This window comes from Triticum aestivum, chromosome 3B (genome assembly GCF_018294505.1).
Source record: "Triticum aestivum cultivar Chinese Spring chromosome 3B, IWGSC CS RefSeq v2.1, whole genome shotgun sequence".
NCBI lineage: Eukaryota > Viridiplantae > Streptophyta > Magnoliopsida > Poales > Poaceae > Triticum > Triticum aestivum.
This window is the reverse complement of record NC_057801.1, coordinates 576,284,750-576,356,838: the sequence shown is the minus strand read 5'-3', so window position 1 is coordinate 576,356,838 and position 72,089 is coordinate 576,284,750. Positions and strand designations below refer to the sequence as shown.

The window sequence follows — 72,089 nt, the reverse complement described above, 5'->3', positions numbered from 1 at the left end:
GAGGAATCGGCCAGGCAATTCTGGACACGGTTCCTAACCAAGAAAATTCAAATAGTCGACTGTCCGGATGCCGAGGCCCTTGCAGCCTTCAGGCACAACATCTAAGACGAATGGCTTTCCCGGCACCTAGGACAGGAAAAGCCGAAATCTATGGCAGCCCTCATGACACTCATGACCCGCTTCTGCGCGGGCAAAGACAGCTGGCTAGCTCGTAGCAATAACATAACCAAGAGCCCTGGCAATTCGGATACCAAGGACAACAATGGCAGGTCACGTCGCAACAAGCACAAGCGCCGCATTAACGGCGACAATACTGAGGATACAGCAGTCAATGCCGGATTCAGAGGCTCTAAACCCGGTCAGCGGAAGAAGCCATTCAAAAGAAACCCTCCGGGACCATCCAACTTAGACCGGATACTCGATCGCTCATGCCAGATACACGGCACCCCCGAACAACTAGCCAACCACACCAACAGGGATTGTTGGGTGTTCAAGCAGGCAGGCAAGTTAAGTGCCGAAACCAGAGACAAGGGGCTGCGTAGCGATGACGAGGAGGAGCCCCGACCGCCGAACAACAGAGGACAGAAGGGATTCCCCCCGCAAGTGCGGACGGTGAACATGATATACGCAACCCACATCCCCAAAAGGGAGCAGAAGCATGCTCTCAAGGACGTCTATGCGCTGGAGCCAGTCGCCCCAAAGTTCAACCCATGGTCCTCCTGCCCGATCACCTTTGATCGAAGGGACCACCCCACTAGCATCCGTCATGGCGGATTCGCCGCATTGGTCCTAGACCCAATCATTGGCGGATTTCACCTCACCAGAGTCCTAATGGACGGCGGCAGCAGCCTGAACCTGGTTTATCAGGATACAGTGTGAAAAATGGGTATAGATCCCTCAAGGATTAAACCCACAAAGACAACCTTTAAAGGTGTCATACCAGGTGTAGAAGCCAGCTGTACAGGCTCGGTTACACTCGAAGTGGTCTTCGGATCCCCGGACAATTTCCGAAGCGTGGAATTAATCTTCGACATAGTCCCATTCCGCAGTGGCTATCATGCCCTGCTCGGACGAACCACATTCGCAAAATTTAATGCGGTGCCGCACTACGCATATCTCAAGCTCAAGATGCCAGGCCCTCGCGGAGTCATCACGGTAAATGGAAACACCAAACGCTCTCTCCGAACGGAGGAGAACACAGCGGCCCTGGCGGCGGAAGTACAGAGCAGCCTCTCAAGGCAACTCTCCAATCCGGGTGTTAAACGTCCGGAGAACGTCAAGCGCACCCGAAGCAACCTACAACAGAGCAGGCCGGCACGATCCGAGCAAGCATAGCAGTGTGACCCCAACCCCAGCCCTCGCCAGCTGGTGATATCGGTACCACGCGTACATAATTACGCTTTGAAAATACCATGGGCATAAGGGGAGGGGCACAACTACGGCATGCCCAGAATGCGGCTCAACCGCACTTAGGGGCTCCTTATTCCGCCATTTTCCTTTTTTATTTTTTACACTTTCAGGACCCACCTATTCGGAAGGCTCCCATGTCTTGGGTCAATAGTTGGGTTTGCCCGGCTCCCATGTTTTGGTACCTTACGTTCCGCAATGTTGGCTAAGGTAGCGCTGGGAGAACTACTGCGATTGTGCCCCAGTTGAGCTGGGTTAACACCTCAGTAGAGAAAGCTAAAACTGACTGTCATGATAGTGCGAGAGTCTGGTCGCTGTTCGCGAGGTTTTTCGAGTCCTTAAAGACTTATGCCGTTTAGAGCGAGGAGCCGGATTTATCTGGCCAAGGCATGGATAGTGCCCCGAACTCGGTCTTCCGAATACTAGGGGCTTCGCCGAAATTTCAAATTATAAAATTCTATGGCTAAGTGAGAATGATAAAGCATTATAAGTCCGATGCCCTGGTTCGTTGTGCTAAGCGCCTCCCTAGATGGACCCAAGAATGGGAACAAGAGCGCTCAGGTTTATCCCAAACACCCCAGCACTCGTGGCATGGGGGTAGAAGCCAACGACTTGCATCTCTCAGATTTGATAAATGGCCGCATAGAAGGTGATATTTTAAATTAACAAGCATTGCTTAATGCACATGAACAAAGTTTTCAGCGTACAGGATAACAAATGCGAGTCTACTCAAAAATTACATCTTTGGAGCACTCATCCGCTATACGGCGGGCACCCTTCAGGACGCCCTTATAATACATCTCAGGCATGCGATACTCCTTGCCCGGCGGTGGCGCGTCCGTCAAAAGCTTATCAACATCCAGCTTGCCCCAGTGCACTTTAGCATGGGCAAGGGCCCGACGGGCACCTTCAATGCAGATGGAGCGCTTGATGACCTCAATCCACGGACAAGCGTCCATCAGCCACCGCACTAGACCGAAGTATCTCCCGGGCATGGCTTCCCTAGGCCATAGTCGAACTATGAGGCCCTTCATGGCCTGTTCAGCCACCTTGTGGAGCTCAACCAGCTGCTTCAGCTAGTCGCTCAGGGGCACCGGATGTTCGGCCTCAGCATACTGAGACCAGAACACCTTTTGCGTCGAGCTCCCCTCCTCGGTTCGGTAGAACACGGAAGCATCAGACACACTACGGGGGAGATCGGCGAACGCTCCTGGAGAGCTCCGGATTCGGGTAAGTAACAGATATTTAATTTTATGTTCTTACTTTGCATAAAAAATGCCTTACCCGTCGCTATCTTCTTCATCGCCTCGATCTCCTGGAGGGCCTTCTGGGCTTCGGCCTTAGCGGTTTTGGCACTCTCAAGAGCCAAGGCGAGCTCGGACTCCCGAGTCTTTGAGTCACGCTCCAAACTCTCGTGTTTTTCCACGAGAGCCTGGAGCTCTTGCGGCACCTCCGCCACCCACGCCTCCTGCTTCTCTCGCTTGGTGCGCTCCAGAGCCGCACTATTTTCGGCCTTGGAGACCGCCTCCTTCAGGGTCGCCACCTCGGTCGTGGCCCCTGCAACATTTACGTTGGTCCTGTCATTATTTGCAACCAAGTATTTCTATATACATTTACATGCAGTACTACGTACCCTCTTTATCCTCGAGCTGCTTCTTGGCACGGCCGAGCTCGCTCTCGGACCGTTCGAGGCTTTCCTTCAATGCATTGACCTCCGCAGTCAGTGCGGCAGAGGTCAGCAGCGCAGCCTGCATTCCCATATTGACATATTTTTATTAGACTCCTGCGTATATCTTTTTAGATCCTCAGCTCGGCTTTTCTTTCCGAACGCCGAACTAAGCATCAGGGGCTACTGTCTATGCGGTAACATTTTTATGTGTTTTGAACAAGTACCTCAAAGCCTGTTAATAGACTTGTACAGGCTTCTGTCAGCCCGCTCTTGGCGGACTGAACCTTCTGAATCACCACACTCATAACAATGCGGTGTTCTTCGTTGATGGAGGCGCCGTTAAGCACCTCCAGCAAATTGTCTGGTGCCTCCGGATGGACGGGGGTCGCCGACGTCGTAGGCTTGCCCTTCTTATGAAGGCGCCGCCTGTCGGACTCTGGAACCGTTGATGGTTCCGGAGCAGTGTCCGGCCTGGGGCCGGACTTAGATCCCTCTGGGTCTTTACCCCCTTTGGGCCTGGAGTCCGGGAGGTCGCCTTGAGGCGCCTCCAGGACCACCTCCTCCTGGTTCGGTCCCTTTTGGGACTCCACCTCGGCGTCGTCCGCAGGGAGCGGGGAGGAGGCCGTCGGAAGTGAAGTGCTATTCACATCCGACGAATTCAGGGAGCCGCTCGACGAATCACCGAGCTGACTCTGGGCGGACTGCATAATTAAATTCGGCGTCAGAAGCTATCGAATAATAGAGGAGCGCCATAAGTCATTCGGGTAGCCGAACACTTACGATTTTGCTAGGGGCTTGACCCTGGATGGCCATTCCTCCCCGCCGTCTTCGGCATCGGAGGCGTAGTCCGGCAGAAGGGTCTTCCCCTTCTTGGACCCTCCGGCCTCCCCAGTTGGGGTGGCCTTTCTTTTCTTTCCTCCCCCCGTTGGAGGGGGAGAGGCTTCTTCTTCTTCTTCCTCCTCCTCGTCTTCGGAGGCGGAGGGTGCATCGGGGTTGTCGGGCGATGAATCCGACATCACCAGGCGTCGGGAGCTCTTTCGAGTCCCCGTGGACTTCTTCTTGGCCTTCTTCTCCGGCACCACGTGAGGTGCCGGAACCAGCAGCCCCGTCAATCGGGCGTCCGCTGGGTCTTCTGGTAGGGGAGCCGGACAGATAACCTGCCCGGACTTCTTCAGCCAGTCCTGTCAAAGGTAGGGGACTTTAGATCCCGCATAGAGTAAAACTATGAAAGACAAGAGTCCCGTAAAGGGTAGAATAGCTTACCTCGTTGGCCTGGCGCCGCAAGCTGGATCCGCGATCCTCAGTAGTGGACGCGGGGGCCTCGACACCCTTGAACAGCACCTTCCAGGCATCTTTGTATGTGGTGTCGAAGAGCCCTCTCAAGGTTGGGTGCTGTGCCGGATCGAACTCCCACAATTTGAAGGCCCGTTGTTGGCATGGGAGGACCCGGCAGATAAGCATGACCTGGGCTACGTTGACGAGCTTGAGGTTCTTGCTCACCAGCTTTTTGATGCAGGTTTGGAGTCCGGTCAGCTCTTCCGAATCTCCCCATGTTAGGCCCATCTCTTTCCAGGAGGTGAGCCGTGTGGGAAAGACAGAGCGGAATTCGGGGGCCGCTTCCTATTTAAGGTCGCGCGGCTCGGTGATGTAGAACCACCCCGATTGCCATCCTTTTATTGTCTCCACGAAGGAGCCCTCGAGCCATAGGACGTTGGCCATCCGGCCCACCATGGCACCTCCACACTCCGCTTGGCGGCCGCCCACCACTTTCGGCTTGACATTAAAAGTCTTCAGCCATAAGCCGAAGTGCGGCTGGATGCAGAGGAAGGCCTTGCACACGACGATAAACGCCGAGATGTTGAGGATAAAGTTCGGGGCCAGATCGTGGAAGTCCAGGCCGTAGTAGAACATGAGCCCCCGGACGAACGGGTGAAGAGGAAAACCCAGTCTGTGGAGGAAATGAGGGAGAAAAACAACCCTCTCATGGGGCCTGGGGGTGGGGATGAGTTGCCCCGCATCTGGAAGCCGGTGCGCGATGTCGTCAGACAAGTATCCGGCTGTCCTCAACTTTTTGATTTGCCCTTCCGTGACGGAGGAGGCCATCCATCTACCTCCCACTCCGGACATGATTGGAGAAGGTTGAGGTGGGAAGTGCGGGCTTGGGCGTTGGAGCTCGAGTGCGCAGGGACGGATAAGCAAAGGAGGAAGAAGGCGTAAATGGAAAGGGTAGATCCTTATCCCCTTATATGGGCGGCCGAAACTGCGAGCCCCCACCGGCCTAATAAAACTCGCTTATCTCCCAAGCGCCGTAGTTAATGGCGCGGTTGGGTTACCCACGCCCGTATTGATGAGAATCCCAGAATAAGGGGACACAATCTCTGCTTTGACAAGACGTGCCAAGGAAACCGCCTCGCTAAACACGCTGAGGTGGAGCAGTAAAACGATTCAAATAAAAGCCTGGCCGTGGCGTGATGTCACGCTGCGGAATACGTCAGCAGATTAGATTGGTGCAAATATTATTCTCTCTACGGTGGCATGTGGAACTTATTTTTGCAGAGCCGGACACTATCCTTGTGTTCAACAACTTCTATGAAGTATTCGGAGGAGGAACCCGCCTTGCAATGCCGAAGACAACTTGCGCGCCGGACTCGTCGTCATTGATGCCTGGTTCAGGGGCTACTGAGGGAGTCCTGGATTAGGGGGTGTCCGGATGACCGGACTATGACCTTTGGCCAGACTCCCGGACTATGAAGATACAAGATTGAAGACTCCGTCCCGTGTCCGGATGGGACTTTCCTTGGTGTGGAAGGCAAGCTTGGCGATACGATATGAAGATCTCCTCCCATTGTAACCGAGTCTGTGTAACCCTAGCCCTTTCCGGTGTCTATATAAACCAGCGAGTTTTAGTCCGTAGGACGAACAACAAGCATACCATAGGCTAGCTTCTAGGGTTTAGCCTCTCTGATCTCGTGGTAGATCAACTCTTGTAATACCCATACCATCAATATTAATCAAGCAGGAGTAGGGTTTTACCTCCACCGAGAGGGCCCGAACCTGGGTAAAAACATCGTGTCCCTTGTCTCCTGTTACCATCCGCCTAGACGCACAGTTCGGGACCCCCTACCCGAGATCCGCCGGTTTTGACACCGACAAAGGTCAACACTCACATGACCAATCTTTGGATAATTCCTTAATGGCACCTTGGTCAACTCATAAACTCCTTGAAACCAACACATGAACTTCAAGAAAAGCCTATGGAAAAATCCTTCAAATATAACTCAAGACAACCATTAGTCCATAGAGATCGTCATCAATTACCAAAACCAAACATGGGGGCACCGCATGTTCTTTCAATCTCCCCCATTTTGGTAATTGATGACAATCACTTTCAAGAGAGTTTATATAAGGAATTATGCTTCACTATGCAATGCAACAACCAATAGTGCATGCATATGAGATGCAAATGCTAAGGAACAAAACCAAAGCAAGAAGAGATAACTCTCTAAACTTCTCCACAAAACTCTCTGAAACTTCTCCCCCATTGGCATCGATTGCCAAAATGGGCGAAAAGCTAAGAAGGCCAATATAAATTGTGGTCCTCCATAAATTGTGTATTTCTTCACAAGAAAGTGGAATGCAATACACATATCCAACGGTAAATACTTGGAGGAACGCAAACTATATTGAGGCACAAAGATTGCTAAAGAATGATATGCCACAAGGACATAACAAAGAGAGACACAAGCAATCAAGAAATCAAAAGATACCAATTTAAGCAAGCAATCAAAGGATATCAATTGAAACAACTAGACCAAAGATCCTACGAGCCACATGAATAAAGGATATTATGATATGGGCAAAGGAGTGTTCTAAAGAAACTAGAGAAGCTCCCGTGATTTGTGCACACATAAGAATATTTGTATTTGGATACAAAGTGCACAAAATAGGATCATAGCTCCCCAAAAATCAATAGAAACTTACAACAAGTGCAAGTGAGCATATAGGAAACAAAGCCTAGTACTTGCAACAAACACATGGTTGAGCAACAAGTAATAAAGGCAACTAAGAATAGGCTCAACCAAAACCGATGTGTGTGAGTCAATGCAATGCACTTGAGAAGACTAATGTACGGATGAGCATTAAGCATCAATATAGTCTTGAAAGAATGAGATACACGGTACAAGGCATGTCATTCCCACACACAACTAGCACACGGGTTCACAAGCTCACTAATAAGCATATAAAGAACCTATGCTTGTGACAACCCATGGTGAAGATAGAAAATGAAAGCCTCATCAAGACGAGGGATACTAATTAAGATGGCAAAGGCCTCGTCAAGATAAGCATGAGGAAAAAGATCTTAACCACAAAACAGTGCATCAAGATGCAATGAGATAAGACCCGCACTCAAGACAAGATCTTTCACAGAGCCACCAAAGAAATAACAAAAGAAAGACAAGGTGGACGTGAAAGAAAGGATATCATCTAGAGATGTAATTTCTCTCAGGTGTATAAGGTTCTAGGTAGACGAAATCATGATGATATATGTCTACAAAGAAGGGTGTACACCCGACATAGTTACAACACGAAGGAATAAGATATCCAAAAGGAAGTCATACATATACCAATAAGATATTTGCTTGGAAGCATAGCACATGGCTAGATATGGTCTTATTGTATATAAATGAATTCCTACCACACAACGATCAAAGACATCACAACTAGCAACATGAGATCATCGTTGAGATGCTTTGAGAAAGGAAACAAGTATCACAAGAAAGAATGAATTACATGACATGATACAACCTACACAAGGTTGATGCAAGAAATGTGTGCATGAAGTAGATGATGGTACTTGTTACCGAGATACCATTGGAAGGATGTAGTAGATACCAATTGAAGGTAGATAGTAGTTCATTGATCATCCTAGCTTAACTCCAATAAGCACATGGTGACAACACCTTCCTTGTGAGTGAGCCGAGCATCCAATGCATCTCAAACTGTTCCTAGAAGAACAACACAAACTAAATGGCACCCAAACTCATTGGGACCAAATAGTTAGAAACACCAATACATAGGACAAACTCCACATAAATATGTGCATATAGATATGGAAATGAATTTCATGCACATCCCATCCAATATGAGACTTGGTGGAGTTTCCCCTATATATTGGGTCAACGAAAGAAAGCATGCCAAATAGAATACATGAAGTAAATATGCATGCTCAAAACTTTCAAGAACCGAAACCAAAAGATAAAGAAATGCCAAGTGAAAAGGATACCAAATGGAGAAATCATCACTTGGAAGATATCATTAAAGATACATCAAGGAATGAGATATCCATTGATACACACTAAACTAAAGATGTCAAACTCCCAAAGAGAGGATGGTTCCAAACAAACCAGGCTCTCAACAAAGTTTCATGATGGCACAAAGTACCAAAAAGAAATGGCTTGCCTTCCACCAAAAAACACTTGATAAGGATCACAAGAAGAGTGTTCTAAATAAAATAGGATAGCTCCCCCACGAGTTGTGCATTATATAGGATTTGCATTTGAATACAAAATGCACAAGGTGGGATCACCACTTTCACTATATCTAGAAAACACTAGACAAGAACAAGAAATAAACAAGATCCACAAGTGGTAGGGAAGACAACGGGAGTTGACACAAACCTTGGCAAGAGAAAAAGGCAAATAAAAACAAAATCCAAAGTAAAGATGATCAACAAAATTCCACCACACATAAGTGACTACCAATTGTCAAAAGACAAGAAGTAGATGGAAAGAATTCCCGGTGGTAGATAGCAAGGGCATCCAACATCATCTTCACAACAAACACAAGCAAATTGCAACTTGTAGAGCTAACATGTCACTTAGGAACAAGATAATTAATCATATCAACTCTAAGTGACAATATCTCAAATGTACACATTTTCTAGGCTTGTAATATGCACATAGCATATTACTCCCCCATAACGTGATACCAAAGAAAAGTTGACAAGAGGCAATAAGAGGATCCAACGAGAGATAATTAATGGACTATTTAGAATTTGAATTTCTCATGAGAAAACATACCACATAGCGACTAGATAATCTTGAAATATCAATACTAGATGGTATTACTCATGTACACGTAATTATAGGATTGTGAGGTGTACAACCCACATCACTCCCCCATAATGGGATATTCCATTAATCTCTCACAAGAGCTAACTATGGAAAAACAAGAAGCATAAAGGCTCAACGCGCGACGCACACGTACATGATGTGCAAACCAACACACACATACTTGATTGCTCAAGATGAGCAAGTTGGAAGCACAACATATACAAACACATGCAAGGAACAAAACCAAAACATTCAAGGGGGAAAGTAACTTTCAATGTAATCAATTTAAGTACAAGTTACCGCAAGGAGGCACATTGAATATAAGATAGAAACTTGATAATCCAATTGACTTGGCTTGAGACAATAAGAAAGATGAAGTCCCCTTAATTCTTCATAATGTAACCAAGTCTCCAATGCCCTCCAACAACACCTATTGATCAAGTTTGAGCTTGTTGGTCCCCAACCAAGTTGGGTCTTAAGAGGTTAGTCATAATAGGTTTGGCTACCCAAATGGTTCTTTGCTTGACACCACTTTGAGTACCAACAAACTTGGCAAACACATTGCCAACCTTATCCATACCAAGAGAATAGATATCATCAATAATAATTGGGTTGTATAAGTTACCACTAGTGCATGAAGAAGCGACGTGACCTTTCTCACGACATAAGTAGCAACGTCTACTCTTCACTTTCTTCTCACTGGATTTCTCAACAAGAGAAGCATTAACTTGAGTGTTCTTGGGAAGTGGCCTTTCTTCAACTTGAGGTTGATCATGAGATTGAACTTGTGGCCTCTTCCCTTGTTGCTTGACACTAATGGCCTTCTTCTTCAATGGGCAAGACCTAACATGATGTCCTTCAATTTTGCACTTGAAGCAAACAATCTTGGCCGAATTCTTGACTTGTTCTTGGCCCTTCTTCTTGTTAAACTTGGACTTCTTCTTCTTATTGGAGTTGAATCCAAGTCCACCTATGTCATTGGGGGATTTTTGCACACTCAAGATATTGTTGAGTGTGGATTTCCCTTGATGACTCTTTTCCAAGTCTTTCTTCAAAGAAGTGACTTGGGCCTTGAACTCTTTGATTTCCTCTACATGGTTAGTCTCAACACAAGTACTAGAGGAAGTATAAGCTTCATCGTTAGAGCAACAAGGCAATGAAAGCAATTCATCACAAGATGTACCAACATTGTGAGTAGATGAATTACAAGGACTAGCACATGGCAATATACTATTTTGACTAGAAGTAGTGCTAGTATCCACATGAGGCTCACTAGATGTTACCTTAGCAATCATGGCCTCATGAGCTATCTTTAGCACACTATGGGATACTAGAAGATCATCATGAGAGCTTGAGAGCTTTTCATGACTTTCTTCCATTTTCCCATAATTGCTAGATAGCACCTCAAGTTGAGCCCGTAGCTCAACATTCTCCTTCAAAATGGATGCTTCACAAGTAATAGAGTTAGTAGCACAAGCATCATCATTTACAACAATAGGAGAGGACAACTTGGCAAGCTCTTTTAAATAAGAAGCTTCAAGTTGGGTATGAGACTCGGTGAGTTTGATGAGCTCACCCTTGATGACCCTTGAGCCATTTTTGAGGTGCTCAAAATCCTCAAGCAGTCTAGCATGAGAAACTTCAAGCTTAGCATTTTTAGTTTTGAAATCATTGGCCACCTCAAGAGCTCTATCATGAGATTCCCTCACTCTAGATAGTTCTAGAGAAAAAGTCTCCTCAAGAGATTCAGAGGTGGTTTGTTCATGTTCAAGAGCTTGAGATAGCTCCACGATCTCATTTGCGTAATCACGCCCATGAGCTTCCATTTTCTCAATGGTGACCTCATGCTCCTCTAGATGAGATTCCAACTCCTCAATGTATTTCTTGCCATCAATGGCAATGGACATTATTTCCATGAAGTTGGAACGAGCAATTTTATTTTTATGAAGAGCTTTAAAAATCATTTCCCCCTTAGTTTTAAGGAGGCAACATTATCATTCTCTTCATCATTATCCTCATCATCATTAGCATCAACATCATCATCAAGAGACATATTGGGGTACAAAGTAGGAGATACCTTTGACGCCTTAGCCATAAGGCAAAAAGCAATAGATGATGATGTAGGATCCCTTGAGGCACCATTAAACACCACATCTTGTTCCATGGAGTGTTGGGTTTCCTCTACATTGTTAGCACAACAATTCGAGGAAATAGATGCATTTTTATCATGGCAACAAGACATAGCAAGCATATCATCATGAGATTTAGTCAAGCAATTTCTACATGATATGCAAGGACTATCAACACAAGCATGTGAAACATTTGGAGTGCTCGAAGTGTTAAATCCCAAAGAAGGAGCATTGCAATAATATAGTGATGAAGGATCATCCACAATAAGCATACTATCATCATTACAATGACCAACACTACTCACCATATCATTACCTTGTGGCAAACCACATGTAGGTGAAGTAGAAGAAGTTTAGAAGACTATACGACCAAAGGTGGAGGGAGAAAAATCATCCCCACAAATCTTGGACACACCATATTTATCTTGAAGCTTCGTCCACAACTCATGAGCATCCCGAAACGGCATGAGTTGAAATATAACTACATTGCTCAAAGCATCGAAAAGCACATTAGAAGCTTGAGCATTGAGATAAGAGTTTTTCTCATCCTCTAAAGATAATCTTTGGGGATCCTTTGGAGGAGAAAAACCCATATCTACAATTCGCTCTAAATTTGGGTCCATGACCCTAAAGAGATTAAGCATGTGAATTACCCAAACATCAAAATTTGTGCCATCGAAACTAAGAGTGTCAGAGAATCCTAATACCCTAGTCGACATCTTTACTCTCTAGGCGGTTAAGCCCAACAAAGAGAGACGAGGCTCTGATACCAACTGAAAGATCGTGGATGTCGCCTAGAGGGGGGGGTGAATAGGCGCTTTAAAATAATTACGGTTTAGGCTTGAACAAATGCGGAATAAACCTAGCGGTTAATTTGTCAAGCACAAAACCTACAACAACTAGGCTCACCTATGTGCACCAACAACTTATGCTAAACAAGAAAAACTACTTAGGTGATAGCAAGATATATGACAAAGAACAATATGGCTATCACAAAGTAAAGTGCATAAGTAAAGGGCTCGGGAAAGAGATAACCGAGGCACGCGGAGATGATGATGTATCCCGAAGTTCACACCCTTGCGGATGCTAATCTCCGTTTGGAGCGGTGTGGAGGCACAATGCTCCCCAAGAAGCCACTAGGGCCATCGTAATCTCCTCACGCCCTCGCACAACGCAAGATGTCGTGATTCTACTAAGGGACCCTTGAGGGCGGTCACCGAACCCGTACAAATGGCAACCCTTGGGGGCGGTCACCGAACCCGTACACTTTGGCAACCCTTGGGGGCGGTCACCGGTACCCGTCAAATTGCTCGGGGCGATCTCCACAACCTAATTGGAGACCCCGACGCTTGCCTGGAGCTTTACACCACAATGATTGACCTCCGAACACCACCAACCGTCTAGGGCGCCCAAGCACCCAAGAGGAACAAGCTCAAGGGCACCAAGCACCCAAGAGTAATAAGCTTATCAACTTGTAACTTCCACGTATCACGTGGAGAACTCAAACCGATGCACCAAATGCAATGGCAAGGGCACACGGAGTGCCCAAGTCCTTCTCTCTCAAATCCCACTGAAGCAACTAATGCTAGGGAGGAAGATGAGAGGAAGAACAAGAAGGAGAACACCAAGAACTCCAAGATCTAGATCCAAGGGGTTCCCCTCACATAGAGGAGAAAGTGATTGGTAGAAATGTGGATCTAGATCTCCTCTCTCTTTTCCCTCAAGAACTAGCAAGAATCATTGGAGCGATTGAGAGTTAGCAAGCTCGAAGAAGGTCAACAATGGGGGAAGAACACGAGCTCAAAGGATTAGGTTCAATGGGGAAGAAGACCCCCTTTTATAGGTGGGGAAAAATCCAACCGTTATGCTCACAGCCCGCATAGAGCGGTACTACCGCTCCAAGGAGCGGTACTACCGCTAGGGCGGTAGTACCCCTTTGAAAAACAACAGCGAGGAGGCAAAAGGCCAGTAGAACCGCCGGAGAGGTACTACCGCTCGTCCTCACGGTACTACCGCTCGACCTCACGGTACTACCTCAAATGGTAGCGGTACTACTGCTTGCGAGCAGTACTAAAAAAATACTTCTGTGCCTACTTCCGCTGAGCAAAACACGAGATTTTGGTCTGGAGCGGTACTACCGCTTAGGAGCCATGGTAGTACTGCTTTGGAGCGGTACTACCGCTCAGGAGCCGTGGTAGTACCGATTTGCAGCGGTAGTAAAAAATTACATCCGCTCTAGTCGCGGTAGTACCGCTGCAGCCTTTACCAAAACAGGCACAACTTTTGCAAACGGACTCCGAATTCAACGAAAACAAGTTTGTTGGAAAGCTAACGACATGGGCTATCACAATCTTTATAGAAATGTCAAGAATAATCAAATGAGAAAAGCCACATAAGAAAATGGTGAGAACCCTTCGTCGGATAAGACCGGTAAAACCTCCAACACCGAAAACATCATAGAAGACGCATGCAAACTCCGTTTTCGATGAACTCAAGCTTGTCATCAAGATGACCATAAGCTCTAAGACTCACAAAGATAACCCAACAAGAACCAAGAAACATAATTCAAGGATGCAATGGTTTGAGCTCTCTACTAACGATATGATCAAGCTACCAACTTGAGAGCCCCCCTTGATAGTACGGCAAACGATCCTATAACTCGGTCTCCCAACTACCACCACGAGACCGGTAAAATAGAAAACCTATAAAGGGCAAACCTTTGCCTTGCACATGGTCCACTTGAGCTAGATGAAGACGATCTTGACTCCCTCAAGTTGGACCACCTTTCTTGATTGCGTTGGCTCGATGAAGACTAGATGATTGCTCCCCCATAGTCCACTATGGGTGAGCCACTCTTAGGCACATCTTCACAAGTCCATTGACACCACAATGGATGGCAAGATTCAAGCACTTGATCTCTTCGTGATGCTCCACTTGAACTTGCACACGGAAATCTTGACGATGATTACCACTTGATGTCATCCTTTCCATGGGTTGTATGATATCTGCCTCTTGATGCAAGCCCATGGACACGTACCTAACCCCACATAGAACTTTCACATAGACCATGGTTTAGTACAAAAAGTGCAATAGACAATGCTTACCATACCATGGGATCACTTGATCCCTCTCAATACATCTTCTACGCTTTGTGAGTTGATAAACTTGATTCACTCTTGACTTAGTCTTGATCAACCTTGAATCTTTCCAAAACTCTTCATTTGGATGATGTCTTGAAGGTAAACATGAATGATCACACAATCTTCTTCTTCAAGACATGCTTGCAATAAGGTCAACACTCACATGACCAATCTTTGGATAATTCCTTAATAGCACCTTGGTCAACTCATAAACTCCTTGAAACCAACACATGGACTTCAAGAAAAGCCTATGGACAAATCCTTCAAATATAACTCAAGACAACCATTAGTCCATAGAGATCGTCATACATTACCAAAACCAAACATGGGGGCATCGCATGTTCTTTCACGTAGCCTACAGTGCAATCGCTCGGGTTCAGTTAGAGCCCAACGCCTCGCTCGGGTTCAGTTAGAGCCAACGCCTCGCACACACGCGTGCGTGTACAAGAGAAACGCGCATCTCTCGGCCCCCGACCTCCCACCATAACCGGGAACTCCCCGAAAGTTTCCTCGCCCTTGCTTCTACCACGATTTTTTCTGTCATGGACGGCCCAAAGAATGTCATGCAGCTGCGTCTCTGGCCCGCCCAGGACGAAAAGCCCATTTTCTGTCATGATTTTTTTGTAATAGAAGTAGGAGCCCACCACATCTCTGATGATACCGGGTTTTGTCACAATTATTGTCATAGAAGTGTCATATGTATGACAGAAAAAAAATTCGTTCGGCCCAAAATGTCACGGATGTGTCTCTTTTTTGTAGTGGTGATTGATGAATTGCTATGATTGGTTTGAGTTGCATGTTTTATTATTGGTGCTGTCCTATGGTGCTCTCCATGTCGCGCAAGCGTGAGGGATCCCCGTTGTAGGGTTTGCAATATGTTCATGATTTGCTTATGGTGGGTGGCGTGAGTGACAGAAGCACAAACCCGAGTAAGTAGGTTGTTTGTGTATGGGATAAAGGGGACTTGATGCTTTAATACTATGGTTGGGTTTTACCTTAATGATCTTTAGTAGTTGTGGATGCTTGCTAGAGTTCCAATCATAAGTGCATATGATCCAAGAAGAGAAAGTATGTTAGCTTATGCCTCTCCCTCAAATAGAATTGCAATAGTGATTACCGGTCTAGTAACATAGTCAATTGCTTAGGGACAATTTCACAACTCCTACCACCACTTTTCCACACTTGCTATATTTACTGTATTGCTTCTTTATCTAAAAAGCCCCTAGTTTTTATTTACGTGCTCTTTATTATCTTGCAAAGCTATCCAACAACACCTACAAAGTACTTCTAGTTTCATACTTGTTCTAGGTAAAGCGAACACTAAGCATGCATAGAGTCGTATCAGTGACAGATAGGGCTTGAGAGAAGAGTTGTCCTACCTTTAGCTCCTCATTGGGTTCGACACTCTTACTTATCAAAAGAGGCTACAATTGATCTGGTATACTTGCGGGTTATCAATAAGGTTGCTTCTTCTTGGACCCTTCGTGGGTGGAGCCCTCCGTGGACTCGTGCAACCGTTACCCTTCATGGGTTAAAGTCTCCATTAACGTGGATGTACGATAGCACCACCTATCTGAACCATGCCAAAAATCTCCGTCTCTACATTGCGTTTGCCTTCTCCAAACCCTTCCCTTTTACCTTCATATGCAAATTTTACTTTCCACTGCTACACTCTTAGAATTGCATCTGTAGGTTGATTGCTTGACTTGTGCTAAGTTGCTAAAATCTGCCAAGACTTAAAATTGGGAAAAGGCTAGATTTTTATTTGGTCAAGTAGTCTAATCACCCCCCCCCCCTCTAGACCTACTTTCGATCCTACAAATGGCTTGTTTTTGTGTCGGCCCTTGAAGGCTTCCAAAGATTGGAATGCCTACGCAATCAAACATGCGGCCATAATTGTAACATGAAAGGACATAGAAATGCATGAAATTTAAATGGCATGCCAACATGAATGGACGCATGATGAAAAAGAGAGAGGTTCATGCCAAGTCACCAAGGCGTAGGTGCTCATGCGACAGGCTTTGACGCTCTCAAGCGCGGCGCAGTATTTGTTGCATTCTTGTTGGATGAATCCCCACCTTTTTTGGATTGAATTGATGTCGCGGGTGCTTGTGAATTGGTAGGGGGCAACCTTTCTTCGCTCATGAAAGTTCTCGTGAATTCTTGTCCAAAAGATTGTTGCTTTTTGCTTGGCACCTTTGATTGGATCTTGGCCGATTTCCTTCCAACTCTGGCAAATCAAAGTGTCTTTAGCTTGGGTATATGATCCCGTGCGAATGTTTTTCCTCCTGTTGTGATTTAGCCTTTTGAGCGAGTCATCGATAAACAACAATGGATCCGTGGAAATGTCAATCTCTCCTTCTTCATCTTCACAGTAGAAGTCATCATCTTCATGCCACGAGTTGCCATGGTCGTCCTCATCACCATCATCATGGGCGCCGAACTGAGAGTCATCATTATTGGGAAACGTTGCATGGAAAACAAAAACAATTCTACGCACCTGCAAGATCTATCAAGGAGATGCATAGCAACAAGAGGCAATGGATCCGTGGAAATGTCAATCTCTCCTTCTTCATCTTCACAGTAGAAGTCATCATCTTCATGCCACGAGTTGCCATGGTCGTCCTCATCACCATCATCATGGGCGCCGAACTGAGAGTCATCATTATTGGGAAACGTTGCATGGAAAACAAAAACAATTCTACGCACCTACAAGATCTATCAAGGAGATGCATAGCAACAAGAGGGAGAGTGTGTCTACGTGCCCTCGTAGACCGTAAGCGGAAGCGTTTCACAATGCGGTTGATGCAGTCGAACTTCTTCACACTTCAACCGATCAAGTACCAAACGCACGTCACCTCCACGTTTTGCACACGTTTAGCTTGGTGATATCCCTTGCCTTCTTGATCCATCAAGACGTCGAGGTAGTAGATGAGTTCCGTCAGCACAATGGCATGGTGACGGTGATGGTGAAGTGCTCCTCGCAGGGCTTCGCCTAAGCACTACGAAAATATGACCAAGGGTGTAAACGGTGGAGGGGGGCGCCGCACACGGCTAGGCAATTGTCTGGGTGTGCTAGGCACCCACCCCCGAAATATATATAGGTGGGAGGGGGAGGGGAGAGGCCAGGAGGCGCCCCAAGTAGGATCGAATCCTACTTGGGCTCCTCCCAAGCTGCGCGCCCTCCTGCCATATATGTCAGAGGGGGAAGGAGAGAGGGGGAAAGAAGGGGGAATCCTATTCCCTTTCTTTCCTTTCCTCCTTCTCCACCTTGGCCGACCCATATGGGGGGAGCACCAGCCCCTTGTGGATGGTGTGTTTCCCCTCTTGGCCCATAAGGCCCATATCTTTTGCTGGGGGTGGCCGGAACCCCTTCCGGTGATCCCATATGTACCTGGTACCCTCCGGAACACTTCTGGTGTCCGAATATCATCGTCCTGTATATCAATATTTACCTCTCGACCATTTCGGGACTCCTCGTCATGTCCGTGATCTCATCCTGGACTCTGAACAACTTTCAGTCACCAAATCACATAACTCATATAATACTATATCGTCAACGAACGTTAAGCATGCAGACCCTACGGGTTCGAGAACTATGTAGACATGATCAAAACACCTCTTCAGTCAATAACGAATAGCGGAACCTGGATGCCCACATTGGATCCTACATATTCTAAGAAGATCTTTATTGGTCGAACCGTTATGACAACATACGTAATTCCCTTTGTCCATTGGTATGTTACTTGTCCAAGATTCGATCGTCGGTATCTTCATACCTAGTTCAATCTTGTTACTGGCAAGTCTCTTTACTTGTTCCATAATACATCACCTCATGACCAACTCCTTAGTCATTTGCTTGCAAGCTCATGATGTGTATTACCGAGAGGGCCCAGAGATACCTCTCCGATACTCGGAGTGACAAATCCTAATCTCGGTCGATGCCAACTCAACAAACACCTTTGGAGATACCTGTAGAGCATCTTTATAATCACCCAGTTACATTGCAACGTTTGATAGCACACAAGGCATTCCTCCAATATTCGGGAGTTGCATAATCTCATAGTCGAAGGAATATGTATTTATCATGAAGAAAGCAATAGCAATAAAACTAAACGATCATTATGCTAAGTTAAAGGATGGGTCTTGTCCATCACATCATTCTCCTAATGATGTGATCTCATTATCAAATGACAACTCATGTCCATGGTTAGGAAACCTTAACCATCTTTGATCAACGAGCTTGTCTAGTAGAGACTCACTAGGGACACGGTGTTTGTTTATGTATTCACACATGTATCAAGGTTTTCGATCAATACAATTATAGCATGAGTAATAAACCTTTATCACAAATAAGGAAATATAAAATAACAATTTTATTATTGCCTTTAGGGCATATTTCCTTCAGTCTCCCACTTGCACTAGATCAATAATCTAGTTCACATCGTCATGTGATTAACACCCATAGTTCACATCGCTATGTGACCAATACCCAAAGAGTTTACTAGAGTCAATAATCTAGTTCACATCGCTACGTGATTAACACCCAAAGAGTACTAAGGTGTGATCATGTTTTGCTTGTGAGAGGGGTTTAGTCAACGGGTCTGCCACATTCAGATCCGTATGTATTTCGCAAATTTCTATGTCTACAATGCTCTTCATGGAACTACTGTAGCTAATTGCTCCCACTTTCAATACGTATCCAGATTGAGACTCAGAGTCAGCTGGATTGGTGTAAAAGCTTGCATCAACGTAACTCTTTACGATGAACTCTTTATCACCTCCATAATCAAGAAATATTTTCTTAGACCTCTAAGGATATGACCGCTGCCTACTGATCTACTCCTAGATCACTATTGTACCCCCTTGCCAAACTCATGGCAAGGTACACAACATGTCATACTTTATAGAACCTATGGCTAAGGCATAGGGAATGACTTTCATTCTATCTCTATCTTCTGCTGTGGTCGGGCTTTGAGTCTTACTCAACTTCACACCTTACAATACAGGCTAGAACTCCTTCTTTGATTGATCTATTTTGAACTCCTTCGAAATCTTGTCAAGGTGTGTACTCATTGAAAATCTTATCAAGCGTCTTGATCTATCTCTATAGATCTTGATGCCCAATATGTAAGCAGCTTCACCGAGGTCTTTCACTGAAAAATTCTTATTCAAGTATTCTTTTATGCTATCCAGAAATCCTATATCATTTCCAATCAGCAATATGTGATCCACATATAATATCAGAAATGCTACAGAGCTCCCACTCACTTTCTTGTAAATACAGGCTTCACCGTAAGTCTGTATAAAACCATATGCTTTGATCACCTCCATCAAAGCGTATATTCCAACTTTGAGATGCTTGCACCAGTCCATAGATGGATCGCTGGAGCTTGCACACTTTGTTAGCACCTTTAGGATCAACAAAACCTTCAGGTTGCATCATATACAACTCTTCTTTAAGAAATTCATTGAGGAATGCAGTTTTAACGTCCATTTGCCAAATTTCATAATCATAAAATGCGGGAATTGTTAACATGATTCGGACGGACTTAAGCATCACTATGGGTGACAAGGTTTCATCATAGTCAACCCCTTGAACTTGTCAAAAACCTTTTGTGACAACTCAAGCTTTGTAGACAGTAATATTACCATCAGCATCAGTCTTCTTCTTGAAGATCCATTTATTCTCTATGGCTTGTTGATCATCGGGCAGGTCCACCAAAGTCCACACTTTGATCTCATATATGGATCCTATCTCAGATTTCATGGCCTCAGGCCATCTGTCGGAATTTGGGCTCATCATAGCTTCTTCATAGTTTCGTAGGTTTGCCATGGTCTAATAACATGACCTCCAGGATAGGATTATCGTACCACTTTGGTGTGGAACATGCTTTGTTCGACCTATGAAGTCCAGTAGTAACTTGATCCGAAGTTTCATGATCATCATCATTAGCTTCCTCTCTAGATGGTGTAGACATCACGGGAACGGATTTCTCTGATGTGCTACTCTCCAATTCGAGAGAAGGTACAATTACCTCATCAAGTTCTACTTTCCTCCCACTCACTTCTTTCGAGAGAAACTCCTTCTCTAGAAAGGACCCACTCTTAGCAACAAAGATCTTGCCTTTGGATCTATGGTAGAAGGTATACCCAATCATCTTCTTTAGGTATTCTATGAAGACACAATTATCTGCTTTGGGTTCAAGCTTTTCTGGCTGAAGCCTATCAACATAAGCATCACAACCCCAAACCTTAAGAAACGACAACTTAGGTTTCTTGCCAAACCATAGTTCATACGATGTCGACTCAATGAATTTAGATGGTGCCCTATTTAACGTGATGCGGTTGTCTCTAATGCATAACCCAAAACGATAGTGGTAAATTGGTAAGAGATATCATAGAACGCAGCATATCCAATAAAGTACGATTACGACATTCAGACACACCATTACGCTGTGGTGTTCTAGGTGGCGTGGGTTGTGAAACTATTCCTCATTGTTTTAAATGAAGGCCAAACTCGTAATTCAAATATTTGCCTCTGCGGTCAGATCGTAGAAACTTTATTTTCTTGTTACGATGATTCTTCACTTCACTTTGAAATTCTATAAACTTTTCAAATGTTCCAGACTTGTGTTTCATTAAGTAGATATACCCATACCTACTCAAATCATCTATGAAGGTCAGAAAATAATGATACCCGCTGTGTGCTTCAACACTCATCGGACCGCATACATCGGTATGTATTATTTTCAATAAGTCATTAGCTTGCTCCATTGTTTTGGAGAACGGAGTTTTAGTCATCTTGCCCATGAGGCATGGTTCGCAAGTATCAAATGATTCATAATCAAGTGATTCCAAAAGTCCATCTGCATGGAGTTTCTTCATGGGCTTTACACCAATATAACCTAAACGGTAGTGCCACAAATCTTTTGCACTATCATTATCAACTTTGCATCTTTTGGCATCAATATTATGAATATGTGTATCACTACAATCGAGATTCAACAAGAATAGACCTCTCCTCAAGGGTGCTTGACCATAAAATATATTAGTCATATAAATAGAACAACCATTATTCTCCGACTTAAATGAATAACCGTCTCGCAATAAACAAGATCCAAAAATAATGTTCATGCTCAACGCAGGCACCAAATAACAATTATTGAGGTCTAAAACTAATCCCGAAGGTAGATGTAGAGGTAGCGTGCCGACGTTAATCGCATCGACCTTGGAACCATTTTTGACGCGCATCGTCACCTCATCTTTAGCCAATCTTTGTTTATTCCGCATCTCCTGTTTCGAGTTAAAAATATGAGCAACCGAACTAGTGTCAAATACCCAGGCGCTGCTACGAGCATTAGTAAGGTACACATCAATAACATGTATATCAAATATACCTTTGTCCACTTTGATATCCTTCTTATCCGCCAAGTATTTGGGGCAGCTCCACTTCCAGTGACCAGTCCCTTTGCAGTAGCACTCAGTTTCAGGCTTGGGTCCAGCTTTGGGCTTCTTCCCGGGAGTGGAAAGTTGCTTGCCATTATTCTTGAAGTTCCCCTTCTTTCCCGTGCCCCTTTTATTGAAACTAGTGGTCTTGTTAACCATCAACACTTGATGCTCCTTCTTGATTTCTACCTCCGCAGCCTTGAGCATTATGAAGAGCTCGGGAATTGTCTTTTCCATCCCTTGCATATTATATTTCATCAAGAAGCCTTTGTAGCTTGGTGGCAGTGATTAAAGAACTTTGTCAATAACACTATCAACTGGAAGATTAACTCCTAGCCGAGTCAAGTGGTTATGATACCCAAACATTCTGAGTATGTGTTCACTGACATAACTGTTCTCCTCCATCTTGCAGCTATAGAACTTGGATGGTGACTTCATATCTCTCAACCCGGGAATTTGCTTGAAATATTAACTTCAACTCCTGGATCATCTCATATGTTCCATGACATTCAAAACATCTTTGAAGTCCTGGTTCTAAGCCGTAAAGCATGGCACACTGAACTATAGAGTAGTCATCAGACTGCATTTGCCATACATTCACAACATCTAGATTAGTGGGAGGGGGCTTGTGTAGCAGTGCATCAAGGACATACTTATTTTTTGCAACAATGAGGATAATCCTCAAGTTACAGACCTAGTCCATGTAGTTGCTACCATCATCTTTCAACTTAGCTTTCTCTAGGAACGCATTAAAATTTGGGGGAACGGTAGCACGGGCCATTGATCCACAACATAGATATGCAAAACTATAAGACTAAGTTCATGATAAATTAAGTTTCATTGATCAAACTACTTAAGAACTCCCACTAATAGACATCCCTCAAGTCATCTAAGTGATACGCGATCCAAATCAACTACCCATGTCCAAATCGTCACGTGAGATGGGGTAGTCATCAATGGTGAACATCTCTATGTTGATCATATCTACTATATGACTCACATTCGACCTTTCGGTCTCTAGTGTTCCGAGACCATGTTTGTGAAGGAAATATGCCCTAGAGGCAATAATAAAGTTATTATTTATTTCCTCATATCATGATAAATGTATATTATTCATGCTAGAATTGTATTAACCGGAAACATGATACATGTGTGAATACATAGACAAACATATAGTCACTAGTATGCCTCTACTTGACTAGCTCATTAATCAAAGATGGTTATGTTTCCTAACCATTGACATGTGTTGTCATTTGATTAATGGGATCACATCATTAGGAGAATGAGGTGATTGACATGACCCATCCCGTTAGCTTAGCACTTGATCGTTTAGTATTCTGCTATTGCTTCCTTCATGACTTATACATGTTCCTGTAACTATGAGAATTGTGTAACTCCCGTTTACCGGAGGAACACTTTGGGTACTACCAAACGTCACAACGTAACTGGGTGATTATAAAGGAGTACTACAGGTGTCTCCGAAGGTACATGTTGAGTTAGCATAATTCGAGATTAGGTTTTGTCACTCCGATTGTCGGAGAGGTATCTCTGGGCCCTCTCGGCAATGCTCATCACCTAAGCCTTGCAAGCATGTAACTAATGAGTTAGTTATAAGATGAAGTATTACAGAACGAGTAAAGAGACTTGTCGATAACGAGATTGAACTAGGTATTGGATACCGACGATCGAATCTCGGACAAGTAACATACCGATGACAAAGGGAACAACGTATGTTGTTATGCGGTTTGACCGATAAAGATCTTCGTAGAATATGTAGGAACCAATATGGGCATCCAGGTCCCGCTATTGGTTATTGACCAGAGATGTGTCTCAGTCATGTCTACATCGTTCTCGAACCGTAGGGTCCGCACGCTTAAGGTTTCGATGACAGTTATATTATGAGTTTATGTATTTTGATGTACCGAAGGTTGTTCGGAGTCCCGGATATGATTACGGACATGACGAGGAGTCTCGAAATGGTCGAGACATAAAGATTGATATATTGGACGGATATATTTGGACACCGGAAAGGTTCCGGAGAAGTTTGGAGCCCCGGGAGGTTACCGGAACCCCCCGGGAGGTATATGGGCCTTATTGGGCCCATGTAGGAGGAAGAGAGAAGGAGCAAGGGAAGGGGGCGCGCCCCCCCCCAAGCCCAATCCGAATTGGGGAGGGGGGCCGGCCCCCCCTTTCCTTTCTCCTTCCCCCTCTTCCTATTACTACTACTAGTACTACTTCCTAATACTAGTACTCTTTCCTTCCCCCTCCAAATAAGATAAGGAAAAGAGAGGGAAACCTACTTGGAGTAGGTTTCCCCCTCCTCATGGCGCGCCCCCCCTAGGGCCGGCCACCTCCTCCCTCCCTCCTTTATATACGGGGGTAGGGGGGCACCCTAGAACACACAAGTTGATCATTGATCGTTCCTTAGCCGTGTGCGGTGCCCCCCTCCACGATATTACACCTCGGTCATATTGTAGCGGTGCTTAGGCGAAGCCCTGCAACAGGAGAACATCAAGATCGTCACCACGCCGTCGTGCTGACGGAACTCCCCCTCGGCGCCTCTGCTGGATCGGAGATCGAGGGTGCGTCATCGAGCTGTACGCGTGTCAAGAACTCGGAGGTGCCGGAGTAACGGTACTTGGATCGGTTGAACCGGAGGACGTACGACTACTTCCTCTATGTTGCGTCAACGCTTCCGCTTCGGTCTACGAGGGTACGTAGACAACACTCTCCCCTCGTTGCTATATCATCACCATGATCTTGCGTGTGCGTAGGAAATTTTTTGAAATTACTACGTTCCCCAACAGTGGCATCCGAGCCTAGGTTTTATGCGTTGATGTTATATGCACGAGTAGAACACAAGTGAGTTGTGGACGATATAAGTCATACTGCCTACCAGCATGTCATACTTTGGTTCAGCGGTATTGTGAGATGAAGCGGCCCGGACCGACATTACGCGTACGCTTACGCGAGACTGGTTTCACCGTTACGAGCACTCGTGCTTAAAGGTGGCTGGCGGGTGTCTGTCTCTCTCACTTTAGTTGAACCGAGTGTGGCTACGCCCGGTCCTTGTGAAGGTTAAAACGGAGTCTATTTGACAAACTATCGTTGTGGTTTTGATGCGTAGGTGAGATTGGTTCTTGCTTAAGCCCGTAGCAGCCACGTAAAATTTGCAACAACAAAGTAGAGGACGTCTAACTTGTTTTTGCAGGGCATGTTGTGATGTGATATGGCCAAGACATGATGCTATATTTTATTGTATGAGATGATCATGTTTTGTAACCGAAGTTATCGGCAACTGGCAGGAGCCATATGGTTGTCGCTTTATTGTATGAAATGCAAACGCCCTGTAATTGCTTTACTTTATCACTAAGCGGTAGCGATAGTCGTAGAAGCAATAGATGGCGTAACGACAATGATGCTACGATGGAGATCAAGGTGTCGCGCCGGTGACGATGGTGATCACGACGGTGCTTCGAAGATGGAGATCACAAGCACAAGATGATGATGGCCATATCATATCACTTATATTGATTGCATGTGATGTTTATCCTTTATGCATCTTATCTTGCTTTGATTGACGGTAGCATTTTAAGATGATCTCTCACTAATTATCAAGAAGTGTTCTCCCTGAGTATGCACCGTTGCGAAAGTTCTTCGTGCTGAGACACCACGTGATGATCGGGTGTGATAGGCTCTACGTTCAAATACAACGGGTGCAAAACAGTTGCACACGCGGAATACTCAGGTTATACTTGACGAGCCTAGCATATACAGATATGGCCTCGGAACACGGGGACCGAAAGGTCGAGCGTGAATCATATAGTAGATATGATCAACATAGAGATGTTCACCATTGAAACTACTCCATCTCACGTGATGATCGGACATGGTTTAGTTGATTTGGATCACGTAATCACTTAGATGACTAGAGAGATGTCTGTCTAAGTGGGAGTTCTTTAGTAATATGATTAATTGAACTTAAATTTATCATGAACTTAGTACCTGATAGTATTTTGCTTGTCTATGTTTGTTTGTAGATAGATGGCTCGTGCTGTTGTTCCGTTGAATTTTAATGCGTTCCTTGAGAAAGCAAAGTTGAAAGATGATGGTAGCAATTACACGGACTGGGTCCGTAACCTGAGGATTATCCTCATTGCTGCACAGAAGAGTTACGTCCTGGAAGCACCGCTGGGTGCCAGGCCTGCTGCTGATGCAACTGACGACGTTAAGAACGTCTGGCAGAGCAAAGCTGATGACTACTCTATAGTTCAGTGTGCCATGCTTTACGGCTTAGAACCGGGTCTTCAACGACGTTTTGAACGTCATGGGGCATATGAGATGTTCCAGGAGTTGAAGTTAATATTTCAAGCAAATGCCCGGATTGAGAGATATGAAGTCTCCAATAAGTTCTACAGCTGCAAGATGGAGGAGAACAGTTCTGTCAGTGAGCATATACTCAAAATGTCTGGGTATAATAATCACTTGATTCAACTGGGAGTTAATCTTCCGGATGATAGCGTCATTGACAGAATTCTCCAATCACTGCCACCAAGCTACAAGAGCTTTGTGATGAACTATAATATGCAAGGGATGAACAAGACTATTCCCGAGCTCTTCGCGATGCTGAAAGCCGCGGAGGTAGAAATCAAAAAGGAGCATCAAGTGTTGATGGTCAACAAGACCACTGGTTTCAAGAAAAGGGGCAAAGGGAAGAAGAAGGGGAACTTCAAAAGGAACGGCAAACAAGTTGCTGCTCAAGTGAAGAAACCCAAGTCTGGACCTAAGCCTGAAACTGAGTGCTTCTACTGCAAGCAGACTGGACACTGGAAGCGGAACTGCCCCAAGTATTTGGCGGATAAGAAGGATGGCAAAGTGAACAAAGGTATATGTGATATACATGTTATTGATGTGTACCTTACTAATGCTCGCAGTAGCACCTGGGTATTTGATACTGGTTCTGTTGCTAACATTTGCAACTCGAAACAGGGACTACGGATTAAGCGAAGATTAGCTAAGGACGAGGTGACGATGCGCGTGGGAAATGGTTCCAAAGTCGATGTGATCGCGGTCGGCACGCTACCTCTACATCTACCATCGGGATTAGTTTTAGACCTGAATAATTGTTATTTGGTGCCTGCGTTGAGCATGAACATTATATCTGGATCTTGTTTGATGCGAGACGGTTATTCATTTAAATCAGAGAATAATGGTTGTTCTATTTATATGAGTAATATCTTTTATGGTCATGCACCCTTGAAGAGTGGTCTATTTTTATTAAATCTCGATAGTAGTGATACACATATTCATAATGTTGAAGCCAAAAGATGCAGAGTTGATAATGATAGTGCAACATATTTGTGGCACTGCCGTTTAGGTCATATCGGTGTAAAACGCATGAAGAAACTCCATACTGATGGACTTCTGGAATCACTTGATTATGAATCACTTGGTACTTGCGAACCGTGCCTCATGGGCAAGATGACCAAAACACCGTTCTCCGGATCTATGGAGAGAGCAACAGATTTGTTGGAAATCATACATACAGATGTATGTGGTCCGATGAATGTTGAGGCTCGTGGCGGATATCGTTATTTCCTCACCTTCACAGATGATTTGAGCAGATATGGGTATATCTACTTGATGAAGCACAAGTCTGAAACATTTGAAAAGTTCAAAGAATTTCAGAGTGAAGTAGAAAATCATCGTAACAAGAAAATAAAGTTTCTACGATCTGATCGTGGAGGAGAATATTTGAGTTACGAGTTTGGTTTACATTTGAAACAATGTGGAATAGTTTCGCAACTCACGCCACCTGGAACACCACAGCGAAATGGTGTGTCCGAACGTCGTAATCGTACTTTACTTGATATGGTGCGATCTATGATGTCTCTTACCGATTTACCGCTATCGTTTTGGGGTTATGCTTTAGAGACGGCCGCATTCACGTTAAATAGGGCACCATCAAAATCCGTTGAGACGACGCCTTATGAACTGTGGTTTGGCAAGAAACCAAAGTTGTCGTTTCTCAAAGTTTGGGGCTGCGATGCTTATGTGAAGAAACTTCAACCAGATAAGCTCGAACCCAAATCGGAGAAATGTGTCTTCATAGGATACCCAAAGGAGACAATTGGGTACACCTTCTATCACAGATCTGAAGGCAAGATTTTCGTTGCTAAAATCGGATCCTTTCTAGAGAAGGAGTTTCTCTCGAAAGAAGTGAGTGGGAGGAAAGTAGAACTTGATGAGATAACTGTATCTACTCCCTTATTGGAAAGTAGTTCATCACAAGAACCGGTTCCTGTGACAACTACACCAATTAGTGAGGAAGCTAATGATATTGATCATGAAACTTCAGATCAAGTTTCTACTGAACCTCGTAGGTCTACCAGAGTAAGATCCGCACCAGAGTGGTACGGAAATCCTATTCTGGAAGTCATGTTACTAGACCATGATGAACCTACGAACTATGAGGAAGCGATGATGAGCCCAGATTCCGCAAAATGGCTAGAGGCCATGAAATCTGAGATAGGATCCATGTATGAAAACAAAGTATGGACTTTGGTTGACTTGCCCGATGATCGGCAAGCCATTGAGAATAAATGGATCTTTAAGAAGAAGACTGACGCTGATGGTAATGTTACTGTCTACAAAGCTCGACTTGTTGCAAAAGGTTTTCGACAAGTTCAAGGGGTTGACTACGATGAGACTTTCTCACCCGTAGCGATGCTTAAGTCTGTCCGAATCATGTTGGCTATTGCTGCATTTCATGATTATGAAATTTGGCAAATGGATGTCAAGACTGCATTCTTGAATGGATTTCTAGAAGAAGAGTTGTATATGATGCAACCTGAAGGTTTTGTTGATCCAAAAGGTGCTGACAAAGTGTGCAAGCTCCAACGTTCCATTTATGGACTGGTGCAAGCATCTCGGAGTTGGAATAAACGTTTTGATAGTGTGATCAAAGCATATGGTTTTATACAGACTTTTGGAGAAGCCTGTATTTACAAGAAAGTGAGTGGGAGCTCTGTAGCATTTCTAGTTTTATATGTTGATGACATATTATTAATTGGAAATGATATAGAATTTCTGGATAGCATAAAGGGATACTTGAATAAAAGTTTTTCTATGAAAGACCTCGGTGAAGCTGCTTACATATTGGGCATCAAGATCTATAGAGATAGATCAAGACGCTTAATAGGACTTTCACAAAGTACATACCTTGACAAAATTTTGAAAAAGTTCAAAATGGATCAGGCAAAGAAAGGATTCTTGCCTGTGCTACAAGGTGTGAAGTTGAGTCAAACTCAATGCCCGACCACAGCAGAAGATAGAGAGAAAATGAAAGATGTTCCCTATGCTTCAGCCATAGGCTCTATCATGTATGCAATGCTGTGTACCAGACCTGACGTATGCTTAGCAATAAGCTTGGCAGGTAGGTACCAAAGTAATCCAGGAGTGGATCACTGGACAGCGGTCAAGAACATCCTGAAATACCTGAAAAGGACTAAGGATATGTTTCTCGTATATGGAGGTGACAAAGAGCTAGTCGTAAATGGTTACGTCGATGCAAGCTTTGACACTGATCCGGACGATTCTAAATCGCAGACCGGATACGTGTTTTTATTAAACGGTGGAGCTGTAAGTTGGTGCAGTTCTAAACAAAGCGTCGTGGCAGGATCTACATGTGAAGCGGAGTACATAGCTGCTTCTGAAGCAGCAAATGAAGGAGTCTGGATGAAGGAGTTCATTTCCGATCTAGGTGTCATACCTAGTGCATCGGGACCAATGAAGATCTTCTGTGACAATACTGGTGCAATTGCCTTGGCAAAGGAATCCAGATTTCACAAGAGGACCAAGCACATCAAGAGACGCTTCAATTCCATTCGGGACCAAGTCCAAGTGGGAGACATAGAGATTTGCAAGATACATACGGATCTGAATGTTGCAGACCCGTTGACTAAGCCTCTCTCACGAGCAAAACATGATCAGCACCAAGACTCCATGGGTGTTAGAATCATTACTATGTAATCTAGATTATTGACTCTAGTGCAAGTGGGAGACTGAAGGAAATATGCCCTAGAGGCAATAATAAAGTTATTATTTATTTCCTCATATCATGATAAATGTTTATTATTCATGCTAGAATTGTATTAACCGGAAACATGATACATGTGTGAATACATAGACAAACATATAGTCACTAGTATGCCTCTACTTGACTAGCTCATTAATCAAAGATGGTTATGTTTCCTAACCATTGACATGTGTTGTCATTTGATTAATGGGATCACATCATTAGGAGAATGAGGTGATTGACATGACCCATCCCGTTAGCTTAGCACTTGATCGTTTAGTATTCTGCTATTGCTTCCTTCATGACTTATACATGTTCCTGTAACTATGAGAATTGTGTAACTCCCGTTTACCGGAGGAACACTTTGGGTACTACCAAACGTCACAACGTAACTGGGTGATTATAAAGGAGTACTACAGGTGTCTCCGAAGGTACATGTTGAGTTAGCATAATTCGAGATTAGGTTTTGTCACTCCGATTGTCGGAGAGGTATCTCTGGGCCCTCTCGGCAATGCTCATCACCTAAGCCTTGCAAGCATGTAACTAATGAGTTAGTTATAAGATGAAGTATTACAGAACGAGTAAAGAGACTTGTCGATAACGAGATTGAACTAGGTATTGGATACCGACGATCGAATCTCGGACAAGTAACATACCGATGACAAAGGGAACAACGTATGTTGTTATGCGGTTTGACCGATAAAGATCTTCGTAGAATATGTAGGAACCAATATGGGCATCCAGGTCCCGCTATTGGTTATTGACCAGAGATGTGTCTCAGTCATGTCTACATCGTTCTCGAACCGTAGGGTCCGCACGCTTAAGGTTTCGATGACAGTTATATTATGAGTTTATGTATTTTGATGTACCGAAGGTTGTTCGGAGTCCCGGATATGATTACGGACATGACGAGGAGTCTCGAAATGGTCGAGACATAAAGATTGATATATTGGACGGATATATTTGGACACCGGAAAGGTTCCGGAGAAGTTTGGAGCCCCGGGAGGTTACCGGAACCCCCCGGGAGGTATATGGGCCTTATTGGGCCCATGTAGGAGGAAGAGAGAAGGAGCAAGGGAAGGGGGCGCGCCCCCCAAGCCCAATCCGAATTGGGGAGGGGGGCCGGCCCCCCCTTTCCTTTCTCCTTCCCCCTCTTCCTATTACTACTACTAGTACTACTTCCTAATACTAGTACTCTTTCCTTCCCCCTCCAAATAAGATAAGGAAAAGAGAGGGAAACCTACTTGGAGTAGGTTTCCCCCTCCTCATGGCGCGCCCCCCCTAGGGCCGGCCACCTCCTCCCTCCCTCCTTTATATACGGGGGTAGGGGGCACCCTAGAACACACAAGTTGATCATTGATCGTTCCTTAGCCGTGTGCGGTGCCCCCCTCCACGATATTACACCTCGGTCATATTGTAGCGGTGCTTAGGCGAAGCCCTGCAATAGGAGAACATCAAGATCGTCACCACACCGTCGTGCTGACGGAACTCCCCCTCGGCGCCTCTGCTGGATCGGAGATCGAGGGTGCGTCATCGAGCTGTACGCGTGTCAAGAACTCGGAGGTGCCAGAGTAACGGTACTTGGATCGGTTGAACCGGAGGACGTACGACTACTTCCTCTATGTTGCGTCAACGCTTCCGCTTCGGTCTACGAGGGTACGTAGACAACACTCTCCCCTCGTTGCTATATCATCACCATGATCTTGCGTGTGCGTAGGAAATTTTTTGAAATTACTACGTTCCCCAACAGTTTGTACATGCTAGGCTCGTCAAGTTTAACCCAAGTATTCTGCATGTACAAAACTATCTTACACCCATTGTATGTGAACGTAGAGTCTATCACACACGATCATCATGTGGTGTCTCAACACGACGAAGTGTAGCAATGGTGCATACTCAGGGAGAACACTTTTACCTTGAAATTTAGTGAAGGGATCATCTTATAATGCTACCGCTGTACTAAGCAAAATAAGATGCATAAAAGATAAACATCACATGCAATCAAAATATGTGACATGATATGGCCATCATAATCTTGTGCTTTTGATCTCCATCTCCAAAGCAACGTCATGATCTCCATCATCACCAGCTCGACACCTTGATCTCCATCGTTGCGTCGTGGTCGTCTCGCCAACTATTGCTTCTACAACTATCGCTAACGCATAGTGATAAAGTAAATCAATTACATGGTGTTTGCATTTCATACAATAAAGAGACAACCATAAGGCTCCTGCCGATTGCCGATAACTTTTTACAAAACATGATCATCTCATACAATAATGTATATCATAACATGTCTTGGCCATATCACATCACAACATGCCCTGCAAAAACAAGTTAGACGTCCTCTACTTTGTTGTTATAAGTTTTACGTGGCTGCTACGGGCTTCTAGCAAGAACCGTTCTTACCTACGGCAAAACCACAACAGTGATTCATCAAGTTTGTTGTTTTAACCTTCTTCAAGGACCGGTCGTAGTCAAATTTGATTCAACTAAAGTAGGAGAAACAGACACCCGCCAGGCACCTTTATGCAAAACTAGTTGCATGTCTGTCGGTGGAATCGGTCTCATGTACGTGGACATGTAAGGTTGGTCCGGGCAGCTTCATTTACAATACCGCCGAATCAAAATAATACATTGGTGGTAAGAAGTATGACTATCACCGCCCACAACTATTTGTGTTCTACTCGTGCATATCATCTACGCATAGACCTGGCTCGGATGCCACTGTTGGGAAACATTGCATGGAAAAAAAACGCACACACAAGATCTATCAAGGAGATGCATAGCAACAAGAGGGAGAGTGTGTCTACGTACCCTTGTAGACCGTAAGAGGAAGCCCTTGACAACACGGTTGATGTAGTCAAACTTCTTTGCGCTTCAACCGATCAAGTAACAAACGCACGGCACCTCCGTGTTCTGCACACGTTCAACTCGGTGACGTCCCCCACCTTCTTGATCCAGCAAGACATTGAGGTAGTAGATGAGTTTCGTCAGCACAACGGCGCGGTGATGGTGATGGTGAAGTGATCCTAGCAGGGCTTCGTTCTTGTTTCACTTTCTTCAGAAAAACAAAAACTCCGAAAACATTTCAGTGTGTTTGTTTGAAATTCTATTCTTTTCTTTGGGGGTCGAGAGGAGAAGACCACGATGAAAATGTTGAGTGGATCTCATATGCATTATTGTTGATCTAACAAAGAGCCCATATTACCTTGTCTTCTCCTTTGAATAAATGTTTGCATATTCCAGCTTAGTCCAATGCACGTGCACTATTGTTATTGTTCACACTATTCGGTCATGCAAGTGAAAGGCAATAATGACGATATATGATGAAATGATTGAGATGAGGAAAAGCTGGTATGAACCCGACCTATCTTATTTTTGTAAATATGATTAGTTCATCGTTCCTGATTCAGCCTATTATGAATGAAACATGTTTGCAATGATAATTAGAGATTATAGTCACTCAGGCCATGCTTAATTAGCTAGGAATTTATAATGGTTTACCTTGCGTGCCAACATGCTTTTAAAATGGTTGTGATGTAGTATGATAGGATGGTATCCTCCTTTAAATGATTTGAGTGGCTTGACTTGGCACATGTTCACGCATGTAGTTGAAACAAAATCAACATAGCCTCCATGATATTTATATTCATGGTGATTTATATCCTACTCATGCTTGCACTCAGTGTTGGTTAATCTCAATGCATGTTTATGACTGTTGTTGCTCTTTAGCTGGTCGCTTCCCAATCTTTTTCTAGCCTTCACTTGTACTAAGCGGGAATGCTACTTGTGCATCCACTTCCATAAACCCGAAGTTGTTCCATATGAGTCCACCATACCTACCTATATGTGGTATTTACCTGCCGTTCCAAGTAAATTTGCATGTGCCAAACTCTAAACCTTCAAATGATAATCTGTTTTGTATGCCCGAATCACTCATGTAGCGACTGGGGGCTATCAATATCCTCCATGCTAGGTTGGTTATTCGCACGATGAGTGGACTTCTCTCGTCTTTCACGAGAAAGTGGCTGGTAACCGGGATGCCCAGTCCCATGCTCAAATCAAATCAAAATAATTGCAAACAAAACTGCCCCAGGATTGTTGTTAGTTGGACGGTACCCATTGTTTCAGACCAGCCGTGGAGTGTGCTTGTTGGTGGTGGGGGAGTATAAACTTTACCATTCTGTTTGGGAACCGCCTATAATGTATCTAGTATGCAAGATACCGAGATCTCTTGGTTGTTATGTTGACAATGAAAGCATACCGCTCAAAATATTATTTCTCTCTGTTTCAAAAAACTCGAGCTCTAGCACCTCTGCAAATCCCTCCTTTCCTCTGCAAAGGGCCTATCTATTTACTTTTATTGCTGAGTCACCATCCTCTTATAAAAAGCACCAGTTAGAGAGCACCACTGTCATTTGTATGCATTGTTGTTAATTGATATTGAGTATGACTGTGACTGGATCTCTTTTACCATGAATTACAATGTCTAGTCAGTCCTTGATCTTCAGGGGGGCTCTGCATTTATGTTTTGTGGTCTCAGAAAGGGCTAGCGAGATACCATTCTGTTATATCATATCATGATTGTTTTGAAAAAGTGTTGTCATCCGAGATTTATTAGTATTGCTCCCTAGTTGATTATGCCATTGATATGAGCAAATGTGAGACCTAAATGATATTGCGAATATGGTTAGTTCATAATCTGTATTGAAAACCTGAATGTTGGCTTTACATATTTGCAACAACTAGATCAAACAGAGTTTGTAAAAGTTTCTCTTTATCACTTTCACTTTGTCAACTGAATTGCTTGAGGACAAGCAATGGATTAAGCTTGGGGGAGTTGATACATCTCCATCGTATCTACTTTTCCAAACTCTTTTGCCCTTGTTTTGGACTCTAATTTGCATGATTTGAATGGAACTAACCCGGACTGACGTTGTTTTCAGCAGAATTGACATGGTGTTATTTTTGTGCAGAAATAAAAGTTCTCGGAATGACCTGAAACTTCACAAAGAATACTTTTGGAATAAATAAGAAATATTGGCGAAAGAATCAACGAAAGGGGACCCACCACCTGCCCACAAGGGTGGGGCACGCCCTACCCCCTGGCCACGCCCCCTGGCTTGTGGGTCCCATGAAGCTCCATCGACCTCAACTTCAACTCCATATATTCACGTTCGGGGAGAAAAAATCAGAGAGAAGGATTCATCGCGTTTTATGATACGGAGCCGCCACCGCCTCTTGTTCTTCCTCGGGAAGGCAGATATGGAGTCCGTTTTGGGCTCCAGAGGGGGGAAATCGTCACCGTTGTCATGATCAACCATCCTCCATCACCAATTTCATGATGCTCACTGCCGTGCGTGAGTAATTCCATCGCAGGCTTGCTGGACGGTGATGGGTTGGATGAGATTTACCATGTAATCAAGTTAGTTTTGTTAGGGTTTGATTTCTAGTATGCACTATGTTCTGAGATTGATGTTGCTATGACTTTGCTATGCTTAATGCTTGTCACTAGGGCCCGAGTGCCATGATTTCAGATCTGAACCTATTATGTTTTCATGAATATATGTGAGTTCTTGATCCTATCTTGCAAGTTATAGTCACGTACTACGTATTATGATCCGGCAACCCCGGAGTGACAATAGTCGGGACACTTCCCGGTGATGATCGTAGTTTGAGGAGTTCATGTATTCACTAAGTGCTAATGCTTTGGTCCGGTTCTCTACTAAAAGGAGGCCTTAATATCCCTTAGTTTCCAATAAGACCCCGCTGCCACGAGAGGGTAGGACAAAAGATGGCATGCAAGTTCTTTTCCATAAGCACGTATGACTATATTCGAAATACATGCCTACATTATGTTGATGAATTGGAGCTAGTTCTGTGTCACCCTAGGTTATAACTGTTGCGTGATGAATGCCATCCGACATAATTATCCATCATTGACCCATTGCCTACAAGCTTTTCACATATTGATCTTCGCTTAGTTACTTTTTCGTTACCACTATTACGATTGCTACAAAACTGCTACTGTTACTTTTGCCACCATTACCGTTATTTCCATACTACTTTTCTACTAATAAATACTTTGTTGTAGATATTAAGTCTGTCGGGTGTGGTTGAATTGACAACTTAGCTGCTAATACTCAAGAATATTCTTTGGCTCCCCTTGTGTCGAATCAATAAATTTGGGTTGAATACTCAACCCTCAAAAACTGTTGCGATCCCCTATGCTTGTGGTTTATCAAATATCATCGTCCTATATATCAATCTTTACCTCTCGACCATTTCGAGACTCCTTGTCATGTCCATGATCCTATACGGGACTTCGGACAACATTCGGTCACCAAATCACATAACTCATATAATATTATATTGTCAACGAACGTTAAGCGTGCGAACCCTACGGGTTCAAGAACTATGTAAACATGGCCGAGACACCTCTCTGATCAATAACCAATAGCGGGACCTGGATGCCCATATTGGCTCCTACATATTCTACAAAGATCTTTATCGGTAGAACCGTTATGACAACATACATAATTCCCTTTGTCCATCGATATATTACTTGTCCGAGATTCGATTGTCGGTATCTTCATACCTAGTGCAATATTGTTACTGGCAAGTCTCTTTACTCGTTCAGTAATACATCACCTTGTGACCAACTCCTTAGTCATTTGATTGCAAGCTTATTATGTGTATTACCGAGAGGGCCCAGAGATACCTCTCCGATACTCTGAGTGACAAATCCTAATCTCAATCTATGCCAACTCAACAAACACCTTCGGAGATACCTCTAGAGCATCTTTATAATCACCCAGTTACATTGTAACATTTGATAGCACACAAGGCATTCCTCCGGTATTCGAGAGTTGCATAATCTCATAGTCGAAGGAATATGTATTTGACATGAAGAAAGCAATAGCAATAAAACTGAACGATCATTATGCTAAGCTAACAAATGGGTCTTGTCTATCACATCATTCTCCTAATGATGTGATCTCGTTACCAAATGACAACTCATGTCCATGGTTAGGAATTCTTAACCATCTTTGATCAACGAGCTAGTCTAGTAGAGGCTCACTTGGGACATAGTGTTTGTTTATGTATTCACACATGTGTCAAGATTTCTGATCAATACAATTCTAGCATGAATAATAAACCTTTATCATGAATAAAAAAATAACAACTTTATTATTGTCTCTAGGGCATATTTCCTTCAATCATAGGTACCACGGTCGTCCTGGCTTCTTCACAGGCTTCTTTTTCATTCAGGCCCACCTTTTGGCCGATTAGGCGTTGAGCTTGGCGGCCTCCGCCGGCGTGAGCTCCGACCGAGGCTTCTTCAAAGGCTTCTTTTTCTTCACCACGGGATTGGCGGCAGGTGGTGGGTCGCCGGGATTCGCCTCGTGGGAGGGGGAAGGCCGGGGCGCGGGAGAGCGGAGAGCGGGGCACGTGAGCGTTTTGGAGTAAATGGAGGAAAAGTGGCCGCCTGTGCCACCGACGGGCGGGCCATGGAAGGACAAGGGCGCGCCTCCCACTCGTCCGTGTTTTGTTCGTTCGGCCGCAAACTCGGCTTAAACTTGGGCCAGGAATGAGTTGAAAGCGGACAGAAAACAAACGACTGTCCATTTGCGGCCGCACGTTGGAAGGCATGCTTTGTTCGTGTACCCCAAACGAACGTGGACGGACAGTATGGGGGTGCGCGATGGAAGGTCTGCTTTGTCCAATTATCCCGAACCCAAGCGGGTGGACATGACGGGGTCGCGCGTTCGAGTTGGGCTTAGAAAAACTGATGTTTGTTTCGGCTGTGCTGCGCTGGATGGACCGAGCATCAAGTGTGGGGTGTTTGTACTTTGGATGGCCGCTATCCGTTGGATGGTGTTTGAGTGGCTGATGCATAGCCGCAAGTCGCAGCGTGATCTCTGTCCGGTGGCGTGGTGTGATGCGCCGATGCAACAGTCCGACGTCGAAAGCGCCCCTAAAGCCTGCCCCCGCGATTAGACGTCGGTCGGTCGGTCGCTCGTCGGCGCTCGGGTCCTTTCTTCCTAGACCGAAGCGTCGTCACGTCGTCGTTGCATGTTCACTGAGGTTTCTTTTCCAAGCCGATGCGGTGCTCCGCTGCTCCTTTCTCCCATGCGATTTCATTTTTCACAATAAAATCGACAGGACAGTTTCCTGACGCTCACCTTACAAGTTTGTTGCTCGTCATATCGTCCTAGCAGGACACGGACGGACGCTTCTCGAATCTGGACCGGGGTTTGAGCATGCAAGTTTGGTGCGGTGTGCACGGGCTAGCTTTTTGGAGGGAAACCGGGAGCGCACACTTGGAATGTTGGGACGTTGAAGAATACCTACCACACACCATACACCCCGACGAGCAAGAATGTTGAACGTCGACCACAGACCCCCACGCAGCAGCCAGCGGCTGAATATAGGACCCTCACCACACCCTGGTCACGTGGTGGAATGGAACTACCAGCGGCGTATGAGCAGCGAATATAGGACCCTGATCACGTGGAGCTGCCGGGCCGGCAAAGACCTGCTAGGCTGCCATGCCAAGATTCTGATGCCCTGGGAGAGGCGACACTGCCCCGTTGTTCTGACCTGGCCGGCCCGATCAACGACGCACCCACCACGCCGCCGCCGCCGGCCGCTCGCAGAGGAAAAGCACGAGGACCCAGGGAGCGTGCACACGGCCGCGCGTGCCCGTGCCGGACCGCAGTCCCTCACCTGAAGAATCGGAGCGGCCGGGCGAGACCGCTGCCCGCGGCGGGACGGGATTCCCTTTCCTCCCGCACACGGAACGGGATCCCTTCCAGCTCCGGCCACGGCTTCCCCGGGAAGACGTACGCCATGGGCACCACCATCGGACCTGGTGGCTCAAACAAACAAACTAATCCGACCACCAGATAAGATGAGATGGGCAGGCAGAGAAAGAGAAAGAGAGATTCCACGAATCACCCACCCCCACCCCCGACGAAAGTACCAAACCAACTCCCATTGGGCCAGGCACGCATGGAACTGCAACACGCGTAGAGGCGACCGAGCGTGTTGTGTCACCGTGGGAGTGAGCCTGAGGCCGGGAGCTACCGACTAGCCTTTGATTTGGCCCCATCGTAGCATCCCCTTTGGCTGGCCCCGCCCGCGGTGGGGGGTCCCGTAAATACAAGCCACGCGTCGGGGCCCATCGCATGCCGCTTTATAACACGCGCCCAGCCCCCCGCGGAATCCCAATTTCAACCAAATCAATTCCCCCCCTTCCTTCCTCCCTCCCTCCCTCCCTCCTCGGGAGCTCGCCGCACCGCTCCTCCTCCTCCTCGCTGCTGGGAGGGCAGGGGAGGCGAGGGCAAGGCAGGGGAGGGGAGGAATCATATTCCTCCTCCGGCCGCCGACGCTCCTGGTGGCTTCCGACGTTCCACACTGCCACGCCCAGCCCCTTCTTTCTTTCGGTGCCGTCCACTGCGGTTCCTTCAAGCGATTCGCCTTCTTCGCGCAGGTGAGAGACAGAGTGATAGAGGCTCCTCCGGTTATTAATTGATCTTGCGTCGTTGTGTCCATGTAGAATTGCTTGCTTGGTTTGCTTTCCTGATATGGTACCAAGCGGGAATTTCGGGGTTCCTAGGATTCGGCCGGGTAAACGCGCCTGTCTTTTTTTGGAAAGGGTCTTTTAATGCCTTGTTATTACCAAAATCGGAATGCAGTGCCGTTCCTTCATCTGCATGCATTTTTTTGTTGCTTGGTTATTGGCTCGGTGCTCCGCGATTACCGTATCTTTTTCCCGTATCCTGTTTGTGATTCGGGTCAATTTCTTCTTCTTCATGTTGTATCTTGCCAGTATCCACTGATTTAATTAGCATGAGCAATGTCTTGCTAGTAAATGAAATTAGTGTACAATCGCTATAGCACACTATTTTTGTCATAGCACACTATTTTTAAGGGTTGCGTTATTTTGTCATAGCACACTATTTTTTTCCCTTTGCTAATAACCAGTGTTTCTTGTTTCTTCTATCCACGATACGTCAGTGAATTTGATTTGCAGCTCGAACGTGTCATCCGTGCTTCCAGTTTTGTTCCTTTTCCCCTTTCGAATTATGAGGCTCACCGTCCCCCCAATTACATTTGCATGACACGGATAACACACACAAATCCCAGTTTTGAGACAGTTCAGGCAAATTATGCATCCCTTCAGTCTATAGGTTTCTTTGTTTGCTGAGACGATAGGGATTGAATCATGGGTTATGCTTGTGCTATAACTCTGGATCTTCACATTTTTTCAACATATTGAAATCTTTGATTTGTTTTTACTGTCCAAATTTACCACTACTAATAGTTAGCACCACTCTGTTTTGTAACTTCAAGTCGCTGCGTGAAACTTGCGTCAGCTTTACAGTTTTCCATTCGGGCATTATACGAATGATGATTTGGGACCATTGGTGGCTCGTTTGCTTCGATTATTCCAGATCGTCAATTGTACGGTGACATTAATTGATACGTAATTAACACTGCAATGATTCGTTCCAAGGATGACAGGGACCCCTCATCTATCTCCTTCACTGGAAGGGCTATGTCCTTGTCACACAGAAACTGAAGGTCTTACCTGATATAAGCGACGTCCAAGCAGCTGAAACTACACAAGTTTTGCCGAATCTCAGTCATCATACAGTAGTTACATGATATTATCACCTTCAAACCATTTATTTATTTGAATACAAAGGGTGCGTGCAAGACCTTACCAAGACAGAACTGCACCCATGATTTTTAAAGTTGATTTTTAGTTGTGCCGAGCAAATTAACGCAGTGCAGCGTCTGTTTCAGCAAAATATGTGCCCAATTTAAATCTGAAAGTTACTTATAAAATTTGACCCGCAGAACCACAAGTGGGGCAAGGGGCTAGTTATTACATTAATTGCCATGCAAATGATGCGTGGTCCTAATACTGTTGTAATGATGATGCATTAACATTGCAGGTAGCAAGCTCAAATGGAGAACAGTTTCGAGAAAAATAACATGCTGAAAGAATTCTACATTCCGACCTATATCTTCATGCCAGAGTCCTCGGTGGAGCAAGTTTCTCACATACCCAGCTGTCCAGTTATTGTTTTTATCAACACCCGAAGTGGCGGGCAACTTGGACATAATTTACTTGTCACATATCGCAAGCTTCTCAATCATGCTCAGGTACATATTTTCAAGTTTACAAGATGTACTTGTTCATTATTACAGTACCCATGCATTTTTACCGCCAGAGATAAATATATTGATTTGGGGCAATTTCTAAATTTCTGAATTGCAGGTGTTTGATCTACTTGATGAAACTCCAGACAAAGTCTTACACAAACTATACAGCAACGTGGAAAGGCTCAAGCGTGATGGGGATACTCTTGCTTCTGAAATCCTTAGGAGATTGAGGCTAATAGTGAGTGCAGATAGGCATTGCTCTCCAAATATCCTGCTAATGTTTTGACCATCATATTTCGTGTTCGTTGTTTGAACAGGCTGAACTTACATATTATTATCATGGAAATTTAATTAGGTTGCTGGAGGCGATGGAACAGCCGGTTGGTTGCTTGGAGTTGTATCTGATCTCAAGCTAGTTCATCCACCTCCCGTCGCTACAGTTCCCCTTGGAACTGGAAATAACCTGCCATATTCTTTTGGATGGGTATGTACTTCGGAAGTAGTTAACTGAAACAATCTTGTTCCTGATGGATCTTCTTATACTACCGCAGCGTGTTATACTTGCATGAGCCTTATCTGTTAGACCTGCTTTTACTCGACAGTATGACCTAAAACGTTTGATTTAAATATTTATCCTTTTTGCAGTGCGTAAACGAAATTTACCATCTTTGGTTAAAAAAAGTGTTGTCATCTTCAACTTAAGTAGTTGATGTTAGTGCCATAGATCCGTGGCATTTTCCATTTTGAACTTAGATAGACAATCTTTCTTCTGGTGGGCATTAAGGCACTCCTCGTTAACTTGCCTTTTGTGATGTCATCTATATGTGTTAGTTGCTATACTGTACAATACTTTATATGATGTGCTGTCAACTCAATAGTAGCGCGAAATTGGTTTGCAGGGCAAGAGAAATCCTGGCACAGATCGTGAATCTGTCATATCCTTCCTAAAGTTGGTAAAAGAAGCAAGAGAGATAAACATTGATAGGTCGGTTTCTTTTCTACAGTTTTCACGATACTTCTGTATGTGATCTTCATCTGGATGTTATCTAACATTGTTATAACTACACTGTTTCAGCTGGCATACTGTTATGAGAATGAAATGCCCAAAACGTTCTCCTTGCGATCCAATTGCTCCTTCTGATTTGCCGCATTCTCTGCATGCATTTCACCGTGTGCCAAAGACAGATCCAGAAGATATGGTAACTACTGAATATGTGGATTAGTTTTATGTATAACTCACCTATTCATAATTTTGTGTTAACTTAGTTGTTGTGTTCTTCTTTTCAAATGAGTTTGTTTTCTGGTAGGCTGTTATGAATTTTCAGAAAAGAACACCATCATAACCTTCATTATACATATTTGTTGTGTGAGTGTGATAGTTTAGACAAATATCTGAAATAGTTGTTACTCCCTCTGTTCACTTTTATAAGTCCTTGAAGACATTTCAGACAGCATGCAAAGCAGCCTATTTTTAGTTGTCTGAAATGACTTATAAAAGTGAACTGAGGGAGTATCTAACAAAGATGACCAGAGCGTTCCTGCTGAAACTATAACTTCTTGCTTGTGGTCTGATACTTTTCTATAATAGTCGCTAGGTTTTCAAAATAATCTATACATTTTAAATCCATAAATGTGACTTAGTTATAATGTTTCTTTCGTGGATGTTAAAAAACCTCAGTGTACTTGCTCCATATGTTTCCCCATCTGTAAATTGAATTGGGAATGTCAACTATTGAAGAAGATAAAATGAACCTTATAAATCATGTGAGTTCCCATAGTATGTGCATAACCTTATTTTTTTATTTGTTCCAGGAATATTCTTACACATATCGTGGAGGGTTTTGGAATTATTTCAGTATGGGTGAGTTTTCTTTTTCTAAGTGTATTTTATATGTTGGTGATTGATTTTTTAATCGATTCTTGTTCTTTTACAAAATTGAGCAGAAAGAGAAGAACAAAAGGTTGTTTAGCTAAATAGCCAAAGGCTTATGTTTACTTGCTGTTTGCTGTAGACCCTTGAGGGATCATACTTTTGGCTGCTTTTTGCGTAATAATTAGCATCAAGTTGAACTGCTTTTGCCTTTTTTATTTGCTTAATTCCTGTAAGAATCTTGTTCTGTACCGGTTTCTTTAAAGGAAATCGATGAGGAGGATCGTTCTTTTTTTAGAAGATGGCCAAAAGCTGAAAGAAACTTTCATACTGTCACAGGAATGGATGCACAAGTGTCTTATGCATTTCATTCTCAGAGGAAATTGCACCCAGAGAAATTCAAGAATCAGTTGTCTAATCAGGTCAACTAAGCATCTGTGCAATTTCTTTCACTTTATTTTTGCATTCACTGCCTGCTTTTAGTTTCTCTCTTGAAACCAACCTCTTTTGGATCTGTTGTGCAGAAACAGTATTTGAAGCTGGCATGCACACAAGGATGGTTCTGTGCCTCTTTAAGCCATCCAATGTCACGGTAATTACTTGTTTGGCACTAACTAGGGTATGGGATTTTTTAAAAAATGTTCGTCACAAACTCAATACTTTTACATTTGAACAAATAGTCAAGGTTTCTTATTAGTATTCCATTTGGCTAATAGTCAAGGTTTCTTAATGACATTGCATTCGGCTCACATCATTCTTGGATGCCTTCCACTGGATAACAGGAATATTGCTCACCTTGCAAAGGTAAAGATAATGAAGAAATCTGGAAAATGGGAAACCTTGGAAATTCCACAGAGGTAATTCTATTGTGCTCCCCTTTTTCGGTATTGAAATTGTGTGCCCATGTCAGTGTTTAGGAGAGTATGTTCTCATCTTTGATCATGGATGGGACTTTGAAGTTTCAGTTATAGCACAACTGTTTCTGTAAAAAACAAGGTGCAGCATAAACGAGGCCACTTGTCGGTGCTTCTTGCAAAAGTTGTGGATACTCTTGATCTAAACCATCAAATCTCTCATCAACAGCTCACACTGTACTTGGACGTTCCATTTTACTTAACCACACACCTAGGGTATAGTTAATTCCTAATCAACCTCATTAATTGCTTCTTGATTACAGGTTTTCTGGGTTTTGATTTAGCTCAATCCATATATTTGTTCTTTGAAGTATTTCACGAGAAAAGAACAGAAACATTTACATTTTATATGTTCTTAAGTATATTTTTTATCAATATATATTGCTAGAAACATGCATTGCGTACGCATACAAATGCTATCAAGTTTAATAGGCTGGAGGATTTCACTAATAGTCGACACATCATACTTGGATCCTACTTACATCTCTTGTAGAATCTTCCCTAATTTATTACTCCCTCCGTCCCAAAATAATTGTCTTACCTTTGTACTAGCTCTAGTACAAAGTTATACTAAGCTCGAGACACTTATTTTGGGACGGAAGGAGTACTACGTTTCTGAATACTCGCCTGGTTTTGAACAGTCAAACCTAGAAAACTTTGACGAATCGTATTTTTCCAAGTATTTACTTTGATTATGTTAAAATACATTTATAAACAAATGTTGTTTTACCATTCACTTCCATGACATTCCATAAATGCATTAATACAAAACAGGTGCCAACGTTTAACTTGAAAGATCATGCAAAAGTCAAAAGCAGCGCCAAATATTTGGAAACGGATGAGTTGATTGCTCTTAACGATATGATGTCAGAATTCTTCTTCAAAATATGGGACTACTACGTGATGTTCTGAACAGGTTTTTATGCAAATGCAGTATCAGGTCCATTGTCTGTCTCAATTTACCCAGCTTCTCTGGTGGACTGAATCCCTGGGGAACACCAAGTAAGAGGAAGCAAAGAAAAGTAAGTATAACACATGATGCTAACATCATTCCTAGTATAGCAACAATTTGTGCTGCTATTGCACTTTAAACATCTTTCTCTTAATAATACCTAAAATCTTAAATTATACTATTGCAGAGAGACTTGGTACTGCCTCCACTTGTGGATGATGGCCTTCTGGAGATTGTGGGTTTCAAAGATGCTTGGCATGGCCTTGTTTTGTTATCTCCGAAAGGCCATGGCACTCGTCTTGCTCAGGTAAATAATAAAACGTAGGTTGTGTGTTATATACCTCAGTCCTAAAATGTAAAGCTATGGACTTGTCATCAGTCGAATGTTTATGTGTTCAGTTTAAATTAAACTACTTGATGGATACTGAAATCCTATTCCTTCCCAGGCCCATCGTGTCCGATTCAAATTTCACCGGGGTGCAACTGACCATGCCTACATGAGAATCGACGGTGAGCCCTGGAAGCAGCCTCTTCCACAGGAGGATGACGGCAAGGTGGTCGTGGAGATATCCCACGCTGGGCAGGTCAAGATGCTCGCGACCAAAGACTGTATAGCTAAAGGCATCAATGACTCCCCTGGTATGGCAACAGCCTGCACAGATTCCAGCTCCAGCGATGACTCGGACGATGACTTCACAGAGGAGCGGAGGAACTTCGGCGCCGCCTTGTCGTTCCGGTACATGAATGATGTGAAAAAAACAGTAGAAGCTTGAATCTCTATTTGGGCCTGTACAGTTTGTCCTGCGTAGGAGATAGATCGTTGCACTGATTTTGTGGAGCAGTGGACGTTGCCCCTGTAAGATCCTTTTGCTGGCAAGGCTGTTTGTGTATGGCAAAGTTGTTGTGGCGTATGGTGCAGTGGGTTTACTTACTGACAGTCATCATAAGCACTAACCAACCCAATTTCTCCGCTCCTCTGCAGTCTCCAGTAAGGTGGCAACACATAAACCAAGAAACAACAGTCATAACTCATAAAGTTTTTAACCTTATATAAACCGTAATTTGTCATGGCCGTAAGACAACAAGTTTGATCTAAGCAAGATAATAAAACTGCAGGAGATGGCTCCCGATTATAGAAAAATGGTTGTCATGGCTCCCTAAATCCTACAATATTTACCTACATGGCCTTTCGGATGCTATACATGGATCCGAAGAGAGAAAACACAAAGCATGAAATGTAACCTCTCGCTATGATTCCTAATAAAGGATTAGGTCTGTAAAAAGAACAGTCCATAGGAATTTTGGTGGTATCATTCATTTGGTACAAGGACCCTCCATAGAGAAAATATCTTCTTAATAGAAGTACTACGGAACTCTGTAAATGTCTTGAATCCAAAGATGCCTGATGATCACATGGAAGAGTTGCTTGTTTATGTGCAGGCTACTGACTAGAAATACATTTTGTCATTGCCCAGCTCTGAACCGTTGCAGACAAGCTACATAATAATCCTATAAACACGAGGTAGAAGCTCAGCAAAATGTAATGTGATGTAAGTCTATCTTGATTTCCTATTACCAGCTTGCTTGCGTCCTGTTTTTCCTTCATTTAAATGGTTTTGTGGAACTAATTTTAAAACAGAGCCCAGTGAACTTACATATGATGCTTTGAACAGATGAATTAGAACCAATCAACATGCAACAAACTGAACCAAATCTTGAAGGATATATACGGTAGTTTTGGTTAGTCCTGCAATGCGCCCATGTCACCGTGGACACTAAAGCAGTATAGGTATAACTGGTAAGTGATGAACCATCATATATGACTTATGAGCCATCGAACTGCGGTTCCAACTTTGAAGCCAAAAAAAGAACATGAGGTTCACTCTGAACCTGTGCCCTTTGCTGCAGACAACGATGGGTATAGGTGTTCTAACAACAGCCAACCTGTGAATGGTATCTCACATCATGCCCTGTGGTTTCACCTGCAGATGTAGAAAACAACATGAGAACCTGACACCAAACCTGAGGATAAAGCACGTGATAGATTCTGAATTTCTAATCTCAAAGGATCAAATGAGATGCTATAAACATACATCCAGTGAAAAGAGCCAATGTGCTTACCAATATGCAAATTCTTGATGATGAAATTGGTACGCGTAGATAGCCTGTTCATAGATTAAAAATAGATCCAGCTGACATTATATTTTCCTCACTTGCAGTACTCTTTTGACATGTGAATATTCAGTCAGGGAAACCTAGGCAGAAACATGATTCATCGAGGACCACTTAGTCCATAATTCAAACTACTAGATAAAAATAGATATTCAGAATGTACAAGAAAAGCATAGTTAACAAGGCCCTGAAAGGAAAGCAATTGTGCACATACCATTGCTCATGGAAGACAAACCAAAATGTTTATACACACGGAGAAGTATAGTCAAATAATTCAACAATTTAGTCTCAAACTGCTGAAACTGAGAAGTGTTTCTAAGAAACTTTATTGGCCTGTATCTTTTATTAGGCCGTTATAAGTATGAACATGCTTTTATCTTATTTGCTTGTGTTATCCTGCAGACCGTCCTTTTGATTTCCTTGGTCTTCACACTTAAAAAACCTGAACAAGATAACTTCTGTTAGTGAGATTTCTACAACCGAAGACTACTCGAATATAAAATATTTAGAGTAACAAAGCATATGATAGTGTAAAAAGTTTTGATATCTAAAATAAATCTACATGCTAACAGGGTAATTTGAAGGTGTACAACTAATTAAGCACAAAATATGCTGGGTTCTTATTTTTGAAAGGCAGCTCAAATATATAACGAGGGAAATAAGGTAACACATCTAGTGAACTAGGAGAGAGAAAGTTTCAAGAACATAATATATCTCTGTTCTGCAATCCCGCAGTTAAAAGTCAAAACTAAGACACCTGGAAGAAAGTTCATCCTCATGATTTCTGTGTTTGTACTGCTCACCTATCCCATCTTTATGGATCATTGTAGCTTGAAGCACACACATAAAACATGCCACCCGATTCCAGCTTGCTGAAAGTGAGGCCCATGGAGACTCAGCAGAATTTAATAAGCACCAAAGCCTCATGACTCAAGGCATATGCACAATTTTCTTTCTCACTCTTCAGTAATAAGGCATATGCAGAGTGTGAACCACAACCTTAGTGCTGGTCTTCAAGTAAACTCTTGCTTAGAACTCCTTTCGCATACAACTCACTCAGTACATATCGTGCCTCCTTCAACATACCCTCATGGGCAAGGCCTTCAATGAGTATAATGTAGGTCGACTCGTTAGGCATGCAACCGTTAGACACCATATAAGCAAAAAATTCAATAGCCTGATCTGTTTCACATCTTTTACAGAGGGCGAACAGTATCTTGTTATACATCCCAGCTTTTGGTCTCATCCCCATATCTTGCACGGCATGAAACATCTGAATGGCTTCTTCAGTTCTATCTTCTCTTGAGAGGACATCAACGACTGAAGAGTAGGTTATCGTATCTAGGGATACCCCCTTACTGACCAAACCATGCAATAGCTCCAGCGCTTCTTCTGAGTTGCAATCCTTGGTGATCCCATCGAGTAAAGTATTAAATGTGATCAGGTTAGGGGTGCAACCATGCTCCATCATTTGATACACAAGTTCGATTGCTTCCTCGACAAACCCTTTTTGACAGAAGAAACTCACAAGTACGTTGAAAGTCACTGCATTTAGAGGGCAATCCTTCTGAATCATCTCAGCCAAGAGCTCTGCAGCAGCATCCAGCTGCTCGGTATGGCACAAGCCTGTCAACAACGTAGTGTATGTAATGGTGTTGGGCTCACATGGAAGATTGTTAAACAACTCAAGAGCACTATCAACACGCCCTTGCACACAGAAGCCATGGACAAGAGCGTTGTATGTGACAATACCCACTGAACATCCATACTCTGGCATCAGTTCAATAAGCTTGATAGCTTGCTCAATCAATCCTTTCTGGCACAAGATACATATGAATGTATTGAATGTAACCTCATTTGGGGGACAGTTCTTTAGGACCATCTCCGGCAATAGCTCCTTGGCATGCTCCCATCGTCCGGAGCGACACAAGCCCCTTAGCACAGTAGTATAGCTAATGGTATCAGGATTGCACCCATACATGCCCATGTTGTTCAAGAAGTCATAGGCATCATCCACACGACCTTGTTTACACATAGCGTTTATGACAATGTTGCACAAGGTAGTGTTGGGTGTGCATCCATGCTGTGACATTTGCTGAAGAACTTCGATTGCCCTCTCCACCATACCCCCACGACAGAAGAATCTGACTAGCATGTCAAAGGTAACCTCATTCGGCACGCAATTCTTCTCCACCATCTCAGCAAAGAGCACCTTGACGTCGTCCCACCGCCTAGCAGCACACAGGCCCTTGAGCACAGTGGTGTAGCTGACGATGTCGGGCTCGAAGCCATAAGACGACAGCCGGTTCAAGATCTCCCTGGCATCGTCGACGCGGCCCTCCCTGCACATGCCGTTGATGATGACGTTGTAGGTGACAATGTTAGGCGTGCAGCCCTTGGCACGCATCTCGTCGAGGACGTTCATGGCCTCTCCGAAGCCGCTGCTCTTGCACACAGCCTCGAGGAGGACGGTGTAGGTGACGACGCTGGGCTGGCAGCCGCGCTGGAGCATATCGTCGAGCAGGGCGAGCGCGTCGCCGACCCTGCCGCGGTCGCAGAGGCCCCGGATGATGGGCGTGTAGGTGTAGGCGTCGGGCGGGACGGGCATTTCGGCGATGAGGCGGCGCGCGGCGTCGAGGCGGCCGTAGCGGCAGTAGCCGGCGACGAGGGTGTTGTAGGCAAAGACGTCGACCGGGGCGCCGGAGGCCTCGGCGGTGCGGAGGACGCGCGCGGCGTCGGAGGTGCGGCCTCGGCGGCAGAGGTTGCGGATGAGCTTGGTGCAGAGGTAGACGTCGGGCGCCTCGCCGCGGGAGGAGGAGGTCTCGACGAGGCGCGCGGCCTCGGCGAGGTCGTCGCGCGCGATGAGGCGGCGGAGGCGGGAGCTGGCGGGGGCCGCGGAGGCGGGGCTGGGGGCCTCGGGCCTGGCGGAGGCGGCGGCGACGTGGGAGTGGTGGTGGAGGTGGCGGGGCTTGGAGAGGGCGTGCGGAAACGAGGGGAGCAGCGTGGCCATGGCCGGGTAGTGGCGGTGGTGGTGGCGGTAGCGTCGCGGCGTCGCGGTCGCGGACGTGTGGTGTGGGGGGCATCGCCTCGATCGGAGTTCGGGGTGGGAGGGAGATTGGGCGGGACCGGATGAGATGAGATAGATTAACGCCTGCCGTCTGATACGATTGGAGCGGTAAATCTACGTACTTCACCGTTGACTCATGCTCACGCCTCACCCGTTGGCTCGATCCGATTTTGTCTACGGTCGTTGGTGATGACTCAGTCCTCGAACTCACAAGTCGTGCACCGGTGATCTTAGACCATCTCCAACCCTTTTCCTCAGCGTGTTTGGCAATGTTTGGGAAGGGGAATGGGAGTTTAGAGCAGGGAGTTGGGCCGAGATTAGACATGGGATAAGTCATTTTATTCCCAATCCTCTGTTTGGTGCGTGATAGGAGTTATGTGTGAAGGGGCCAGTAGGGTTTCTACCGCCCGCGGACCAACACCTCGGGCAAGGGAATATGGAGGACGCTTCTTCAGGATCGGGGAGCGGCATGACAGACTTGGAAGCAATGATGGACGAATTAGGGTTGAAGGAGGATGATCTCCAGGACGTGGTGATCGAGGATGATGAGCTGCCAGAGGAGGCGACCCGGTGGATGGCCATAGCCAGGGTTCACACGGAGAAGGCTTATAGTCAGTACTGGTTCTATAGGAACATGCGGGTCACTTGGGATTTGGCGAAGGTGGTGAAGATACGGCCACTTGAAGATAACCTCTACACGATGCAATTCGGATGCCTGGGCGACTGGGAACGCGTGATGGAGGAAGGACCATGGAACTTCAAGGGGAAAGCGGTGGTTCTTGCGCCGTATGATGGATACACAAAACCGTCAACTATTGAGCTCAACAAGATTGATATATGGATTCAGATCCATGACTTCCCAGATGGTTTTTTCCCAAAGATCAAAGCGCTGTCCTCAACTGTGGGAGAGTTCATCTATGCTGAACCAAGATCCCAAGATTTCGAAGGCAATTTCGCACGTGTTCGTGTGAAAATAGACGTCACCAAGCCTCTCAAAAACGATGTCTCCTTGGTGGTGAAAAAGAAGGATTCCATGCACAGGGAGATATTCAGAGTTAAATACGAACGGCTCCCGGATTTGTGTGCCGTTTGCGGGTACATCGGACATCTCTTCAAAGAGTGTGGCGACGGAGTTCATCAACCAAAGGCGCTGGTGTTCAAAGATTTGAAGGCCACCTGGTTCAAGGGACCGGGCAGTGGCCCAGGGGAAGGCCGGGGATCAGGAGATGGCTATGGAGTAAGAGGGGGCCGAGGAGGAGGCCGTGGAGGTCGATCAGGAAGAGGGCGTGGCCGTGGTAATATGAACACGGCTGACACCAATGAAAAAGATGCTTTTGCCGCTCCAATGGATGTGGCAATGGAGGAGGGAGACAGAAACAGGAAAAGGGTGTCAGCGGCTACTGAAGACCAGACGGCCCTGTTGCTACTGCCGGCAGCTATAGGGGACTCAAGCACCTCTTCGCCAGCAACCTCTGAAATTCCACCCAGTCCTCCCCCAAGACAGGAGCCGAAGAGGAACAAGCTCAGCGCGATGACGGCCGAAAAAACCAATGGAAAGAACACAAGTGTACCTAAAAACCTTGATGCGCGATTGGCGGGCCCCCAAGCGGGGTCGCGCCAGGCGCAATGAGTCTACTTTGTTGGAACTGCCGTGGGGCTGGCAAACCCGCGGCAGTTCAAGAGCTTCGTGACCTAGCGAAGCAACATGCCCCCTCTGTACTTTGCATTCTTGAGACTCAAATAGAGGGAACGAGAGTTGAGAATATGGTGGGCTCTCTAGGTTTTGATAAGAGCTTTGCCGTTAGTAGTTCGGGGAGAAGTGGAGGTCTAGGAATTTTCTGGAATGAAGAAATAAAGCTTGAGATTCTTGGTTACTCGCAGTACCATATTGATGCACTTATTCATGAACTAGCTGATGTGAAAATAAGGGTCACTTTCGTTTATGGTGAAGCTCAAGTTAGTGAAAGATACAGAACATGGGACATGCTCCGTGGAATTGTGGGTGCAGGTGACGTGTCATGGATGGTACTAGGAGATTTCAATGAAGTGCTACACGCTCACGAGCACGATGGAGTGGGCAGCAGAAGCCAAGCGCAGATGGACGCGTTTAGAGAAGCACTCGATACATGTGGCCTAATGGATATAGGTTATAGTGGTACTGACTGGACCTTTGAGAAAAAAGTAGCAGGAGGGACTTATAGACGAGTGAGACTCGATCGTGGGGTGGTAAACCCGGCCTGGTCCATAGCTTTCCCATCAACCTCACTTGAGCACAAAACAGTAGCATCAAGTGACCACGTACCAATCTATGTACAGATTCTGCATGAATCTGCATGCAGGCGGGCCCCGAAGTCCTTTAAATACGAATTGGCGTGGGAACGCGACCCAGGGCTGCAGCCGATGGTGCAAGCGGCGTGGACTAGCGTGGAGGCAGATTCTGTCCTGGCATGCAGTGCAAAGCTTCAGTCCCTGTCATCAGATCTGACAACCTGGGATCGGACACACTTCGGGAATGTGAGGCGCGAGATTCAGCAGCTCAAAAAACAACTACAGGAGTTGCACGAAGTCGCAAACAGATCGGGGCCCATGCATATAGAGACAAAAATTGTCGACAGATTGACTGAATTATACCATAGAGAGGAGATTTTGTGGCGTCAACGGGCTCGTCTTGAGTGGCTTATGCATGGGGATAAGAACACATATTTCTTCCACCTCAGAGCAAGCCGGAGAAGAAGGAAGAATCAGATCAAAGCTTTGCAAAAGCAGGACGGTCAATTAACGGACAATGTACTGGAGATGGAGAACATGACTAATAATTTTTACAGGGACCTATATACATCAGAAGGAGTACAGGGGATGGAACAGGTCCTTGACACTATCCCGACCAAAGTAACGACAGCTATGAATGAAACGTTGAATGCCCCGTACAGTCAAGATGAGGTGAAAAAGGCGCTCTTTCAAATGTTCCCCACAAAGGCACCAAGACCGGATGGATTCCCTGCACACTTCTTCCAGCATCATTGGGATACTTGTGGGGAGGACGTTACCAGGGCAGTTTTGAGGATTGTGGAAGGAACGGAATCAGCAGAATGCATTAACGACACTGTCCTGGTACTTATCCCAAAGGTAAAAAAACCCACGCTTCTCTCACAATTTCGTCCAATCAGCCTTTGTAATGTCCTATATAAGATTGCATCAAAGGTGATCGCTAACAGATTAAAAGTGGTGTTACCGGACATAATCTCAGAGGAGCAGTCAGCCTTTGTGCCAGGCAGGTTGATTACTGACAACATCATCACAGCTTATGAGTGTTTGCATTTCATGAAGAGGAATAAAGCAAAGAAAAACCAGTCTTGTGCTCTCAAGCTTGACATGATGAAAGCCTATGATAGGGTGGAGTGGCAATACCTAAAGGCTATAATGCTAAAATTGGGCTTCAATACCAGATGGGTGGATATTGTCATGAGCTTGGTAACTACAGTGAGTTTTTCTGTGTTGTTCAATGGGAAAAAGCTACAACGGTTCAAACCTTCAAGAGGTATCAGACAGGGGGACCCGATATCCCCATACCTGTTCTTGCTAGCAGCAGAGGGCCTTTCGTGCCTGATAAAATCAAAGAGTGAGTCATCCAACTTAAGTGGTCTACAGGTTGCACCTATGGCGCCACCAGTAAGCCACCTTTTATTCGCAGATGACAGCCTGCTGTTCTTCAAGGCAAACGGTGTGGGTGCTAACGAGGTTCATCAAGTTCTGGAAACCTATTGTCAAGCGACAGGTCAGCGTATCAATCATGCAAAATCTTCGATTTATTTCAGCAAGGGGGTCCCTGACTCGGTGAGACAAGAGATAAAGGATGTGCTCCATGTACCTAATGAAACCCTCAACGAGAAGTACTTGGGTATGCCATCTGACATAGGAGGTTCTAAGAATGGTGCTTTTCAGTACCTTAAGGACCGGTTGTGGAGTAAGGTCCAGGGCTGGATAGAGCGTACCATCTCCTCGGCGGGAAAGGAAGTGCTAGTCAAGTCCGTCGCTCAAAGTGTTCCAGTTTTTTCCATGTCTTGTTTCAAGTTACCAAGAGGTCTATGCGAACACCTCAACATGCTCATCAGGAAGTTTTGGTGGGGGAGCAAGGAAGGAAAAAGAAAGCCTCATTGGGTGTCTTGGAGAACAATGACAAAACCAAAGAGTATGGGAGGCCTGGGTTTCAAAGACTTTGAGCTCTTCAACCTAGCAATGCTAGCGAAACAAGCATGGAGATTGTTACAGAATGCGGACAACTTGAGTGCTCGTGTGCTAAAAAGTATTTATTATCCGGATACAAACATCCTTGAGGCCGAACTTGGGGGTCACCCGAGCCAAATATGGCGAGCCATAATTGAAGGTCGAGACACACTCAAGCAAGGCTTGATCAAACGCATTGGAAACGGAGACTCAACAAACATATGGACACAAAACTGGTTACCCAGGGAAGGTATGTTTCGGCCGCTTGGGAGTTTAGCACCGAATCCACCAACAAAAGTCTCCGAGCTCATAATAAGCACCACGGCATCATGGAACAGACCGCTGATCCATCAGACTTTCATGCCCATCGATGCTCAGGTCATTGTGGAAATCCCTTTGTGCACTAGGAACATACCCGACTTCTGGGCATGGTACTACGAGAAACATGGTTCTTTTTCTGTCAAAACAGCTTACAACATGCTCGTGGCTACCAAGTTGCGAAGGGAGGCATGGCTGGAAGGCGCGGCCGGGTCTTCTACCGTTGATGCAGAAGCAGGAGCCTGGAAGAAATTGTGGAAAGTACAAGTCCCCGGGAAAATTCGCATGTTTCTCTGGCGCCTCTCTAAACATTCTCTGCCAACCAATGACTTGAGAGCTCACCGTCACATGACTGACTCGGATCAGTGCGGTTTATGCGGCTCTAGGGATTCATGGCGTCACTCTTTGCTGGAGTGCACAGCGTCAAGGAGTGTTTGGGCCTTGATTGATGAGGACATCACACATAAAATCATAGACAACAACGAGCCTAGTGCAAGACAGTGGTTGTTCATGCTCATGCAGTTGTTATCACATGGTCAGTTCGTCATAATGGCAGTAACACTATTGTCTATATGGCATGCCCGTCGGAAAGCCATCCACGAGTCTATATTCCAAAGGCCTCACTCTACTCACAATTTCATCATCAGATTCATGGATGATCTGAATATTATAGCAGTTAAGGAGGACAGCGGGGCTGCAAAAAGTGGAGCTGCAATGCCGGCCCAAGGGAGGCCAAAGAAGCCACCTGCGGGCTACTGCAAGATACACGTCGACGCTGGAGTCATGACTAGAAGGGGCGGCTCAGCAGCAGCAGTATGCCGTGATGAGTGGGGAAACTACCTGGGTAGCTCCGCACTGGTCCTGGAGGGAGTGGTAGATCCGGCCACTCTTGAGGCCATAGCGTGCCGGGAAGCCCTGTCCCTAGCAGATGATTTGGGTATCCAAAATTTCATAGTCGCATCGGATTGCCAGCAGGTCATCTCAGATATCAACAAGAACTCACGAGGCGCGTATGGAGCTATTATCACAGAGATAAAACTTAGATCAACTACTTTTCTTTGTAATTTTTCTTTCGAGAGTCGTGCTGTTAATTATGAAGCACATAGCTTAGCCAAATTTTCGCTTTCCAGAGGTCCGGGACGACACGTCTGGTTGGGCGTGTCTCACGACCAGCGATGTATCCCACATCATGTGGACTTTCATGAATAAAATTGGCTTTACCCCTCAAAAAAAAGGAGTTATGTGTGAGAATTTAAGGAGAAATTGTACTCCCTTGTTTGGTTCGTGGGAATTGACATGAGACTAGACAAGGGAAGTTAGGATGAACGGTTAAGATTGACTCACTTAAACAATTCCCTTCCAACTCCCACCCCCTCCCCTGTTAATAAAACGGTGGGAGTTGGAGTCTCAAGTCCCATGCTTCTTCCCTTGTGAATTCCCAATCCCTCTAACCAAACAATAGATTTAAAGTCTTATACCCCTTCAATTCCCATTCCCTGGCTCTAATTACCCCCAACCAAACATGTTGTAAAGGTAAACGCGGTGCACCGGCCGAAATTTCAGCCGGTCGCATGCGATGGGTACGATTCATCCCAATCAAAAAACATCCCTTCACGTGCTTTGTTGTGGCCCCATGGACTGCCTTTTCTTCCCTTATCTTATCTTCTTATTCCCCAGCCACACGTGACCCTTCTCTCCTCCATGGCTAACCCCCCTCGACCTCGCCATGGCTACCCCGTTCTTCTTTCCATGGTTACCCCCTCGACTTCGCCATGGCTACCCCTTCTCCTCTTCATGGCCACCCCTTGACCTCGCCATGGTTACCCCCTTCTTCTTTCCATGGTTACCCCCTCGACTTCGCCATGGCTACCCCCTCTCCATGGCTACCCACTCAACCTCACCATGGCTACCCCCTCTCCATGGCTACATCATCGCACTTACCGATTGTTGCAACAAGAGACCCCCATGCTACTACGCCATGGACACCGACGTAACAAGGTTGCAACCATTGATCAATAGAGCTACATGCGTCATCTGAATAAAGCTGCATTCATTGAGATAAAAGTTTCAACCGAAGAGACGAGAGGGCCATTGCGCAAACCAGGGAGCTGCAACCAGCTACTAATTAAGCTACAACTAGCGCCTCAAAAAGATACAATCGGTGTGGAAAAAAGCTTCCATCAGAGAACGGCGAATTTGGGGTAGACGATGCACACTGCAGAAAGCTTCAACCGTAGAATAAAAATGCTTCAACCGCGTCCGGTTTTGTTACATCCATCATGGCGGAGCTGCGCCCGCCGACGGCTATGAGATGATTTTTGTTGCAACTGTTCTTGTTTTTTGGTACCATCAGCGATTTGTTTTGCTACATCCATTCAATGGTGCTGACTGGTGGCCGTCATTCGCACAATACCGTGCAGCGAGCGTCGACGGTGAGAGGCGGTGACGGCGCATTGGGGGTGCTACAACCATGGAGCGACGACGGGAGTTCAAACCGATCGAAGGCGGAGTTGCAACCTGTCAACGGCGTAGCTACAACTGAAATTGACCAGTAAGGAATGGGTAATTCGGTGAGTAGCAGAGGGGCTACGAGGCATCAGGGTGCAAGAGGCCCGCGGCCGGCGATGGTTGCCCTTGCTGGAGCCACACATGAAAGATGGAGTGCTGCGTAGAGTTGGGGGAATTTTTTCCCGATGTGTAAGATGTCCCTAGGAGGAAGACGAAGGCCGCGGGCAAGTAGATCAGACGGTCTCACGCAGCCAGATCGAGCGGTTGCTAGGCGACCGGCCGAAACTTTCGGCCGGTGCGCCGGCGCCTAGTACTGCCCTTTCCTAAATGTTTTTTGTGGATAATCCTAAAATCTTTTAATTTCTAAAACAAAATTGTTTGTCGAATTAAGCTAAGTTTTCTTTCTTTATGAAACCTTCGATCTATTCAGCTCTAATCATGGCAGTACAACAAATACAATAAATAATAAAAATTACATCCAGATCCGCAGACCACCTAGCAACGACTACAATCAGTGAAGCTAGCCGAAGGCGCGCCGTTGTCATCGTCCCTCCCTCTCCGAAGCCGGACATAACTTGTTGTAGTAGACAGTCGGGAAGTCATCTTGCTAAGGGCCCATAGGACCAATGCACCAGAATAGCAACCATCACAGATGAAGAGAAGCGTAAATCGAAAGGATCCAACCTGAAAACACATGAACAAAGACAGAATCCAAGGAAATCCACCAAAGACAACCACCGACCAAATCCCACGAGATCCACCGGAGACACTCTTCTCTCAAACCTATAATCCTTGAAATATTTACAGAAACACTACCATCTACCCAACTTATTTTTCTCGTGTTGTCTGCCACCTCGTGCATGTGACTTCCATCCCTTGTGGGAGCTCAACCGGTATTGCAACATGGCCCATGTTGCAAAGGACATACCGCTGGAAATTGCCAGCGTTGATTGCCTCGGTTGTGTGGCACACGTCACCCATGAACCCACACACCACTTCTATTATTTTCAGAAATATCTCGTCTAACATGTCTCCAACCTTCTCTTCTCTCTCTCTCTCATTCATCTTTCTTCCTCGCCTTTCTCTCTCATCTTGTCGATGATATGATATGCTAGCTATCGCGACAACAACGAGACGACGCATCGCTTGCCGTTGCAGCCCATCGACCTGTCGATGCTGCAAGTCTAGGACCACGACGCTGTTGCCACAATGAGATGAGGGGAAGGTGGCTACCGGCTGCTTCAAGACTTCATATCTCATCAATGACGAAGTAGCGAAGTGTCCAAGGATGCTGCGAGGCATCACCATCGAGTGCGGACTTTTGGTAACATCTGAGGTGTTGCAGGAGGCGCCGATGACGCGAGCTCACCATAGGTGTTTCACTGGGCGATGTTCGGTTGCATCGTGTTGTGTGTCGTGTTGCAGAGGCGCCAATGCGGCAAGCTTGTCAGATTGCAACATACCCATTATTTCTGAAACATTGACGGTGTTGCAAATGCATAACTATTGCAAGCTTGCGAGATTGCAATGTCGCCAATGTTTCTAACATATAGCAAATGTTGTGATGTACCAAAGATGTGCAAGACGAGGGGATGCTGGAAATTGCAGTGTTGTCGATGTTTCTAACATGTACCGAAGATGTTTCTAACATATATCAAATGTTACTGATCTTTCTGAAACATCACTGGTGTTGTAGATGCTTAGTTGATGCGAGCTTGCTAGATTTTAATGCCGGATGTTTCTAAAATATATCAAATGTTGAGAATACACCAAAGATGTGCGAGACGAGGGGGCGCTGGGGATTGCAACATTGCTGATGTTTCTAAAATATAGCAAATGTTGTGAATGCACAAATGATGCACAAGACGAGGGGGCGCTCGGGATCGCAACATCGTTGATGTTTCTAAAATATAGCAAATGTTGTCATGCACCAAAGATGCGCGAGATGAGGAGATGCCGGAGATTGCAATGTCATCGATGTTTCTGAAACATCACTGGTGTTGTAGATGCTTAGTTGATGTGAGCTTGCCAGATTTGCAATGTCAAGTGTTTCTAAAATATATAAAATGTTGTGAATGCACCAAAGATGCGCGAGACAAGGGGACGCTGGGGATTGCTGAAGGAAATATGCCCTAGAGGCAATAATAAAGTTGTTATTTTATGTTTCCTTATATCATGATAAATGTTTATTATTCATGCTAGAATTGTATTAACCGGAAACTTGATACATGTGTGAATACATAGACAAAATACCGTGTCCCTGGTATGCCTCTACTTGACTAGCTCGTTGATCAAAGATGGTTAAGTTTCCTGACCATAGACATGTGTTGTCATTTGATGAACGGGATCACATAATTAGGAGAATGATGTGATGGACAAGACCCATCCATTAGCTTAGCATAATGATCGTTAACTTTTATTGCTATTGCTTTCTTCATGACTTATACATATTCCTATTACTGTGAGATTATGCAACTCATGAATACCGGAGGAACACCTTGTGTGCTATCAAACGTCACAACGTAACTGGGTGATTATAAAGATGCTCTACAGGTGTCTCCGAAGGTGTTTGTTGGGTTGGCATATATCAAGATTAGGATTTGTCACTCCGTGTATCGGAGAGGTATCTCTGGGCCCTCTCGGTAATGCACATCACTATAAGCCTTGCAAGCAATGTGACTAATGAGTTAGTTACGGGATGATGCATTAAGGAACGAGTAAAAAGACTTTCCAGTAATGAGATTGAACTAGGTATGAGGATACCGACGATCGAATCTCGGGCAAGTAACATACCGATGACAAAGGGTATATCGTATGTTGTTAATGCGGTTTGACGGATAAAGATCTTCGTAGAATATGTAGGAACCAATATGGTTCTGCTATTAGTTATTGATCGGAGATGTGTCTCGATCATGTCTACATAGTTCTCGAACCCGTAGGGTCCGCACGCTTAACGTTCGATGACGATTTGTATTATGAGTTCTGTGTTTTGGTGACCGAAGTTTGTTCGGAGTCCCGGATGAGATCACGGACATGACGAGGAGTCTCGAAATGGTCTAGAGGTAAATATTGATATATTGGAAGGTAGTATTTGGATATCGGAATGGTTTTGAGTGGTTCAGGTATTTTACTAGAGTACCGAGGGGTTACCGGAACCCCCTGGGGAAATATTGGGCCTACATGGGCCTTAGTAGAGAGAGAGGAGGGCCGCAAGGGGTGCCCCCACATGGTAGTCCGAATTGGACTAGGGGAGGGGGTGGCGCCCCCTTTCCCTCTCCCTCTCCTTCCTTTTCCCCCTCCGATGAGAAAGGAAAAGGGTGGGGGGGGGGCGAATCCTACTAGGAGTGGAGTCCTACCTAGTAGGACTCACCCCTGGCGCGCCCCTTGGTGGCCGGCCTCCTCCTCCCCTCCTTTATATAGGGGGGCAGGGGGCACCCCATAGTACATCAATTGTTCTCTTAGCCGTGTGCGGTGCCCCCCTCCACAGTTTACTCCTCCGGTCATAGCGTCATAGTGCTTAGGAGAAGCCCTGCGCGGATCACATCACCATCATCGTCACCACACCGTCGTGCTGACAAAAATGTCCCTCGACCATCTGCTAAATCAAGAGTTCAAGGGACGTCATCGAGCCGAACGTGTGCTGAACTCGAAGCTGTCATACGTTCGGTACTAGATCGGTTGGATCATGAAGATGTTCGACTACATCAACCGCGTTAACCTAACGCTTCCGGTTTTGGTCTATGAGGGTACGTGGACACACTCTCCCCCTCTCGTTGCTATGCATCTCCTAGATAGATCTTGCGTGAGCGTAGGAATTTTTCTGAAATTGCATGCTACGTTCCCCAACAGTGGCATCCGAGCCAGGTCTATGCGTAAATGATATGCATGAGTAGAACACAAAGAGTTGTGGGCGGTGATCGTCATACTGCTTACCACCAATGTCTTATTTTGATTCAGCGATATTGTTGGATGAAGCGGCCCGAGCTAACCTTACATGACCGCGTTCATGAAACCGGTTCCACCGACAGACATGCAACTAGTTTTGCATAAAGGTGGCCGGCGGGTGTCTGTTTCTCCAACTTTAGTTGAGTCAAATTTGACTGCAGCCGGTCCTTGTGAAGGTTAAAAAAACAAACTTAATAAATCACCGTTGTGGTTTTTGTGCCATAGGTACACACGGTTCATGCTAGCAGCCCGTAGCAGCCACGTAAAACTTGCAACAAACAAAGTAGAGGACGTCTAACTTGTTTTTGCAGGGCATGTTATGATATGATATGGTCAAGACAGATGATCATGTTTTGTAAAAGTTATCGGCAACGGGCAAGAGCCATATGGTTGTCGCTTTATTGTATGAAATACAAGTGCTATGTAATTGCTTTACTTTATTACTAAGCGGTAGCGATAGTTGTAGAAGCAATGGTTGGCGAGACAACCACGACGCTACGATGGAGATCAAGGTGTCAAGCCGGTGACGATGGAGATCATGACGTTGCTTCAATGATGGAGATCAAAAGCACAAGATGATGATGGCCATATCATGTCACATATTTTGATTGCATGTGATGTTTATCTTTTATGCATCTTATTTTTTTATCTTTTATGCATCTTATTTTGCTTAGTATGGCGGTAGCATTATAAGATGATCCCTCACTAAATTTCAAGGTATAAGTGTTCTCCCCGAGTATGCACTGTTGCGAAAGTTCTTCGTGTTGAGACACCACGTGATGATCGGGTGTGATAAGCTCTACGTTCAAATAAAACGGGTGCAAGCCAGATTTGCACACGCGGAATGAAGGAAATATGCCCTAGAGGCAATAATAAAGTTATTATTTATTTCCTTATAATCATGATAAATGTTTATTATTCATGCTATAATTGTATTTTCCGGAAACATAATACATGTGTGAATACATAGACAAACAGAGTGTCACTAGTATGCCTCTACTTGACTAGCTCGTTAATCAAAGATGGTTATGTTTCCTAACCATGAAAAATGAGTTGTTATTTGATTAACGAGGTCACATCATTAGTAGAATGATCTGATTGACATGACCCATTCCATTAGCTTAGCACCTGATCGTTTAGTATGTTGCTATTGCTTTCTTCATGACTTATACATGTTCCTATGACTATGAGATTATGCAACTCCCGTTTACCGGAGGAACACTTTGGGTACTACCAAACGTCACAACGTAACTGGGTGATTATAAAGGAGTACTACAGGTGTCTCCAATGGTCGATGTTGGGTTGGCGTATTTCGAGATTAGGATTTGTCACTCCGATTGTCGGAGAGGTATCTCTGGGCCCTCTCGGTAATACACATCACATAAGCCTTGCAAGCATTACAACTAATATGTTAGTTGTGAGATGATGTATTACGGAACGAGTAAAGAGACTTGCCGGTAACGAGATTGAACTAGGTATTGGATACCGACGATCGAATCTCGGGCAAGTAACATACCGATGACAAAGGGAACAACGTATGTTGTTATGCGGTCTGACCGATAAAGATCTTCGTAGAATATGTAGGAGCCAATATGGGCATCCAGGTCCCGCTATTGGTTATTGACCAGAGACGTGTCTCGGTCATGTCTACATTGTTCTCGAACCCGTAGGGTCCGCACGCTTAAGGTTACGATGACAGTTATATTATGAGTTTATGCATTTTGATGTACCGAAGGTTGTTCGGAGTCCCGGATGTGATCACGGACATGACGAGGAGTCTCGAAATGGTCGAGACGTAAAGATTGATATATTGGAAGCCTATGTTTGGACATCGGAAGTGTTCCGGGTGAAATCGGGATTTTACCGGGTTACCGGGAGGTTACCGGAACCCCCCGGGAGCCATATGGGCCTTCATGGGCCTTAGTGGAAAGGAGAAAGGGGCAGCCCAAGGTGGCTGCGCCTCTTCCCCCTCCCCTAGTCCTATTAGGACTAGGAGAAGGTGGCCGGCCCCCCTCTCTCCCTTCCCCTCCGAGGAATCCTAGTTGGACTAGGATTGGGGGGAGGAATCCTACTCCCAGAGGGAGTAGGACTCTCCTGCGCCTCCCTCTATGGCCGGCCAGCCTCCCCCCTCTCCTCCTTTATATACTGAGGCAGGGGCACCTCTAAACACACAAGTTGACACAAGTTGATCCTCGTGATCGATTCCTTAGCCGTGTGCGGTGCCCCCTGCCACCATATTCCTCGATAATACTGTAGCGGAGTTTAGGCGAAGCCCTGCTGTTGTAGTTCATCAAGATCGTCACCACGCCGTCGTGCTGACGGAACTCTTCCCCGACACTTTGCTGGATCGGAGTCCGGGGATCGTCATCGAGCTGAACGTGTGCTCGAACTCGGAGGTGCCGTAGTTTCGGTGCTTGATCGGTTGGATCGTGAAGACGTACGACTACTTCCTCTACGTCGTGTCATCGCTTCCGCAGTCGGTCTGCGTTGGGTACGTAGACAACACTCTCCTCTCGTTGCTATGCATCACATGATCCTGTGTGCGCGTAGGAAATTTTTTGAAATTACTACGAAACCCAACAGTGGTATCAGAGCCTAGGTTATTGATGTTGATGTTATATGCACGAGTAGAACACAAGTGAGTTGTGGACGATACAAGTCATACTGCCTACCAGCATGTCATACTTTGGTTCGGCGGTATTGTTGGACGAGACGACCCGGACCAACCTTACGCGTACGCTTACGCGAGACCGGTTCCCTCGACGTGCTTTGCACAGAGATGGCTTGCGGGCGACTGCCTCTCCAACTTTAGTTGAACCAAGTATGGCTACGCCCGGTCCTTGCGAAGGTTAAAACGGAGTCTATTTGACAAACTATCGTTGTGGTTTTGATGCGTAGGTGAGATTGGTTCTTACTTAAGCCCGTAGCAGCCACGTAAAACATGCAACAACAAAGTAGAGGACGTCTAACTTGTTTTTGCAGGGCATGTTGTGATGTGATATGGTCAAGGCATGATGCTGAATTTTATTGTATGAGATGATCATGTTTTGTAACCGAGTTATCGGCAACTGGCAGGAGCCATATGGTTGTCGCTTTATTGTATGCAATGCAATCGCGATGTAATGCTTTACTTTATTACTAAACGGTAGTGATAGTCGTGGAAGCATAAGATTGGCGAGACGACAACGATGCTACGATGGAGATCAAGGTGTCGCGCCGGTGACGATGGTGATCATGACGGTGCTTCGGAGATGGAGATCACAAGCACAAGATGATGATGGCCATATCATATCACTTATATTGATTGCATGTGATGTTTATCTTTTTATGCATCTTATCTTGCTTTGATTGACGGTAGCATTATAAGATGATCTCTCACTAAATTATCAAGAAGTGTTCTCCCTGAGTATGCACCGTTGCAAAAGTTCTTCGTGCTGAGACACCACGTGATGATCGGGTGTGATAGGCTCTACGTTCAAATACAACGGGTGCAAACAGTTGCGCACGCAGAATACTCAGGTTAAACTTGACGAGCCTAGCATATGCAGATATGGCCTCGGAACACGGAGACCGAAAGGTCGAGCGTGAATCATATAGTAGATATGATCAACATAATGATGTTCACCAATGAAACTACTCCATCTCACGTGATGATCGGTTATGGTTTAGTTGATTTGGATCACGTGATCACTTAGAGGATTAGAGGGATGTCTATCTAAGTGGGAGTTCTTTAGTAATATGATTAATTGAACTTAAAATTTATCATGAACTTAGTCCCTGATAGTATCTTGCTTGTTTATGTTGATTGTAGATAGATGGCTCGTGCTGTTGTTCCGTTAAATTTTAATGCGTTCCTTGAGAAAGCAAAGTTGAAAGATGATGGTAGCAATTACACGGACTGGGTCCGTAACTTGAGGATTATCCTCATTGCTGCACAGAAGAATTACGTCCTGGAAGCACCGCTGGGTGCCAGGCCTGCTGCTGGAGCAACGCCAGATGTTATGAACGTCTGGCAGAGCAAAGCTGATGACTACTCGATAGTTCAGTGTGCCATGCTTTACGGCTTAGAATCGGGACTTCAACGACGTTTTGAACGTCATGGAGCATATGAGATGTTCCAGGAGTTGAAGTTAATATTTCAAGCAAATGCCCGGATTGAGAGATATGAAGTCTCCAATAAGTTCTATAGCTGCAAGATGGAGGAGAACAGTTCTGTCAGTGAGCATATACTCAAAATGTCTGGGTATAATAATCACTTGATTCAATTGGGAGTTAATCTTCCGGATGATTGCGTCATTGACAGAATTCTCCAATCACTGCCACCAAGCTACAAGAGCTTCGTGATGAACTATAATATGCAAGGGATGAACAAGACTATTCCCGAGCTCTTCGCAATGCTGAAAGCTGCGGAGGTAGAAATCAAGAAGGAGCATCAAGTGTTGATGGTTAACAAGACCACTAGTTTCAAGAAAAAGGGCAAAGGGAAGAAAAAGGGGAACTTCAAGAAGAACGGCAAGCAAGTTGCTGCTCAAGAGAAGAAACCCAAGTCTGGACCTAAGCCTGAAACTGAGTGCTTCTACTGCAAGCAGACTGGTCACTGGAAGCGGAACTGCCCCAAGTATTTGGCGGATAAGAAGGATGGCAAGGTGAACAAAGGTATATGTGATATACATGTTATTGATGTGTACCTTACCAATGCTCGCAGTAGCACCTGGGTATTTGATACTGGTTCTGTTGCTAATATTTGCAACTCGAAACAGGGACTACAGAATAAGCGGGCACTGGCAAAGGACGAGGTGACGATGCGCGTGGGAAACGGTTCCAAAGTCGATGTGATCGCGGTCGGCACGCTACCTCTACATCTACCTTCGGGATTAATATTAGACCTAAATAATTGTTATTTGGTGCCAGCGTTGAGCATGAACATTATATCTGGATCTTGTTTAATGCGAGACGGTTATTCATTTAAATCAGAGAATAATGGTTGTTCTATTTATATGAGTAATATCTTTTATGGTCATGCACCCTTGAAGAGTGGTCTATTCTTATTAAATCTCGATAGTAGTAATACACATATTCATAATGTTGAAACCAAAAGATGCAGAGTTAATAATGAAAGTGCAACTTATTTGTGGCACTGTCGTTTAGGTCATATCGGTGTAAAACGCATGAAGAAACTCCATACTAATGGACTTTTGGAACCACTTGATTATGAATCACTTGGTACTTGCGAACCGTGCCTCATGGGCAAGATGACTAAAACACCGTTCTCCGGTACTATGGAGAGAGCAACAGATTTGTTGGAAATCATACATACCGATGTATGTGGCCCGATGAATATTGAGGCTCGTGGCGGATATCGTTATTTTCTCACCTTCACAGATGATTTAAGCAGATATGGGTATATTTACTTAATGAAACATAAGTCTGAAACATTTGAAAAGTTCAAAGAATTTCAGAGTGAAGTTGAAAATCATCGTAACAAGAAAATAAAGTTTCTACGATCTGATCGTGGAGGAGAATATTTGAGTTACGAGTTTGGTGTACATTTGAAAAATTGTGGAATAGTTTCGCAACTCACGCCACCCGGAACACCACAACGTAATGGTGTGTCCGAACGTCGTAATCGTACTTTACTAGATATGGTGCGATCTATGATGTCTCTTACTGATTTACCGCTATCATTTTGGGGTTATGCTTTAGAGACGGCCGCATTCACGTTAAATAGGGCACCATCAAAATCCGTTGAGACGACGCCTTATGAACTGTGGTTTGGCAAGAAACCAAAGTTGTCGTTTCTTAAAGTTTGGGGCTGCGACGCTTATGTGAAAAAACTTCAACCTGATAAGCTCGAACCCAAATCGGAGAAATGTGTCTTCATAGGATACCCAAAGGAAACTGTTGGGTACACCTTCTATCACAGATCCGAAGGCAAAACATTCGTTGCTAAGAATGGATCATTTCTAGAGAAGGAGTTTCTCTCGAAAGAAGTGAGTGGGAGGAAAGTAGAACTTGACGAGGTAACTGTACCTGCTCCCTTACTGGAAAGTAGTTCATCACAGAAAACTGTTTCAGTGACACCTACACCAGTTAGTGAGGAAGTCAATGATGATGATCATGAAACTTCAGATCAAGATACTACTGAACTTCGTAGATCAACCAGAGTAAGATCCGCACCAGAGTGGTACGGTAATCCTGTTCTGGAGGTCATGCTACTAGATCATGATGAACCTACAAACTATGAAGAAGCGATGATGAGCCCAGATTCCGCAAAGTGGCTAGAAGCCATGAAATCTGAGATGGGATCCATGTATGAGAACAAAGTATGGACTTTGGTTGACTTGCCCGATAATCGGCAAGCGATTGAGAATAAATGGATCTTTAAGAAGAAGACTGACGCTGATGGTAATGTTACTGTCTACAAAGCTCGACTTGTCGCAAAAGGTTTTCGGCAAGTTCAAGGAATTGACTACGATGAGACCTTCTCACCCGTAGCGATGCTTAAGTCCGTCCGAATCATGTTAGCAATTGCCGCATTTTATGATTATGAAATTTGGCAAATGGATGTCAAAACTGCATTCCTAAATGGATTTCTGGAAGAAGAGTTGTATATGATGCAACCAGAAGGTTTTGTCGATCCAAAGGGAGCTAACAAAGTGTGCAAGCTCCAGCGATCCATTTATGGACTGGTGCAAGCCTCTCGGAGTTGGAATAAACGTTTTGATAGTGTGATCAAAGCATTTGGTTTTATACAGACTTTTGGAGAAGCCTGTATTTACAAGAAAGTGAGTGGGAGCTCTGTAGCATTTCTGATATTATATGTGGATGACATATTACTGATTGGAAATGATATAGAATTTCTGGATAGCATAAAGGGATACTTGAATAAAAGTTTTTCAATGAAAGACCTCGGTGAAGCTGCTTACATATTAGGCATTAAGATCTATAGAGATAGATCAAGACGCTTAATTGGACTTTCACAAAGCACATACCTTGACAAAATTTTGAAGAAATTCAAAATGGATCAAGCAAAGAAAGGGTTCTTGCCTGTGTTACAAGGTGTGAAATTGAGTAAGACTCAATGCCCGACCACTGCAGAAGATAGAGAGAATATGAAAGATGTTCCCTATGCATCAGCCATAGGCTCTATCATGTATGCAATGCTGTGTACCAGACCTGATGTGTGCCTTGCTATAAGTTTAGCAGGGAGGTACCAAAGTAATCCAGGAATGGATCACTGGACAGCGGTCAAGAACATCCTGAAATACCTGAAAAGGACTAAGGATATGTTTCTCGTATATGGAAGTGACAAAGAGCTCATCGTAAAAGGTTACGTTGATGCAAGCTTTGACACTGATCCGGACGATTCTAAATCGCAAACCGGATACGTGTTTACATTAAACGGTGGAGCTGTCAGTTGGTGCAGTTCTAAACAAAGCGTCGTAGCGGGATCTACATGTGAAGCGGAATACATAGCTGCTTCGGAAGCAGCAAATGAAGGAGTCTGGATGAAGGAGTTCATATCCGATCTAGGTGTCATACCTAGTGCATCGGGTCCAATGAAAATCTTTTGTGACAATACTGGTGCAATTGCCTTGGCAAAGGAATCCAGATTTCACAAAAGGACCAAACACATCAAGAGACGCTTCAACTCCATCCGGGATCTAGTCCAGGTGGGAGACATAGAGATTTGCAAGATACATACGGATCTGAATGTTGCAGACCCGTTGACTAAGCCTCTTCCACGAGCAAAACATGATCAGCACCAAAGCTCCATGGGTGTTAGATTCATTACAGTGTAATCTAGATTATTGACTCTAGTGCAAGTGGGAGACTGAAGGAAATATGCCCTAGAGGCAATAATAAAGTTATTATTTATTTCCTTATAATCATGATAAATGTTTATTATTCATGCTAGAATTGTATTTACCGGAAACATAATACATGTGTGAATACATAGACAAACAGAGTGTCACTAGTATGCCTCTACTTGACTAGCTCGTTAATCAAAGATGGTTATGTTTCCTAACCATGAACAATGAGTTGTTATTTGATTAACGAGGTCACATCATTAGTAGAATGATCTGATTGACATGACCCATTCCATTAGCTTAGCACCCGATCGTTTAGTATGTTGCTATTGCTTTCTTCATGACTTATACATGTTCCTATGACTATGAGATTATGCAACTCCCGTTTACCGGAGGAACACTTTGGGTACTACCAAACGTCACAACGTAACTGGGTGATTATAAAGGAGTACTACAGGTGTCTCCAATGGTCGATGTTGGGTTGGCGTATTTCGAGATTAGGATTTGTCACTCCGATTGTCGGAGAGGTATCTCTGGGCCCTCTCGGTAATACACATCACATAAGCCTTGCAAGCATTACAACTAATATGTTAGTTGTGAGATGATGTATTACGGAACGAGTAAAGAGACTTGCCGGTAACGAGATTGAACTAGGTATTGGATACCGACGATCGAATCTCGGGCAAGTAACATACCGATGACAAAGGGAACAACGTATGTTGTTATGCGGTCTGACCGATAAAGATCTTCGTAGAATATGTAGGAGCCAATATGGGCATCCAGGTCCCGCTATTGGTTATTGACCAGAGACGTGTCTCGGTCATGTCTACATTGTTCTCGAACCCGTAGGGTCCGCACGCTTAAGGTTACGATGACAGTTATATTATGAGTTTATGCATTTTGATGTACCGAAGGTTGTTCGGAGTCCCGGATGTGATCACGGACATGACGAGGAGTCTCGAAATGGTCGAGACGTAAAGATTGATATATTGGAAGCCTATGTTTGGACATCGGAAGTGTTCCGGGTGAAATCGGGATTTTACCGGGTTACCGGGAGGTTACCGGAACCCCCCGGGAGCCATATGGGCCTTCATGGGCCTTAGTGGAAAGGAGAAAGGGGCAGCCCAAGGTGGCTGCGCCTCTTCCCCCTCCCCTAGTCCTATTAGGACTAGGAGAAGGTGGCCGGCCCCCCTCTCTCCCTTCCCCTCCGAGGAATCCTAGTTGGACTAGGATTGGGGGGAGGAATCCTACTCCCAGAGGGAGTAGGACTCTCCTGCGCCTCCCTCTATGGCCGGCCAGCCTCCCCCCCTCTCCTCCTTTATATACTGAGGCAGGGGCACCTCTAAACACACAAGTTGACACAAGTTGATCCTCGTGATCGATTCCTTAGCCGTGTGCGGTGCCCCCTGCCACCATATTCCTCGATAATACTGTAGCGGAGTTTAGGCAAAGCCCTGCTGCTGTAGTTCATCAAGATCGTCACCACGCCGTCGTGCTGACGGAACTCTTCCCCGACACTTTGCTGGATCAGAGTCCGGGGATCGTCATCAAGCTGAACGTGTGCTCGAACTCGGAGGTGCCGTAGTTTCGGTGCTTGATCGGTTGGATCGTGAAGACGTACGACTACTTCCTCTACGTCGTGTCATCGCTTCCGCAGTTGGTCTGCGTTGGGTACGTAGACAACACTCTCCTCTCGTTGCTATGCATCACATGATCCTGTGTGCGCGTAGGAAAATTTTTGAAATTACTACGAAACCCAACACGGAATACCCGGGTTAAACTTGATGAGCCTAGCATATACAGATATGGCCTCGGAACACTGGTGAAAGATCGTGGATGTCGCCTAGAGGGGGGGGGGTGAATAGGCGTTTTAAAATAATTACGGTAGAGGTTTGAACAAATGCGGAATAAACCTAGCGGTTAATTTGTCAAGCACAAAACCTACAACAACTAGGCTCACCTATGTGCACCAACAACTTATGCTAAGCAAGATAAGCAACTATGTGATAGCAAGATATATGACAAAGAACAATATGTCTATCACAAAGTAAAGTGCATAAGTAAAGGGGCTCGGGTAAGAGATGACCGAGGCACGCGGAGACGATGATGTATCCCGAAGTTCACACCCTTGCGGATGCTAATCTCCGTTTGGAGCGGTGTGGAGGCACAATGCTCCCCAAGAAGCCACTAGGGCCACCGTAATCTCCTCACGCCCTCGCACAATGCAAGATGCCGTGATTCCACTAAGGGACCCTTGAGGGCGGTCACCGAACCCGTACAAATGGCGACCCTTGGGGGCGGTCACCGAACCCGTACACTTTGGCAACCCTTGGGGGCGGTCACCGGAACCCATCAAATTGCTTGGGGCGATCTCCACAACCTAATTGGAGACCCCGACGCTTGCTCGGAGCTTTACACCATAATGATTGAGCTCCGAACACCACCAACCGTCTAGGGCGCCCAAGCACCCAAGAGGAACAAGCTCAAGGGCACCAAGCACCCAAGAGTAATAAGCTTCTCAACTTGTAACTTCCACGTATCACGTGGAGAACTCAAACCGATGCACCAAATGCAATGGCAAGGGCACACGGAGTGCCCAAGTCCTTCTCTCCCAAATCCCACCGAAGCAACTAATGCTAGGGAGGAAAATGAGAGGAAGAACGAAAGAAGAACACGAAGAACTCCAAGATCTAGATCCAAGGGGTTCCCCTCACTTAGAGGAGAAAGTGATTGGTGGAAACGTGGATCTAGATCTCCTCTCCCTTTTCCCTCAAGAACTAGCAAGAATCATTGGAGGGATTGAGAGTTAGCAAGCTCGAAGAAGGTCAAAAATGGGGGAAGAACACGAGCTCAAAGGATAAGGTTCATCGGGGAAGAAGACCCATTTTATAGGTGGGAAAAAATCCAACCGTTATGCTCACAGCCCGCACAGAGCGGTACTACTGCTCCAAGGAGTGGTACTACCGCTAGAGAGGTAGTACCCCTTTGAAAAACAACAGAGAGGAGGCAAAAGGCCAGTAGAACCGCCGGAGCGGTACTACCGCTCGTCCTCACGGTACTACTGCTCGACCTCACGGTACTACCGCAAGTGGTAGCGGTACTATTGCTTGCGAGCGGTACTAAAAAAAACTTCCGTGCCTACT

The 72,089-nt window shown here is 45.1% G+C and overlaps 2 protein-coding genes across 3 annotated transcripts; one reads left to right on the top strand and one right to left on the bottom strand.

Moving 5' to 3' along the window:
* Window positions 1-39,200: 39,200 nt before the first annotated feature.
* LOC123071015 (diacylglycerol kinase 5) lies at window positions 39,201-45,812 on the top strand. The gene is made up of 13 exons (XM_044494474.1): window positions 39,201-39,483; window positions 40,955-41,165; window positions 41,281-41,403; window positions 41,521-41,649; window positions 42,065-42,150; window positions 42,241-42,364; window positions 42,978-43,026; window positions 43,375-43,457; window positions 43,560-43,627; window positions 43,818-43,892; window positions 44,884-44,971; window positions 45,089-45,208; window positions 45,348-45,812. The coding sequence occupies exons 2-13, from the start codon at window positions 40,968-40,970 to the stop codon at window positions 45,672-45,674; spliced, it is 1,470 nt and encodes a 489-aa protein (XP_044350409.1). The 5' UTR covers window positions 39,201-39,483; window positions 40,955-40,967; the 3' UTR covers window positions 45,675-45,812.
* A 750-nt stretch (window positions 45,813-46,562) lies between these two features.
* LOC123071014 (pentatricopeptide repeat-containing protein At1g09900) lies at window positions 46,563-50,184 on the bottom strand. Of its 2 annotated transcripts, XM_044494473.1 has the most exons (5): window positions 48,073-50,184; window positions 47,877-47,945; window positions 47,288-47,515; window positions 47,023-47,156; window positions 46,563-46,883 (listed from the first exon to the last, which is right to left on the bottom strand). In XM_044494473.1, the coding sequence occupies exon 1, from the start codon at window positions 50,081-50,083 to the stop codon at window positions 48,074-48,076; it is 2,010 nt and encodes a 669-aa protein (XP_044350408.1). In that variant the 5' UTR covers window positions 50,084-50,184; the 3' UTR covers window positions 46,563-46,883; window positions 47,023-47,156; window positions 47,288-47,515; window positions 47,877-47,945; window position 48,073. The 2 variants fall into 2 exon arrangements, with proteins under 2 accessions (XP_044350408.1, XP_044350406.1); XM_044494471.1 differs by having other exon boundaries at window positions 47,831-50,184.
* Window positions 50,185-72,089: the final 21,905 nt, after the last annotated feature.

What these genes read in the sequence shown, in the direction of transcription:
- LOC123071015 (XM_044494474.1), top strand. Translation starts at nt 40,968, where the DNA reads ATGGAGAACAGTTTCGAGAAAAATAACATGCTGAAAGAATTCTACATT. An exon ending in TGCCATATTCTTTTGGATGG is followed by an intron (nt 41,650 to 42,064) that starts GTATGTACTTCG and finishes ATTGGTTTGCAG; the next exon opens with GGCAAGAGAAATCCTGGCAC. An exon ending in GTAAGAGGAAGCAAAGAAAA is followed by an intron (nt 44,972 to 45,088) that starts GTAAGTATAACA and finishes ATACTATTGCAG; the next exon opens with AGAGACTTGGTACTGCCTCC.
- LOC123071014 (XM_044494471.1), bottom strand. Translation starts at nt 50,083, where the DNA reads ATGGCCACGCTGCTCCCCTCGTTTCCGCACGCCCTCTCCAAGCCCCGC.